We start from the raw sequence: 72089 nt of genomic DNA on the forward strand, positions 1-72089 counted from the left end.
ACGTACAAGTGGTTTGGAATCAAGCTGTAGAAGACTGCCTTTTTGGCTTCAGAAGACAGCTCTCAGGTACCTTATGAGTAGATCGATTTATCAAAAATTGAAGCTATAAATCCACATGGAATGCTACAAAACATTTTTGCGACCTTCCAAAAATGATAAGGACATGAACTGCAATATTTACCTTGGTAATAAAGGACATGTTTGAGCGTGCTGTATTTGTTGTTACTGTTGAAAATGTGCAATGGCATTTTATTCATTTTGTTGTTGTTTCCTTTGTATATTCTTTCCCCTATGGCATATCCCCTGTTGTCACTGTACTCGATTATGATACGCTGCATCTTGTATATACATGTCTAACCTGGGGAGGGGAAGGGGAATTACAAAACTCTGAAACAAGGACACAGGATGACCCATTGCAACAAAGATACCCACAAGACAGTATATTGGAAACCAACTTTACCACTTCATGCTGTGAGGGGTGGGGAAATAGGAATGTGGGAGCTGGAGGCAGGAAGGGATAGTGGGACAACAACAAGGAAGGGAAAAGGTAACAATGATCAACAAGCAATGTACTCATTGCCTTACTCATGTAAATGTAACCCCTCTGTACAATATCTTAACCATAAAATAAAGTAAAATCAATAAAGGACATGTTTGTCTCACAGACAAATGAAAATAATAATATACATATATGTCTACATACATGTATGTTCACATCTGTATATTCATATATGTGTATACATATATAGGTATTTGTATATATAAACATATATGTATGAATATATGCATATGTACACATAGTGTGTATACATATACATTTATTTAAAGAGAATAGAATCAGAAATATATTAAGAGCATATTAATGCCAACGAAAAACTTTAACCATCCTGAATAAGTTATCAAAAAATCCAAATATCTATCTCTATACTAATATACGAACAACCAAAGAACATAGTGAAAGGTCATAACATAACTAGACATTGCATACATGTAGTGATTAGTGGAAATAGAAACAATAAGAGAGCACTGCACAACCACTACGTAGAAATTGGAACCCTTATATATTGGTTCTTGGCACTTAAATTGATATAGTCAGTTTGTTAAATATACTGGCAATCTTTTAGATATTACACATAAAGTTGCCACTATGATACAACATTTTGAATCATAACTTTATATTCAAAATATATTTCAACATATGTCCCATGAGACACATGTATAGGAATATACATAGCAAAACCTTTTACAATAACATATAATAAAATATTGACATGCCCATTCAGGGCATTACACATGTATACACATGCATACAAACCAATACCACTAAGTCTACATTAAGCCACATTCCCAGCCCAATATAATGCATCTTGATGATCATTATCTCTCATCCCTCTCAATCCTATTTCTTCCCTCAATTTACATAATTTTGTAGAATATTCACTGATTCTCAATGACGTATATAGTCACTCAGAAGATATATCACATCATATTTTATTGATAGTCTTATTCATCAACATACTAAACATATGCCTTTCAGAATTCTGTGATTTTAAATTCTAAATTATCACTCAGATTCACCCACTACTAATCTAAAAATTTTTCTAAGGTTAAAGCAAATGCATTCTGTAATTCTTCGATAAAGTACAATAATTCTTAGAAAGCTAAAGTGTTGGACTATGAACATCACCTTCAGTTCTAGAAGATTTTATCATCACTACCCTCTCAAAATACTCCAATATTTATTAGTAGTCATTTCCTGTCATAATTTCAACCTACCCTCCACTTTAGCAGCAATTATTTAATATTCTACCTCTACAGATGGGCCAATTTTAAAACCTCATATAATTAGATAATGTAGTCTATTTTACACACTTCTCCCATGTAATATTAGTGTTTCCAAAGTAAGTCCATGTAAACAACAACAACAAAAAGAATACTGACTGAAAAACCATAACTTTAAGCATTCTTAAAGATAGGCTCATGTCTAACATTTTAGTATTATCTTAGATACCAACAGCCTTCTAATCCAGTGAGCCATGAGCCCTCAGAATATTGACCAAATTTCTTCATTTACACAATTACTATAAGTACATTTTCTCATTTATCTTTCTCATTTCAACACAAAATCTGTTTATATCCTTTATGTCATACTTGAATACCAATGCCTTTGGAAGATATTTATTAGTTGGTGTACATTATTTGTAAGAAGTAATATTACTGAAATATTTTACACTCACATATTGATCAAGGGCCTTATTAAACTTTTCTGTCTTTCTCCATTCCTATTGCCCCTTAATTTTCAACTGCTTTCTTAGAATATCTTTGTGCTAGGTTCACACATCGTCAAAATGTATTTCAGTGTTATTCACCCACTGTCATTGACAATTATACAATGCTGAATATAAAAGCAACAATCTAAATAAATGGAGACATATAGTTTTTGTGGATTAGAGGATATAATTGAGCAAAGATGTTAATTGTCCCCCACACCGCTTTTTTTGGTCATTCATGGGGCTTGAAATCTGAGCTGGGCACTGTCCCTCAGCTCTTCAGCTCAAAGTGAGTCCTCTACCCATTGAGCAACTGTGTCACTTCTGGTTTTCTGGTGGTTAATTGGAGATTAGATTCACACAGACATTCCCGTTCCAGCTGGCTTTGAACCGTAATCTTCAGATCTCAGCCTCCTATGCAGCTAGGATTAGAAGCGTGAGCTACCAGTACCGAGTTTCACAGCTTTATTTTTAATTTTATGAAAATTTCTGTAAATACTTGACCAGCACTCTTTGACTCATTGACAAAGAAAAATAAACTGGAATATATTCCTCTGTCCAGTATTAAAACTGTTAGTGTAAAATTGTTATACAAATTGTAGAGGAAAGATTATACAGCTCAATGAGTCTGTAGGGCACCAGATTAGAGCTACATACATATTATCAAGGTATATTTAATGAGTGTAAAACCAAACATTTGTGGAATAACATTCCGCTTAATCAGTGGTGATAGGGTAGAGAGTATTTGGGAGAATTAAAAAGTGACATTGATTTAAACATAATTAATTCAAATATTAACTTCAGGATTAAAACGTGGCATATAAAACAAAAAGAGTTATGTAAATGTAAAGCACAAAAAGATGTCTTGACAATTTTTGAAATGAAGAATTCTTACATTTGGCATTGAAGTTATAGGAAAGGAAAGCTTGATGTAGTGGAAGTCAACAAAAGTGTAAAATAATTTGGTCTGTGAAAGCTCATATGCAAGTAGTGAATAGAAGTTGGGAGTAGGGGGCTCATATATCTCATCCTAGCTACTTGGGAGTCTGTGATTTGAGTATTGCTATTTGAAGGCAACCCACAAAATAAAGTCCCTGAGAATCGTACCTCTGAGTAACGGCAAAAAACCCCAGAAGTTTGGCATGAGTCAAATGGTAAATTGTTAACAAATTGCAAGAAATCTCAAGGACCCTGAGTTCAAACCCCAAGAGGACACATACATGTACAAAAGTAATAGTAGTAATACTAACAGTGATGATGATGATGATGATGATAATGATGATGATAATGATGATGATGATGATGATGATGATGATGAATATAATGATGATGAAGGGTACCCGTAGTCAAGGATAAAATTTTTGCAAATCCTATACCTGAAGAATGCCTCAAGTTTAGACTCTGCCTAGAACTCTCAAAACCTAATGTTAAAAAACGAACATCAATTACAAACCAAAACAATACTTCTTGTGGAAAATAAGCACAAGGAAAACATCACCAGTCATCAAATAAATGTACATTGAAACTAAAATTACATCATAAAACATGTATAATAACTTTACATAATACAATAATGACAATACTAAATGCTATCAAGAAACAGAGAAACTGGATGCTGGCAGGATGTCAAATAGGAAAGGCACTTCTGAACACATTTTGTCAGGTTCCTAAAATATAAAATATGCAACCACCCACAGTATAGCACAGGAATTGAGCTCTTCAGGCATTATCTCGTAGAAATAAAAACTAACGTTCACCCAAAGGCCAAAACACAGAGGTTTATAACAGCATTATTTCCTCTAGTCAAAGAATGGAAATTAATTCAGGCTTTCTTCAAGTGAAAGGGAAACAAATTGTGCTAAATTTTATAATGACAGAACCAAAAAGCAACTTGAGTGAACTCAATACAATATTAAGGCATCCAATACCTGGGAATAATCTACCATAGATTAAAAGGCAATCCTAAAAGCTTATTTATTGCATGATCTAGAAATCAGAGGGAAAAAATGTGTTGGTTGCCAGGATAAAACAGGTTTGGGATGGAACAAAGAGAAGTAGTGTGTTTAATTATAAAAGTGAAGCACGAGACAGACTTATTTTTGGTAAGAAACTTATCTGTAAATATGGTATATTCATATAGAGTTAATAAAACTATATTGGACTTAATATTTGCACAAAATAATTTAAATAACTGAAGTCTGCATAAGGTACTTGTGAAGTATTAGTGTACTACTTGTGATGTCATACTAGCAATATATAAATAAACTGGAAAAAATATTCAAGGGATTTCTCTGTGTTCTTCTTTTATGTGAGTTTTTTTTATTGTGAAAATACTGTACAGAGGGGTTACAATTACATGCACAAGATGATGAGTACATTTCTTATCAAGCATTGTAGCCCCTTCCTTTGTTTCCCATTCCCATCCCATCCACCCCCTGCCCCACTAACCAAACTTGCTCCACCCCACCACAGTTGTAAAGTTCGTTTTTGACATAACGACTTGTAGCTCTCATTGTTTCAGTATGTCCACCTGTATCCCTATTTAAACGATTTGTTTTGCCCTTCTCCTCTACAAATTGTAACAACATCAAATACAATGAAAGCATGGGTTATACCGTGGGGGAGGGACATACAAAGCAACAAAGAAATAAACTTATAAATGTGTTAGAAACAATTGCGTGAAAGAAAAAAAAACATTTGAATCCTTATCTTAGAGTTCATTTCTATAACATCAACTTATCTGACTTTTTCTGCTTGACAGACATATACTAGTTATGGAAAATAAGAGAAACCATGGGACCTATATTTCTTTGGGCCTGGCTTACTCACTTAATATAATTTATTCCAAGTCTTTCCATTTCCTAACAAATATGGAAATGTCATTTTTTCTGATGGAGGCATAGAATTCCATTGTTTATATACACACATTTTCTTGATCCATTCATCTACTGAGGGGCATCTGGGTTGGTTCCATATCTTAACTATAGTAAGGCTTCAATAAACATAGTCGTGCTGGTAGCTTTAATGTGGTCTTGTTTGTCAACATTTGGGTAAATGCCCAAAAGTGGGATTGCTGGGTCATAGGGGAGCTCTATGTGGAGTCTTTTAAGGAACCTCCATAGTATTTTAGAAAGTGGTTGAGCAAATTTACACTCCCACAAACAATGCAGTAAGGTTCCCTCCTGTCCACATCTCCTCCATCATCTGTTGTTATTAGAGTTCTTGATTATAGCCATTCTGACTGAGGTGAGGTGATATCTCAATGTTGTATTGATTTGCATTTCTTTTATGGCTAGAGAGGTTGAGCATTTCTTCATGTGTCTATTGGCCATTCTTCTTTCCTCTTCAGAGAAGTTTCTCTTTACGTCTTTAGCCCACTTATTTATTGGACAGTTGTTTCTTTGAAGATTTGTTGTTGGGGGATTTAATTTTTTGAGTTCCCGGTATATTTTAGATATGAGACCCTTGTCCGTTGTATGGCTAGTGAATTACTTCTCCCAATCGGTGGGCTTTCTATTGATCTTGCTAGTTATGTCCTTTGCCATGCAGAAGCTCTGCAATTTCTTTCAATCCCATTTGTCCAATCTTTCTTAGATTTGTTGTGTTTCTGGATCTTTATTAAGAAAATTTCAGCCTATGCCAAGGAGACCTAGCTTTTCTCCTATTCCATCCTGTAATTTTTTCAGAATGTCCGCGTTGACTCTGAGGTCTTTGATCCATTTGGAGTTGATTCTGGTGCAGGGTGATTTATAAGGATCTAGCTTTAGTTTTCTGCAAGTAGTTTACCAATTTTGCCAGCAACATGTACTGAAGAGGCTGTCTTTCTTCCATTCTATTTTTTAGCTCCCTTATAGAAGATTAGATGGCTATCGGTCTGTAGGTTCATTTCTGGGTTTTCAATTCTATTCCATTGGTCCTGAGGTCTGTACTTGTGCCAGGACCAAGCTGTTTTGATTACCATGGCTTTATTGTAGAGTTTGAAATTTGGTATTCGTATTCTTCCAGGACTGTTTTTTCTGTTGAGGATTGTATTTTTTCTCTGTGTTCTCCTTATAATATAATAAAGGTCCATACTTAACTCGATTGAATTTAATGATATCTAGAAAACAGAAGTCAATAATGAATGTTTACATTGAAAAATTGTCTGAGTCCAACCTGAGATGAAATATACCTTGCTAATTAGAAGGCAGAATTTTAGAAGACTGATATTCAGGGCCAGATCTGATGAAAAAAATTCGTGAGAGACTACAAAAACAAAGAAAGCTAGATATAGTGTAATTTCCCTGTTATATTACGTTTGTGAAAGCCATAGTTAAGAGATTATTGCTCAAGGAAGGCTTGGCCAAAAAGTAAGACCTCATCTGAAAAATAATCTAAAGTGTCATAGCTTTAGCTTCATGCACCAGTAGTGCCAAGTGAAAAAAGAAAAGAAGAAAGCAGAAAAGGAAAGTAAAGGATAGAAAAGGAAATCCATTATCTCTTATTTCTTATAGTTTCATGTCATTGGATACAAGAATTGTATTTTTTCTTACTGGTAGGATTCAGGCCCCTCTTATATGAAAGTATTTATTTCAAAGAATTATTTTATTATTGCTATTTATTAACTTATTATTTAGCCTTCTTGGAGATTGAACCCATGTCTTTGTTTATATTAGTCTATTCTACAACTGAACTGTAACCCAGCTCTCTTGTATAGTTTTGGAAATTGTTTACAAATTCTTCAATAGATAGCTACTCTACTTTTCATCTTATCTTTTTCCTCTTACATTTTCCCCTATGTATTTAGTTTATGTATTGAAAACTTTCCTCAATTTTATCTTCTGAACTTAAAATTTTGCTTTTGAGATTACAGGGGAGTCGGTTAATTTTATGACATCTATTAAAATTATATACAGATATATGTATCTCACATGTATTATTGATTCTTAGAGTTCATTGCAATAAGCATCACTTTATATGGTCATATGCACATAACTATTGAGCCATTTTGAATCTTTAAGAATAACTTCCCTTGTTCTTGCCGTGTGAATGCTTACAGTGCTATTAGTTAATCATGTCCAACCTTAATTATTTGTCCTTTACTATCTATTGGATAATTTGTAACATATGGACATATCTAGTTATTACAAATGAGGAAAACCATGCAGCATATATTTAATTGGATCTAGCTAATTTCCAGTCTTTCCATTACCTCAGGCATGGTGTAATGCCATTCTTTCAAATGAAAGCACAGAATTCCATCAATGCAACAGAATTGAAGGCCCAGACATGAAGCCACACCTATAGGCACATAATCTTTGATAAGGAAGCCAGAATCACAGGAGGGTAGAAAAACAGCCTCTTCAATAAAGTGTGCCAGTAGAATTGGCTGTACACAGAAAATGAATTTAGATCCTTATATATCCCCCTGCACCAGAATCAATTCCAAATGGATGGAAGACCTCAATGTAAGTCCAGATACTTGAGAATGTTACAGGAAGAGTTAGGGGAAACACGAGGGCTTCTTGGCACAGGTTAAACATCCAAAGTAATTCTGGATAAATGGGATTACATCAAACCAAATCAATTTTTTGTTCGACTCAGAAACCATGGAGAAAAAAGAGATAGTGTTTTACAGATTTATTAGGGAGCAAACCACAGATGAGAACTTCAGCCTAAATCTTTACTCCCTTTTCTAACTAAGTTATTTATTGTGGGTTTACATGAATAAAAGACTTTTCTGGTGGGGATTAGAACGAAAACCACTAATGCTAAGACAGAGATAGCATGTGAAATGAATTGTTGCAAGAGAAAGGAGGGATTAAGGCAGGGGCTCTAGTTTAAGCCTTGGCTTGGTGCAGTTTAGTAAGGTTTAGATGCACAAGGGAATGAAGGTAAAGCAGGAGTGATGATAAACAAAAGCACTGGTCTGAAGCCTCACAATAAGGATCCTTATCTGTGTGAACCACATTCTCTTTCATAAGTTTTTATTTAAATTAACAAGCACAATTTTAGAATTCACCAGAGTGACATGGTGCATAATAACCTGCAATGTAAGCCAAGTCAGTTCATATAATCCACTCTTTCATGGGTTACCCGTTAGCCAGGTTTCAACACAATCAGTACAATGAGATTGTACAAATGAGACTGAGACTTTTCCCTCTCGTGAATTAAAAACCTGTCAAATGATTTCTGTATTCCATATGTTTACACAATATTTCTCATGATCTTTTCTACTATTTTGTCATCATTATTCATGTCCATACTACTTTTTTGTTCTTGTTTTGTGTGTATATGCCATTTTTAAAGTTTGAACTCAATTTTAATATTCTCCCTTGCATTTTTTGCTCATGGTTCATGACACTTTATTCCTTGAGCCACATCCTCCCCTTATGCTTCTTGCTGGATAATTGGAGATAATTTTTCACATTTTTGTCTGTTTGGACTGACATTGAACCAAAATCTTCAGGTCTTAGGCTCTTGAGCTTCTAGGATTCTACACATGAACGACTAACACAAAGTTTTGCTTTTCTGTATTTTTAATTATGTGTTAGGAGAAAGTGGAAGTACATTTGTGTTAAGTGTGCAATTTTCAAATACAAGTTTGAATCAACTTGGTATAATGTAACTGTTATCGATTTTAACAGTTAAATCAATGAATTTTACACATTCCCACAGAAATATAATTGAAAACAAAGGCATAACTGTTTTCCTAAATTAAGTAATGGAACCATGAATTTCTTTCATGTTACATTCTTGTTTTATATAAGGTTAATTAGCAGACTTCCAAGACTAAAATAAATATATTAATTGTATTGCACAAGAAGCAAAGTGATTATACTTAAGAATAGATATTTCATCACTGCCAAAAGATATGATTTTTAGAAGTCTCACTAAAAAAGAATCTTACACACAGAAATTAGTGAATATGATATAGCTTGGTCATGACACAACATATAAATGAATGTGATTACCTCTCCATTCTTCATAAATGTGTAAAAAATAATAATGTAGCAAGGAGCCAGTGGTTCATGCTTGTAACCCTAGCTACTAAGGAGTCTAAGAACTGAGAATCATGGTTTAAAGCCAACCTAGGCAGGAAAGTCTGTGAGACTCTTATCACCAATGAGCCACCAGAAAACTGGCAGTGGTTCAAGTGGTAGAGCACTAGTCTTGCGATGAAGAGCTGAGGGACAGTGTCCAGGTCCTGATTTCAAGCCCCACAACTCACAATAATTAAAAAATAAACAGTTAAAAATAAACAAATAATTTGACATAAACATTAAAATATATATTCTAAATTTTTCTTAAATCCTCACTAGATATACTAGTTTATATAAATGTTGAGAAGTGCTTTCTGCTTTTAGTTAACACTGAATCAATTGTGTAAATCAGACATTTCTCACTCATATTATATTAGTATGTTTATATACTTATATGCCATAAGTATAATGAACTGATTCGTGATAGGCAGAGCTGTTTTAGGAATCTCCCTTGGCTTTCTAACATTAACACTTCTACCAGAAAATCGATATGCCCTCCAAACTTGTCAGAGGTTTCATCTCAGTGGAGCAGAAAAGTATAAGCCATAGTCATTGTTTGGAACAACTGTAACATTTTACATGCATTTAACTTAGTTTAAGAACCAAAATATTCAAGTCATCTTAACCATGGCAGTAACAGCAAGATGTCTTCAGAGCTTTTCAGTATCTTAAGAGATGAAAATCTTTAATTATACATCTATTTTTTTCTGCCTAACATCCTATATCTTTAGAAGATCTTTTTGTGTAACCCTGTGTTCCTGATTAGAAGACCGGAACAAAGGCAATAATGAAAATAGTGGAGGAAAATACTTGAAAACACTGGTTTCACTGGTTTCAATGAGAATATATGTTAAAGTAACACATTTTGTTATCATTTAAAAAGCAATAATTAAACCTTAATTAGCAGTGAAGAAGGGAACAGAAAACTTTGTTTGGAGGAGGTCCGGGAAGATGGTGGAGGAGAAGCTGGAGGCTAAACAAGCTCTCCCATAGAGAGCAGTTTTAGTGTTCCAGTGAAGAGTTTTAAGCCAGAGTCTCATACCAAGTGTGCCATCACAGTACAGTTAGACCAGAGAGGGAAAATCCAGGCAAGGAGATAGATCTGATCACTTGCCAACAGCCGCTGCTGTGGCTTCAGCTGCAGTGACTGCGGCCATAGCCGCCATAACTGCAACACAGAGAGTCCCAAATGAAGGAATCAGACACGGCAGGCGAGTGGATGCTACTCAATACCAGCAAGAACCAACAAGGAGCAGACATCTTTATCCTGCAGTTCGCAGACCAGAGACGACCCAGGAACAAAAACTAGGTGTGAGTAGAAGCCTCACATCCTCACTCCTTCTCAGGGAGCAGAGGAAGGAAGGCCACCCCTCCTCCCACACTACTGGAGATCTCCATCTTTGATACTGACAAAGGCCCAGCTGAGCTGCTAACTCCACCTCAGGCCTTGGAAGAGTCATTTAGCAGGTTACAAGAACCTAAGCTGACCTGCCAGACTCAGCTCCACCCAGGGAAAAGTCACCCAGCCCAGGCCACCAGCCCCAGGAGTGGCTTTCTTCACTGGGTAAACAGAGCCAGAGGCTGCCGCTCCCTACAGCAGCCTTGTCAATCAATGGAAATTCAGTAAACATAAACCCTGAGAATGGCTCCAGGCTGGGCTTTGTGTGTGTCTCACCAGCTAGCCTCTCAGGGAAAAGTTACAGTTTGCCGAAAGGCCTCAACTCTACCCAGAACCTATCCTCATCACAGCATCTCCAAACTACAGGAAACAGCCATCTCCCTCTTTTGTGATACTCGAAGCAGATCTCCCTTCCATTGAACTAGCCTGGGAGGAGGAACACAAAATCCTTAGTAAAGCAGAGCATTATTCTGTCTGCTCAAACAAACTGACTTAAGAAACCAACCAAGCCACAGGAAAATCAAACACCACAAGCAGACCAGAGACTCCAACAAGAGACTGGTTATGGACACACAGGATATATAGGATCTTCCCATACCCCCCCCCCAAAAAAAAAAAAAAATCAAAGAACTATTTTTTGGTACCTTTTATAAATTTTTTTAAAACTTTTTTTAATTTTTAATTTTTAACTTAAAAAATTGTTTTCTAGTAACGTTTTTTTCTTCCTCTTCCAATTATTATTTTAGGGGTTTATGTGTGTGTGCGTTTTTCTTTCTTTTTTTTTCTTTATAAAAATTTTATTTTATATGTTTTTTGTTTAGCTCTACTGAACTTTTGATCTTTTTCTTTCTTTCTCATTCTTTTCACCTTTTCTTCTCTTTCGTTCTTCTTTGTGTGACTAAATTGATGTTCTGCACATCCTCAGATATACCCGCAATCAATTATTAGACCTTATGCCCCATGTGTACACACTTAATACAGAAATATATTATTCAATTCAAAACCTCTTAGACTTAAATTCCATAATAGCAGTACTACCTATTTATACCTATATAATATTTTAAGCATTTTTGTAAGTTTTTCAGGTCTCCTTTATATCCCTCCCCTTCTCTCATTATATCCAAGTTTGTCTCAAAACATTTTGTTTTCAAATTTGCATAATTTTTAAGCATTGCACTTTTTAATTTTTGCTTTTCTATTTTTTTCTTGTCACTTTTTTTCTCTTTCTCTTTCTTCTTTTTCTCTCTCTCTCTACTTTCATTCTATGAAACCTATTTCTAGCTTTGAGATTAGGACGTAGTTAAGTTTACTCACCCTGTGCCTTCCCACAGCCCTCTATTCCTATTTTTTACCCACATCTCCCCCGAAAACTAATAATTTCTGGTTTGCCTTATTCTTCTTTGTGGTTCGGAGGCCATTAATATATAGTTGTTTGATGTAGAATAGATATATCTGTGGAACTAGATTGGATCTGCAGACTTTTGACTGTGCAACTACAGACTTTGGTTGATGGTTGCCTTAAGATACTGTTCTAGCACAAAACTGGTGTTACTTTCATCCCAAATGGGCAGAGTAAGCCAGAAAAATAGCAAGTCAGGGTATCTCAAGTCCCACTCATGATAAACAGGGGACAGAACAGATAATGAATAATCCAGAGGAGAATTCCCAAATAGCTCTACAAATACTGCTGGCAAACATGATAAATGAAAAGACTGAAAGCATACAAAGGACTCTGTTTGAGTGTGATAGGGAGAAAGAGGAGGCAATACAAAAGTTTATATAGGAATATCATAAGCGTGAGGAAGCTACTCAAAAACTGATACAGGATTTGCATGATCAGCTTGAGAATACTCAAAGTGAAAGGCAGGAATGGCATGAGCAGGCTGAGAACACTCAAAGAGAACTACAGGAATCTCACAAACCGGAGGAAGCTAATCAAAGAGTAATACAAGATTTGAGAGAGCAGGATGAGAATACACAAAGATCACTAAAGGCATTCATGGAATCCATTAACAAAGAGCTGAAGGAAGTCAGGGAGACCACAAAGGCAATGCTGAATGGAAACCAACAGAAGGAATGGGAGTCCAAGGAAACCATAACCAATCAACTAAGTGATTTGAGAATAAACACTGAATACCAAATTAAGGAAGTAAAGAAGTTCATACAAGATCTAAAAGAAAGCTTCAACAAACAATTTGAAGCCATCAAAGCTGACCAAATAGAAGGAAAAGAAATAAAAAACAAAGTAGAAAGTCTCAACAGCAGGTTAGACCATGCAGAAGATTGAATCTCGGGGATTGAAGACAGCATAGACATTATAGAGAAAGAACATACAACCATCCAATACAAAGCCAAGTAATATGAGAGATCTATCCAACACTTGGAAGACACCATCAGAAGGCCTAATCTAAGGATAATGGGTGTAGAGGAACACCTAGAAACAAGAAGTTAATGGTCTAGGAAATTTGTTTCACAGGATCCTAGCAGAGCACTTCCCAAACATGCAAAAAGATAGGCCTATTCAAATACAAGAAGCTTTTAGAACCCCAAATAGACCAGACCAGAATAGGACATCCCACCGTCACATTATAATCCACACAGAATCAATTCAGACCAAGTGATTTGAGAATAAACACTGAACACCAAATTAAGGAAGTAAAGAAGTTCATACAAGATCTAAAACAAAGCTTCAACAAAGAATTTGAAGCCATCAAAGATGACCAATTAGAAAGAAAAGAAATAAAAAAAAATTAGAAAGTCTTGACAACAGGTTAGACCATGCAGAAGATCGAATCTCGGGGATTGAAGACAGCCTAGATATTATAGAGAAAAACATACAACCATCCGAGACAAATCCATGAATATGATAGATCTATTCAGCACTTGGAAGATACCATCAGAAGACCTAATCTGAGGATAATGGGTGTAGAGGAGCACCTAGAAACAGAAGTTAATGGTCTAGGAAATTTATGTGACAGGATCCTAGCAGAAAACTTCCCAAACATGCAAAAAGATAGGCCTATTCAAATACAAGAAGCTTCTGGAACTCCAAATAGACTAGACCAAAATAGGACATCCCATCCGTCATATTATAATCCACACAGGATCAATTTACACCATGGAAAAGTTCCTTAGCTGTCAAGGAGAAAAGATTAATCACCTATATAGGGAAACCAATGAGAATCACCTTAGATTTCTCAGCAGAGACAATCAAAGCAAGAAGAGCCTGGAATGATGTATGCCATGCCCTAAAGAAAAACAACTATCAACCATGAATACAGTACCCAGTTAAATTCTCCTTCACAACTGAAGGCCAAATAAAAACCTTTCAGAGCAAAGAAAAATTGAAACAATAAATCTCCACCAAACCAGCCCTACAAAAGATTCTTAAAGATGTCCAACATATAGAAAACCAACAAGACCACAATAAAGGCCAAGAAACCACACCCAAACTGAGAGTCCAAGAACCAGAGGTATAACCCAGAAGCTGCAGCCCTCAAGAAGGTGGTTAAAATGGCAGGAACTCCCAAATACCTCTCAGTCCTATCTCTCAACATTATCGGACTTAACTCTCCAATTAAGTGACATAGACAGTCTAGTTGGAATAAAAGCAAGATCCTTCTATCTGCTGCTTTCAGGAGTCACAACTTGCCATAAAAACAAACACATTTTGAATGTGAAAGGCTGGAACAAAATCTATCAGGGAAACGGCCCCCATAAACAGGCGGGAGTTGCAATCCTAATATCAGAAAAAATAGACTTCAAATTAAAATTAGTGAAAAGGGTTAAAGAAAGTCGCTACATATTACTTAAGGAGTCTCTCCTTCAGAAGGATATGTCAATTCTAAATATCTATATGTCAAACATTGCAGCACCCAAATTTATCCGACAAATGATACTTTCCCTCAAATCCCACAGAGATCCAAAGACATTAATTGTTGGGGATTTTAACACACCATTATCCCCACTAGATAGATCAACTAGGCAAAAACTCAACAGAAAAACTGCAAATCTAAACAACTGCATAGATCAACTATATGTAACAGACATCTACGGAATATTTCACCCAGTAGCATCAGGATACATGTTTTGCTCAGCAGAGCATAGAACGTTTTCTAAAATAAACCAAATTTAAGACCACAAAGCATACTTTTCCAAATTCAGAAGCATTGAAGTTATACCTTGCATTCTCTCAGACCAAGGGGAACAAAATTAGAAGTCACCACTAAATGCCACCAAAGAAAGTCCTGTAACACATGGAATCTGAACCACACACTGCTGAGTCATAAGACATGGAAATTAGAAGAGATTAGAAAGGAAATTCAAATGTTCATGATATTCAACAAAAATGAGCACACAAATTACCAGCTCCTCTAGGACACAGCAAAGGCAGTACTCAGGGGCAAGTTTATAGCTCTGAGTTTCTACATCAACAAATTGCAGAGATCTGAAACCAACAATTTAATGAGATATCTGAACCTCCTTGAAAAAGAGCAGCAAGATAAACCCTAATCCAGCAGACGGAAAGAAATAATTAAAAATTAAATCAGAATTAAATGAATTAGAATCCAAAAAAGCTATAGAAAAAATCAACAAAACAAAGAGTTGGTTCTTCTAAAATATTAACAAAATTGACAGACCCTTAGCAAATCTTATCAGAAAAAGAAGAGAACACATCCAAATAAGTAAATTCAGAGATGAGAATGGAAACATCACCGTAGAAAAAACCAAGATTCATAATATTTTAAGGGAATACTTCTCAAACATTTATGCTAATAAGTTTGAGAACTTGGCAGAAATGGACCATTTCATAGCAAATATTGACATGCCAAAACTAAACCAAGATGAGTTAAACCCTCTTGACAGGCATATATCAAACATTGAAATAGAAACAGCAGTAAGAGACCGCCCATCTCAGAAAAGTCCAGGACCAGATGGTTTTACAATGGAATTCTACAAGTTCTTCAAAGCATAGCTCAAACCAATACTCCTCCAACTCTTCAATGAAATTGAAAGACAAAGATCACTACCGAACATATTCTATGAAGCCATCTTAACACTCATCCCAAAACGAGGCAGGGACTCATCATAGAAAGAGAACTATAGACCCATTACTTTGATGAACATTGATGCAAAACTTCTCAACAAAACTTTTGCCAGAGTTCCAGGAAGATGGCGGAGTAGAAGCTGGAATCTGAACAAGCTCTTGCATAGAAAACAGTTTCAGAGTTCCAGTGAACAGTCCCAAGCCAGAGAATCACACCAAGTGTGCCATCACAGGACAGAGAGTTAGTCAAGAGAGGGGAAGCCAAGCAGACACATCTGAGCTCTTGCCAGCAGCTCTGTGGCGGCAGGGTCGCGGCAGCGACCACCGCCACCGCGGGGGCATACCTGAGACACAGTCCGGGACAAAGGAGCCAGACGCAGCGGACGAGAGGATTCTACTCAACACCAGCAAGAACCGACAAGGAGCGGACACCTTCATCCTGCACTTTGCAGACCAGAGACGACCCAGGATCCAAGACTCGGCGTGAGTAGAAGCCCGACTTCCTCACTTCTTCTCAGGGAGCAGAGGAGGGAAGGCCCTCCCCCCCCAGCACCGGTGATCTCCATCTTGGATACTGACAAAGCTCGGAGGAGCGGCTAGCTCCAGCTCAGGCCTTGAAATAAAACGAGTCATTTTGCAGGTCACAAGAACTTAACGGCGAAGTGACCTCACAGACTCAGTTCCATCCAGGGAAAAGTCACCCAGATCAGGCGCCAGCCATTGGAGTGGCTCTCCTCACCGGGTAACCAGAGCCAGTGGCTGCCCCTCCCTCAAGCAGCCACTACAATCAATTGAAAAACAGAAACCCTGAGAATGGCTCCAGGCTGGGTGCTGTGAGTTTTTTTCACAAAATAGCCCCAGGGAAAAGCTACTGTTTGTTGAAAGGCCTCAACTCTACCCAGAACCTAGCCTCATCACTGCATCCCCCTCTTTTGTGATTCTCAAAGCAGATCACCCTCCCAGTAAACTAACCTGGGAGGGGGATCTCAAAATCTTGGGTAAAGCAGAGCATTTTTCTGCCTGTTCCAACAAACTGACTTAAGAAACCAATCAAGCCACAGGACCTCAAGCTGACCAGACACTCCAACCAGACTCTGGTTACAGACAAAAGGGAGATACAGGACTCTTCCCACCCCTCCCCCCCCCAAAAAAATCAAAGAACTTTTTTTCTTCTTCTTCTTCTTCTTTTCTTTTTTTGTTTTTTTTGTTTTTTTGTTTTGTTTTTTGTTACCTTATATATATAAAAATATTTTTTTCCTGTTCTAAAACTTTTATTAATCTTTAATTTTTGCCTCTTCTGAAAAAATAATTGTTTTCCAGTAACTTTTTTTTTCTCCTCTTATAATTTTTATTTTAGGAATACGTGAATGTGTGTTTTCCTTTCTTTTCTTGTCTTCTTTCTCTTTTTCTTTCATTCTTAATTATCTTTTTGTTTTTTGTCTAGCTCTACTGAACTTCTGATCTTTTCTTCTCACTTTCCTATCCTTTCCACCTTTTCCTCTTTTGTTCTTCTTTATGTGACTTAACTCTTGTCCTGCACATCCTCAGATAAACCCGTAGTTAACTAGTAGACCCTATCCCCCATTGTGTACACACTTAATCCACAAACTTATTACTCAATTCAAACCTCTGAGACTTAAATTCATTAATAGCAGTACTACCTCTTTATACCTATATAATATTTTAAGCATTTTTTTAAAGTTTTTCACATCTCCTCTATGTCCCTCCCTTTCTAAATAGATGGTCTTTTAATCTCTATAATAACATTAATTTTTACGTTTCTATTTTTTTCTGGTCTCTTTACATTCCCCTTTCCCTTTCTTCTTTTTTTCTCTCCCTCTACTTGGATCCTACCCAACCTATTTCCTGCATTGTGATTACGACATAGTTAATTCTCCCTGTGCCTCCCCACACCAACCTATTCCTATTTTTTACCCACATCTCTCCCTAACCCTAATAATTTCTGGTTTTCCAAATTCTTCTATGCGGTTCGAAGTCCTTTAACATATAGTTGTTTGATGTCGAATAGATGTATCTGTTGAACTAGATTGTATCTGTAGACTATTGACTATACAAATGCAAACTTTGGTTGATGGTTGCCTGAAGATAGTGTTCTAGCACAAAACTGGTGCTATCTTCATCTCAAATGGGCAGAGTAAGCCGGAAAAACACAAGAAAAATGGCAAATTCGGGTATCTCAATTCCCAATCTTGATAATCAGGGGTTAGAACAGATAATGAATAATCCAGAGGAGAGTTCCCAAATAGCTCTACAAACACTACTGGCAAACATGATAAATGAGAAGTTTGACAATGTACAAAGGACTCTGTATGAGCGTGATAGGGAGAGAGAGGAGGCATCCCAGAAGTTTATACAGGAATATCATAAGCGTGAGGAAGCTACTCAAAAACTGATACAGGATTTGCGTGAACAACTTGAGAACACTCAAAGAAAAAGGGAGGAATGGCATGAGCAGGCTGAGAACACTCAAAGAGATCTGCAGGAATCCCACGAACGGGAGAAAGCTAATCAAAGAGTAATACAGGAATTGAGAGACCAGGTAGAGAACACACAAAGATCACTAAAGGCATTCATGGAATCCATTAACAAAGAGCTGAAGGAAGTCAGGGAGACCACAAAGGGAATGCTGAATGGAACCCAACAGAAGGAATGGGAGCCCAAAGAAACCATAACCAATCAACTAAGTGATTTGAGGACAAACACTGAACACCAAATTAAGGAAGTAAAGAAATTCATACAAGACCTAAAACTGAGCTTCAACAAAGGATTAAAGGATCTCTCCTTCAGGAGGATATTACAATTCTAAATATCTATTTGCCAAACAATGGAGCACCCAAATTTATCAAAGAAACACTACTTTCCCGCAAATCCCATATAGATCCAAATACATTAATTGTTGGGGATTTTAACACACCACTCTCCCCACTAGATAGATCAACTCGGCAAAAACTCAACAGAGAAACCGCAGATCTAAACAGCTGCATAGATCAACTAGACTTAACAGACATCTACCGAACATTTCAACCAGCAGCATCAGAATACACGTTTTTCTCAGCAGCACATGGAACATTTTCTAAAATAGACCACATTTTAGGCCACAAAGCAAACTTGTCTAAATTCAGAAACATTGAAGTTATACCTTGCATTCTCTCTGACCACAAGGGAATAAAATTAGAACTCAACACCAAAAGCCACCAAAGAAAGTCCGGTATCACATGGAGGCTGAACAACACACTGCTGAATCATGAGTGGGTCATGGAAGAGATTAGAAAGGAAATTCAAATGTTCATGCTATTCAACAAAAATGAACACACAAAATACCAGCTCCTCTGGGACATAGCAAAGGCAGTACTCAGAGGCAAGTTTATAGCTCTGAGCTCCTACATCAACAAATTGGAGAGATCTGAAACTAGCAATTTAATGACACATCTAAACCTCCTTGAAAAAGAGCAGCAAGATAAACCCCAATTCAGTAGACGGAAAGAAATAATCAAAATTAAATCAGAATTAAATGAATTAGAATCCAAAAAAACTATAGAAAGAATCAACAAAACAAAGATTTGGTTCTTAGAAAAAATTAACAAAATTGACAGACCCTTAGCAAATCTTATCAGAAAAAGAAGAGAACACACCCAAATTAATAAACTCAGAGATGAGAATGGAAACATCACCACGGAAACAACCAAGATTCAGAACATTATAAGGGAATACTTCTCAAAACTTTATGCTAATAACTTTGAGAACTTGACAGAAAGGGACCTCTTCCTAGCAAATATTGACATGCAAAAACTAAACCAAGATGAGTTAAACTATCTTAACAGGCCCATAACAAGCATTGAAATAGAAACAGCAATAAGAGACCTCCCAGCTAAGAAAAGTCCAGGACCAGATGGTTTTACAGCGGAATTTTACAAGGCCTTCAAAGCAGAGCTCACACCAATTCTCCTACAACTCATCAATGAAATTGAAAGAGAAAGCTCACCACCAAACACATTCTATGAAGCCATCATAACCCTCATCCCAAAACCAGGCAGGGACTCATCAAAGAAAGAGAACTATAGACCCATTTCTTTGATGAAAATTGATGCAAAACTTCTCAACTAAATTTTGGCCAACCAACTTCAACAATTCATCCAAAAAATCATACACCACGATCAAACAGGATTCATTTCAGGGATGCAAAGCTGGTTCAATATATGCAAATCAATTAATATTATTCATCACAATAACAGGAGCAAGAATAAGAACCACATGGTTATCTCAATAGACCCAGAAAAAGCATTTGACAAGATTGAACACCACTTTATGATGAAGGTTTTGGAAAATTTAGGATTCCATGGAATATTCCTCAATACAATAAAGGCTGTATATGACAAACCTACAGCCAGCAGTATACTCAATGGTGAAAAACTAAAGCCATTTCCTCTTAACTCAGGAACAAGACAAGGATGCCCACTCTCTCCACTTCTCTTCAATCTAGTATTAGAATGCCTAGCTACAGCAATAACACAAGATGAAGACATAAAGGGGATCCAAATAGGGAAAGAAGAAATAAAACTCTCCCTCTTTGCAGATGACATGATCTTGTATTTAAAGAATCCCACAGACTCCACTCCCAAATTACACAAGCTGATTCAAAACTTTGGCAAAGTAGCAGGTTATAAAATTAACCCCCCAAAATCAATGGCTTTTCTGTATGCCAACAATGAGAAAAGTGTGGCTGAAATTAGGAAATCAACTCCAGTCTTAATAGCCCCACAAAAAATTAAATACCTAGGAATTAACTTAACTAAAGAAGTGAAGGACCTCTATGATGAAAACTTTAAAATCTTGAAAAAGGAAATCAACACAGAACTTAAAAAATGGCAAAACCTCCCTTGCTCCTGGATTGGAAAGATTAACATCGTGAAAATGGCAATACTTCCCAAGGCTATCTACAAATTCAACGCAATACCTATCAAAATTCCAACCTCATTCTTCAAGGAAATAGAAGAGGCAATCCAAAAATTCATATCGAACAATAAAAGACCCTGAATAGCAAAAGCGCTCCTCAACGGAAAGAACACTGCTGGAGGAATATCAATTCCAAATTTCAAACTCTACTATAAAGCCATAGTAATCAAAACAGCTTGGTATTGGCATAAGAACAGACCTCAGGACCAATGGAATAGAATTGAAAACCCAGAAATGAACCTACAGACCTATAGCCATCTAATCTTCGATAAGGGAGCTAAAACAATAGAATGGAAGACAGACAGCCTCTTCAGTAAATGGTGCTGGCAAAACTGGTTAACTACATGTAGAAAACTAAAGCTAGATCCTTATATATCACCCGGCACCAGAATCAACTCCAAATGGATCAAAGACCTTGAACTCAAAGCAGACACTCTGAAAACATTACAGGATGGAATAGGAGAAACCTTGGGTCTCCTTGGCTCAGGCCGAAATTTTCTGAATAGAGACCCGGAAACACAACAAATCAAAGAAAGGTTGGACAAATGGGATTGCATAAGGTTGCAGAGCTTCTGCATGGCAAATGACATAGCTAGCAAGATCAATAGAAAGCCCACGTATTGGGAGAAGATCTTTACTAGCCATACAACAGACAAGGGTCTCATATCTAAAATATACTTGGAACTGAAAAAATTAAACCACCCAACAACAAATCCTCAAAGAAACAACTGCCCAATAGGTAAGTGGGCGAAAGACTTAAAGAGAAGCTTCTCTGAAGAAGAAAGAAGGATGGCCAATAGACACATGAAGAAATGTTCAACGTCCCTAGCCATAAAAGAAATGCAAATCAAAACAACATTGAGATATCACCTCACTCCAGTTAGAACAGCAAAAATCAAGAACTCCAGATGCTGGAGGGGATGTGGACAGAAAGGAACCTTACTTCATTGTTGGTGGGAATGTAAACTTGTTCAACCACTTTGGAAAGCAGTATGGAGGTTCCTCAAAAGACTTCACATAGAACTCCCCTATGACCCAGCCATCCCACTTTTGGGCATTTACCCTAATGTTTACAAAAAAGACCACACTAAAGCTACTAGCACAACTATATTGCAGCATTATTTACCATAGGTAAGATATGGAACCTACCCAGATGCCCCTCAGTAGATGAATGGATCAAGAAAATGTGGTATATATACACAATGGAATACTATGCCTCCATCAGAAAGAATGACATTTCCCCATTTGTTAGGAAATGGAAAGGCTTGGAAAAAATTATATTAAGTGAAGTAAGCCAGGCCCAAGGAAACATAGGTCCCATGGTTTCCCTTATTTGCAATATCTAGTATAGGTATGAGTCAAGCGGAAATAGTCAGATAATGTGATGTTAGGAAAACGAACCCTCAAATATGTATTTTAATGTTTTTGTTTCTTTCATGCATGTGTTTCTAACGCATTTATAAGATTATTTCTTTGTTGCTTTGTATGTCCCTCCCCCACAGAGTAACCCCTGCTTTCACTATATTTGATGTCAGTATAACATGTGGAGGAGACGGGGACAAACAAGTCGTTTAAGGATTCAGGTGGACCTGTTGCAACTATGAGAAGTACAAAATGTCATGTCAAAACCAGCTTTACAATGTCGGTGTGGGGGGGGAGGGGAGGTATGATTGAGTGGGGGGGGAGGGGGGAGGCTGGAAAGGGAGGTGAAGGGTAAACAAAGGAGGAGGCTGCAATGCTTGGTAAGAAATGTATGCATTATCCTGCCCATGTAATTGTAACCCCTCTGTACAGTATGTTCTCAAATAAAATAAAATAAAATTAAAAAAAAAAAAAAAACTTTGGCCAATCAACTTCAACAATTCATCCAAAAAATCATACATCACGATCAAACAGCATTCATTTCAGGGAAGGAAAGCTGGGTCAATATACGCAAATCAATTAATATAATTCATCACATCAACTGGAGCAAAGATAAGAACCACATGGTTATCTCAATATGTGCAGAAAAAGCATTTACAAGATCCAACAGCCCTTTATGATGTAGGTTCTGTAAAAATTAGGCATCCATGGAGCATTCCTCAATACAATAAAGGCTATATATGACAAACCTACAACAAGCATTATACTTAATGGTGAAAAATAAAAACCATTTCCTCTTAACTCTGGAACAAGACAAGGATGTCCACTCTCCGCACTTCTCTTCAATCTAGTGTTAGAATGCCTAGCTACAACAATAAGAAAAGATGTAAACATAAAGGGGATCCAAGTAGGGAGAGAAGAAGTTAAACTCTCCCTCTTTGCAGATGACATGATCTTATGTTTAAAGAATCCCATAGACTCCACTCCTAAATTACTCAAGTTGATTCAAAACTTTGGCAATGTAGCAGGGTATAAAATTAACCCTCAAAAATCAATAGCTTTTCTGTATACCAACAATGAGAAAAGTGTGGCTGAAATTAGAAAAGCAACTCCATTTGTAATAGCCCCACAAAAATAAAATAGCTAGGAATTAACTTAACCAAAAAAGTGAAGGACTTCTATGATGAAAACCTTAAAAAATTAAAAAGGAAATCAAAAGAGAACTTAGAATTTGGCAAAACTCCAATGCTCCTGGATTGGAAAGATCAACATGGTGAAAATGGCAATACTTCCCAAGGCTATCTACAAATTCAATGCGATACCTATCAAAATCCAACCTCATTCTTCAAGGAAATAGAAGAGGCCATCAAAAAATTCATATGGAACAATAAAAGACCCCGAATGGCAAAAACGGTCCTCAACAGAAAGAACACTGCTGGAGGAATATCAATACCCAATTTCAAACTCTACTATGAAGCCATAGTAAACAAAACATTTTGGTACTGGCACAAGAACAGACATCAGGACCAATGGAATAGAATTGAAAACCCAGAAATGAACCTACACAACTATAGCCATCTAATCTTCCATAAGGGAGCTAAAAAATAGAATGGAAGAAACACAGCCTCATCAGTACATGGTGCTGGCAAAATTGGTTAACTACTTGCAGATATTTAAAGCTGGATCCTTATATATCTTCCTGCACCAGAATCAACTCCAAATAGATCAAAGACTTTGCATTCAAAGCTGACACTCTGAAAATATTACAGGATGTAATAGTACAAACCCTAGGTCCCCTTGGTACAGGCAGAAATTTTCTTAATAGAAAACCAGAAACACAACTATTCAAAGAAAGCCTGGACAAATGGGATTGCATGAAATTGCAGAGCTTCTGCATGGCAAAGGACATAACTAGCACGATCAATAGAAAGCCCACCGATTGGGAGAAGTACTTCACTAGCCATACAACGGTCAAGGGTCTCATATCTAAAATATACCTGGAACTCAAAAAATTAAATCCCCCAAAATCAAATCTTCAAAGAAACAACTGTCCAATAAATAAGTGGGCTAAAAACATATAAAGAAACTTTTCTCAAGAGGAAAGAAGGATGGCCAATAGACACATGAAGAAATGCTCAACCTATCTAGCCATAAAAGAAATGCAAATCAAAACAACATTGAGACACTACCTCACCCCAGTTAGAATGGATAAAATCCAGAACTCTAATAACAACAGATGCTGGAGGAGATGTGGATAGAAGGGAACCTTACTGCATTTTTGGTGGAAGTGTAAATTTGTTCAACCACTTTGGAAAGCTGTATGGAGGTTCCTCAAAAGATTCCACATAGAGCTCCTCTATGATCCAGCAATCCCACTTTTGGGCATTTACCCAAATGTTCACAAACTTGACCACACTAAAGCTACCAGCACGATTAGTTTATTGTAGCATTATTTACTATAGCTAAGATATGGAACCAACCCAGATGCTCTTCAGTAGATGAATGGATCTAGAAAATGTTTTATATATACACAAGGGAATTCTATGCCTCCATCAGAAAGAATGACATTTCCCCATTGGTTGGAAATGGAAAGGCTTGGAAAAAATTATATTAAGTAAAGTAAGACAGGCCCAAAGAAACATAGGTCCCATGGTTTCCCTTATTTGCAATATGTAGTATATGTATGACTCAAGCAGAAAATGTCAGATAAGTTGATGTTAGGAAAATGAACCCTAAGATATGTATTCAAATGTTTTTTTGTCTTTCATGCATGTGTTTCTAACACTTTTATAAGATTATTTTTTCTTGCTTTGTACCTCCCTCCCCCACAGTATAACCTATGCTTTCACTCTATTTGATGTTGGTATCATTTGTAGCCGGGATGGGGTAAAACAAATCGTTTAAATAGGGATACAGTTGGTCCCATTGCAACAATGTGATGTACAAGTCGTTATGTCGAAAACGAACTTCACAACTTTGGTGCGTGGTGGGGGAGAAGTTTGTGGGGGGAGGCAGGGAAGATGGGAAGTGATGGGAAAAGGAAAGAAAGGAGGAGGCTACAATGCTTGATTTTAAATATACTCATTACCTTGCCCATGTAATTATAACCCCTCTGTACAGTATTTTCACAATAAAAAAGAAAAAAGAAAACTTTGGAGACAGCTTGACTTTGAACAATTCAACATACGCATGATGGATTTATCTTTTTTTTTTCAATGTAGTTGCCAAAATAATAGAGAGCAACACTGAAAGGCTAGAAAATATCTAAGCCAAAGCAGTAAACTTTTGTCTATAAAATAATTGTGAAGGTCTGACTCTTTGAAAGTCAGGCTCCCAAAGTGTGAAAATGTATTTGCTTTAGTGTGAACAATAAAACATATGAAAATTGTCTGTTAATGTTTTACGTATCTTGCCTTGGACTTCTCATGTTGGAGAAGAGGAGAGGTATGAAAAAGTTCAAGACTGACTATTCCCCAAGATCATTCTTATTTATCAGCTATAGCAATGGAAGTAGACTTGGTTACTGCTAGTTTCATGCTTGTTTACATTTAGAAGCATTATTTGTTGCTGGGTTATAAGCTGCAAACCCTTGAGTATTAAAAAAATCATTTTCTGAGAGGAAAGTTGCTGTGTAAACAAACCTAAAATATCAAAGACTTAGTATAGTGGAAACTATTTTCTAGCTATATCACAATCTGAAGGTGTAGATTTTGTTTCCCATTGTATCAGGAGATCCATTTTTGTTATCTTCTTTTTCACCATCTAGTGATTCTATAACATCCTATACCATCCTGAGATTGCTATATCTTTACAGGATTCTCTAATTTCTGTTGGAATGTTAGGAAAAATGGAAAATTGAGTTCCTGATTCTGATTTACCTTATTTTTTATTACTTTAGAAAGTATAGCTCAAAATGACATAAATTATTTTTATAATATTAGGAGACAGATTTGATTTCCATATTCTTACCCTAGCCTTCTACGTAAGTCAGGTACTTAGTGATCCCCAAATGTGAAAATAAAGATAGGGATCTTCTTATTTAGATACTATTCAGAATTTCCAGACTTCATTAATGCAAGACCCTTAGTAGTATGTACATCATACATGTATACAACACCAGTGGCAACTTTTTCTTATTCTCAGAAACAAGGACATATGGTGTCCCTGTATTTGCATCAGGAAAAGGCTGTAGTTGAGTTAGTTTACTAAACTAAACGTGCTGTAACAAATTTCTGCAACTTAAGTGGATTGTACCATCTGTATTTATCATTTTACAGTTCTAAAGGACAGAAATCTAAAAGAAGTCTCACTAGATTAAAATCGAGCCACCTATAGAGCTGAAATACTTTTCAGATGATTTTAGTGGAAAGGCATTTACTTCCCCTTCTGCTTTCTAGGAACTTCAAAATCTGGGTTGTTGTCTTTTCCTTTATCTTCTAATGTAGTTTCTTTACAACTTTGTGCTGGTTCTTACCTTATCATGTCCCTTTCGAAATACAGGTGGGACTTTGGAGTACCTATTTGAGTATATTTCTCCCATCTGATAATTATTCAAATTGGCATTCCTTTGGTGATGAAAGGTAATTATTTTACATATATATATATATATATATATCATGTAAATCTACATTTGAGGAATTAGATATTAGGGGATGATATATATATATATATATATATTATATATATATACATTATATATATAATATATATATATATATAATATATATATATATATATTATATATATATTATATATATATTATATATATTATATATATTATATATATATATTATATATATTATATATATATATATATATATATATATATAGGGAAGGTGTTTTGTTGTTTAGCATTCTTTCTACTATAACCTGTTATCCTGTCATTAAATTTCAATAACATATAAACTATTTGCCTTAAAATCTTCTATTTTTCATTATGTTTAGAGTCCGATAAAAATTTAGCCTCTCAATTCACACAATGTTAATGCAGACTTATTTCATGCCTTCCAAAAGCAAACAACAAATTACTATTTATTTAAAATTATTTTTAAAAAATTTATAAATTACTATTTATTTAAAAAAAACACTTTAAAAAATTAGCCAAGGCCAAGGAATTAGAGAACATGTTGATACTGAGACAACATAAAATCTCAAAGAAACCTGTTGTAATTATTTCAATATTACATTTTGTTCTACTACGAGAAGAAACCATTTTATCGACAATACTTTACACTTTCTTACATAATATCTTTTTTTTTTCCAGGAATGGAATTTGTTAATGTATGTGACTATCCACCAGAATAATGTCTTCATATATCTGCATCTTGTGCAGATTGCATAGTCAATTAGATGTAAATGAGAGTTTATCAGTAGCACTTTTTAAAAATGCAGAAAATGTGGACAGGGAGCCAATATACATATTATTCCACCATCACCTTCCACATCCTCCTTCTTCCTTCCTAGGAAACATACCCAATCAATAAAAAGGCTTAGATATTTGGCTCTTCAGCTTGTAAGTGGAAGCAGAATATTATGGGTGTCGGAGATGACTGTTAATGACGTTTTATGTAATAATTCCACATGTAAAAGCCCTATGAGTCCTGCAGGTCTTAACACTATATTTCCTTAGTGATGTGATAGAAATGTCAGCCTTCCTGGACTTCGTATTGTATTCCACTTCTTTCTACCACCTGGCCTGAATTATAATACATAGTAACAGAATGAAAAAGTAATGCCATCTTAAGAAAGTCACTTAGGACTTTAGGAATGTGGCTTCATGGTACAGTTTTATATGAATAAATAAACCACTCGAACAATTCAGGGACAGAGTTTCCTTCAAGCCTTGGATTAATTTCTTGTACAGTAAAAAGGACAGCACAAATTAACTGTAACTTTGTCATTTCTCTATGTTCAATTCCTTTCTTGGGATCAGTTTCCACTTGAAATAAGAGTTCCTTCTACTTAACTTCCAGTAACAATCTATGGTGCTGCTTGAGGTAAAATGAATGTTTTCTGGCTTTATTTAAATAGAACAAACACATCTTTAGACATGAGGTAACACCTGTTTCAGAGACAACTTAGTAAAGACAAAATATGTAATTTAAGTGAATACAAAAACTTTATTCATTTACATATGGCATATAAGATAATGTTAAGTGAAATGAACCCCAAGATAGTTACACAACAGGCTTTTTTTCTTTCTTGCTATTGTTTTTAATGTATCTAAAATGGACTATGTGATTCTTTGTTTCTCTTCTATGCTCTTCCCTCACGATATAATCCCTGTTTTCACTGGATTTGATGTCAGTGCCCTGCATCTTGTATATACATTTTTCTAATGTGGGGAGGGGAAGGGAAATAACAAAATACTGAAACAAGGAAACAGTATGACCCAATGTAACAATGAGATGAACAAGGCACTATGTAGAAAATGAACTTTACAAGTTGGGGAGCGGAGTGGGGAGTTGGGGAGATGGGGAAGGAAGGGATAGCAGAGGAAAAACAAAAGAGGAGGTAACAATGCTCGATAGGAAATGTTCTCATTACTTTACTTATGTAACTCTAACCCATCTGTACACTATTTTTATGATAAAAATATGAAAAAAAACATTATCCAGGAATATATTAAGTTCAAATTTCATAAGTACTCCGTAAATGAAGGCCAATTTTAGTGGGAATATGTTTCTCAGAAACGTTTATTTTTTGTTGTTTTTGTTTGGTCATTTTTTTGGTTTTGTTTTTGTGAGTGTGTGTTGTGCATTATTTCCCAAGTTTACATAAGTTAACAGTAGAAGAAACAATAGGAATAATAGGAGAAAGAATAGTTCTGTGTTTAAATGTAATGGTTCAATATACTATAGAAGACAACTTTGAAACAATAAAGCCAAGGCCAGTATGTGGAACTATGGGAATGATATAGAGAAAGCACTACTACTACGTGGAACATGAAGGATGAGGCCATTCTCTTTCATCTCTTAGCTCTAAATCATGGTAGGTAATCAATCAAATTTTTTAAACATAGAATGGAAGAAAAATTCTGGTTCCAAAGCAAGTTAGAGATCATGGACTTAACTGGAAAAACAGGCCATTTCTTTTTCTTTGTTTTTTTCTTTCTGTTCTATTTTAATGTGCATGGGGGGGGGGGTGCTTGAATTCTGGGCCCCGGTGATGTCTTTCCGCTCTTCAGCCCAAGGCTAGTGCTCTACCACTTGAGCCACAGCACCACTTCCAGTTTTCTGGTGGTTAATTGAGATAATTGCCTCAGAATCTTTCCTACTGGTGCTGGATTTGAACTGCAATCCTTAGATCACAGCCTTCTGAGTAGCTAGGATTATAGGCATGAGACAACGTCACATGGCTTAAGCTCACATTTCTAACAGTATATGCTCAGACTATGTAATGTGTATGTTCACCTATCTTTATATGAATTCTTGAGTTAAAAATCTGGGCTAGGGCTTCAACTTCACACTCACAAAAATATTTTTAGTTTTATAGTTGATACTGCTGGAAAAATAAAACCTAAGGAGGTAAAAGAGTCTGGGAAGTTTAGTTTGCTTCCAGCCTGGGCAGAACAGTGTTTGAGACAGTATCTATAATTAACCAGCCAAAGCTGCATTGGAAGAATGGTTCAAGAGTTGGAATATCAGTCATGATCAAGATTGCTGAATAAGAGCTTGAGGCTTTTGCATACATATATACAAACATATACATACACACAGAGGTACTTATGTATGCACACACAAATACACAAATGAAACAACTCTCAGAATATGTAGAAAAGTTAGAAAACAATAGAAAATATGTCCTGAGTAAGACTAGATTAAATGACATTTTCTAATATTAAAAAGTCGTCAAGTGAACATTCTTCAAAAAAGTTTGAGACTATTACATAGGTAGGGAACAGAGATAGTAAGAGAGTTAAGTAATCATGATTAAATGGATCAGATCCATGGAGGAATGAATCAGAGATCCCTGCAAGTACATCTGAAAATGTTCATATCCTGTCTCAAATGTTAGAACATCTTTGAAAATTGTACATAAATAGTCTGAGCAGTCAGTCTATTGGATAAGATCATTGGAGAATTTCAGAATTGCTAGTCTGTTTCTAGATTAAATAAACCAACAAATTATGGCAGGGCAATGTGATAAAAGCTTGGAATTCTAGCATTCAGATTAAGACAGGAGGTTAGAGAGTGGAATTACATAGTGATACCTTCCCTGGACCAGGTAGTATAATTTTGTCTCAATGAAACATACCAAACAACAAGAAAGGTATACAATGTTGGATGTTTGGGCTAATTTTGTCATTATGTTTTGAGAAGGTCAAGTTTCCTATTGAAATGCAAGTCACCAGTCTTGTGCTAGAACACTATTTTAAGGCAAGGATCAACCAAAGTCCTATAGTTGCTGCAGATAAAATCTAATTGAATAGATACTATCTGTTCAACATCAAACAACTATGGATTAATTGGATAAGAAGAGCAAAGAAGAATTTGGCAAACCAGAAATTATTAGGCTTAGGGAAAAATGAGGGGAAAAATAGGAGTAGAGGGATTTGGGGAGGTAAAAGAAGAGTGAAGTTAACCAAGTCCTAATCTCAGAAAGGGAAATGGATTGGACAGAATGAGAGGAGAGAGATTAAAAAAAAAAAAAAACAAGGAAAATGGAAAAACAAAAATTTAAATTTAAAAAGTGAAACCCATAAAAATTATGTGAGTTTAAAGATGATATTGAGAGAAGAAAAGAATAGGATGAGAGAAGGGGAGGGATAGAAAGGAGATATGAAAAACTAAAAAATAAAAATTCTTAAAAATATTACTCAGTTGTGTTTTTAATGCTCTCTTCATTACATAACATTCCTAGATGGAAAATGGCTCATGATTTCAATCAAAAATTTGAAAAAATAAGCATCATTCTGTTGGAATCCAAAGAAATGATGACCGATTACAAAAGTTTAAGCCTGGAGAAATTGCAAAGTTCATTTAATGTAGGATTTTGTAGAGCTTGCTAAATTAGAATTTAGATTTAAAAAAAAAATTTTGGTTTTGTTTGTAATTTCATATTCTATAGGATACTACAAAATTCTTTTTAAGTAGAAGGTTTAATTGACAAATTCACAAATGATTCTGACATTCTATTTGCCTAAAATATTCTTTCAAGCAAGGTATAATTAGAATTTAGTTAATAGATAATTCCAAGAATTCATATGCAAAATAATGTGAATAATCTAGACAGAGTTGCCAATAAAAGGATGATATTAATGTATAAATTTAGAAAAAGCAATTTTTTGAGGCTTTGGTGAAACATGGTATGAAGAGAGTAAATATGTGACAACTTGGTTCTTCTATCTATTCCTAACACATTAAGCAATTTCTTTAATTATGTGCCTCTGTATACAATGAGAAAAATGCTAGAGTTGGGGCTTGTTTTATCTTATTTTATTTTATTTTGGTTTGTCCTAGAGCTTGAACTCTGTGTCTGTCCACTCTCTCTGAGCCTGTTTGTGATCAAGGCTCATGCTATACCACTTCAACCTCAGAGCCACATGTGTCTGTCTTTTCCTGAGAAGTTTATTGGAGATAAGAATCTAAGGAACCTTCCTGCCTGGGTGGGCTTTGAACCATAATCTTCAGATCTTAGCCTCCTGAATATCTATGATAGTTAAAATAGTATAAATATAAATAATTTTTGCAAGTGTTTTGATTTCAAGAATACCACTGGCGTCAGGGGCGGGGGCGGGGGGGGAGGAAGGGATGTTGCAGCAAAGATTAGTGTAGTGTTCTTTCCACAATAAGAAGGGCATCATATTAGCAGAAGTGTAGAATTTTTTCACAATCGTCATAAGCTATTCATGATGTGAATTAAGGGAATTTTAAGGTGCACCTCAGAAGTTGGAAACTGTTGGGGTAGAATGACTTTATGGCATACAAGCTTGGGATTGATGGTCATAGAAATAATAGCTACTCTGATGAACAAATGTTTACTTTTGAGGAATTAATTTTTACAAATACTTCATAGTTCTATCCTCTACTAAAATGTGGCTATATTTTCTGTTGACTTATCAATATGTAACACCCCATTGGAAACTGCATCTATTGCAGAATTAAATAACATGCAAACAGGTACTGTTTTGAATGTCTCTGGAAAGAAATGTTCAGAATTTGAAAATGAATAGTTAATAGTTACAGGAATTTTGAAGAACACATATATTCTGTCCTTTTAACAATTATTCAGTTTTGAAAGTTAGAACTTTCAATTGAATTTAACTGTTTTCTGTTTTACTATGAGACAATACTACAATATTTTTTTTTCAAAATAATGACAAGTATATTGTGAAAATATTGTATAGTTGGATAACATTCAAGTTGATTACCCTCTGATAAAGAAAGGGTAATTCAAATTAGATGCCATATTTTAGCTTTTTTAATATTACTATAATAAACATAATTGTGCTGGTAGCTTTAGTGTGACCTTGTTTGTTGTCACCGGGTTAAATGCCCAGAAGTGGGATTACTGTAGTGGAGCATTATTGTGTACATCAAGGATAATCTTAGAAGATGAACAGAATAGATCAATAGCTATGTAAATATGACCGTATAAGGTGATTCTAAGTGAAATGAACTCCAAGACATGTTCTTTGTTGTTGTTATTCTTAATGTACTAGGTGATTTATTTTTATCATTTTGTGTTTTCCCCACCTATGGTTTATCCCCTGTAGTCATTGTATTTGATTTTGATACCCTGGGTATTGTAAATATGTTGATCTGAACTGGGGAAGGAAAATGAAAAAAACAAAATGGTGAGACAAAGGACAAATGGGGGACCTATGCAACAGTGATACTCACAAAACAATATGTTGGAAATAATGTTGGGAGGGAAGAAGGAGAAAAATGGTTGAAGGGGTAAGAAGTTAGAAAATAAATGAATTCATTACCTTACTTATGTAACTATAATCCCTCTGTACATTACCTTGACAATAAAATTTAAATAAAATTTAAATAAAAATAAAATAAAATAAAATACATGAGAGCATCAACACAGTCGATGGGACTAGGGGAAATTCTGTACTATACAAAGAAGTGTAGAACTGCTGTGGAGAGCAGCAATTTGACTTTAACATAGGAAATAATAAACTAGGATACAGATTTTCATCCTCATGTCAGTCACTAAAAAGGGAAAACAAAATGCATAATCAGCAAACCAATAGAGATAAAATAGAAAACTAAACAAGGTGAATAGATGACATGGACCAAGAATAACAAATGACACAATTAGGAAACAATAACAAGGTGGTAAGTTTAAAAAATATTAACCATAATTCTATTAAATGTTGTTTATATTACAATTTGTTAGAACTATAATTCAAATCACAGTTTAATAGTAATATATTTATTATTGATTTCTTAATATTGAATGTTTAATAGATAATTTTAATTTCTGCATCTCTAGGAAAGAAAAAGTGAAACTTATTTTAATAATATATTTCATGAATTGTAAAATTGAGAAGCATTAGAACTTAAACAAATAATATATCATCATTGTTTCATTTGTGTGAATTAATGGATTAATTCAAAGTGTATCCTACACTCAGCACTCATCTTAACGTCAAATAATAAATTATTCCACATGACTCTTGGTATTACGTGGAAAGGTTCAGTACTGTGGTAAAATTTACACCACACAATACAGGAGGGTATGACTCCACTAATCTCACATAAGTTGTGGAAATTTGATTTCTACATGCATGTTAAATTCCTGTCTGGGTGACATCTAAAAATTATATACAATTATATATACCAGAAATGTTTCAGATGATACTTAGAACTCATATTCATTAATTAAATTTTTATTATCTTGTACCAAATAAATATTTATAGAGAGACTGAATTTCTGAGTAGATGATGGTGTATGTGTGCCAGATTATTCATATTGAGGCTTATTTTATAATTCTGACATTGTTTCTACAGTTGAATTTAATTTTCCTTGAAGGGTTAAGTGTATTATATTCGATATATTAAAGTAAACTGAATGTTTATTCCATTAGTTCTTTCCCACTTGTCTAATCACAATATAATTTATCCCTGTGTTTGAAGTAATGAAAATAACAAGAGATATAAGCAAGATAAATTAGTCTGTAGTAGACAAGTATTTTCACCTTTATTTTGATAGTTGGTCTTCTTTTATACTACAAAATATTCTTGGGAAAATGTGCTGCAGGCTGGTCACAACTGCAGAATATTATGGTTTGATGTATCATAAGAGAAGGAAGGAAGGGGAACATTTCTGTCAAAAGTCTGCTCCGAGGAATGTGATCTGCTTTATGGTGGTGACTTGAAAATGAAAAATTTTCACAGTCAACCTTGAAAAGCCATCTTGATAGAATATTTCTGTAAGTGGTTACAGAGGATTATTGATGGCTTTGCAAGGATGCCAGATTACCTCATTTTGAGAAATAGAACAGGAATTTAGTCAGCTGTTCTTTGTATCTTTAGGAGAAAAACCCATTGAATCTAGGTCAGGGGATCACTGGGACCCAGAAAAGCTACTATCTTGAATAGTAATCCTAGACCTCTATAAAACAAAACAAAAAAAACCCCACACAAAACAAACAAACAAACAAAAACTCCAGTAAGCACAGGCAGTTAGGGCTGCTATCACAGCCTACACGAATTGAGGCAAAACAGAAGCTGAGAGTCATTTTGTTGATAAATAACATTTTTTATGAGGCAGACTGAAATGAGACTCCAGAGAGAGAGTCAGAAAGACTGATCAGAGAGACTAAAGTTGATCACACAAAGATTAGAAAGTAAAATTCCTTGTAGAACAAATACATCAAAGAAAGCCTGTGTATGTAAGAACAAGACAGAAGACCAAATTCCAGAAATGCACATTTCTTTAGAGGTCAGCTTAATGAATTATCAATGGACATCTTTGAATTCTTAATTATTTGACCATATGTGGGAGAAGGCTGAAGAGAACGAAAATGTCATCACTCTGTTAGGAGGTCCAATATCACAATAGGAAGTAATCATGCAAAGATTTGTAATAAAAAGAGAAAACAATTATTCCAAAATAAGGTCTCATTTGTTTTGATGTAACAGTTCTTGATTTAGGTGCTAGCAATTGCCCTACAATTGATCCAGTCCCACAGCTGAGTTGATATTGACTGCAGTATTCCTACATGAACAAAAAGAAAAAATTTACAAATGTCTGATAAAATGATTTGAAGGTGAAGTGTTCTAATAGTGATATCTGAGGTCTAGACACAAGTGAAGAGGTGCATTTTCTTTTCTAAAAATCCCCCATTATTAGCCTAGTGCCAGTGGCTCACAGCTGTAATCCTAACTACTCAGGAAGCTGAGATCTGAGGACTTCGGTTCAAAGACTGCCTGGGCAGGAAACTTCCTGAGACTCTCATCTCCATTTAACCACCAGAAAACCAGAAGTGGAACTGTGGCTCAAGAGATAGAGCATTCACCTTGAGTTGAAGAGCTCAGGGCCAGTGCCCAAGCCAGGACTTCAAGCCCATCGACCAACAAAAACAACAAAATCTCTCTTTTTTTGGACTGCCTGCATCTCTTCCTAATATTCAACAAAGAAGCCATTTTATCAACCACTGTCTTTAAGTCCTATCCTAGCTACTGCAAATAAAATGATTTGGTATCTTATGTCAAACGGTTCATATTTGCGGGAACAAATACCAACAGTGGTAACTTTTTTCCCAGTCCTTGAACTCTGGGCCTGGGCACTGAACCTGGTTATACTGGTAGCTTTCATGTGAGATTGTTATTTATTGGATTACTACCCATGAGGGAAATTACTGGGTCTTAAGGGAGAGCTATATTTAATCATTTTAGGAAACTCCGTACTGCTGTCCTCAGTGGTTGAACAAGTTTAATTCCCCACCAACAGTACAATAGAGTTCCCAATTGGCTACATCCATGCCAGCAATTGCTATTGTTAGTTTTCTTGATAATGGCCATTCTAACTGGGATGAGGTAGAATATGTATTGTTTACTTGTAGATTTGTGGGCACCTTCTAGCTACCATAAATGAATGGATCCATGAAACCTATATTGCTCTGTGTCTGCATTCCTTTCTCTTTTCTCTAATTCTACTTTTCCCAAGCCTTTCATTTTCCTTAAGACTGGTGAAAAGTCATCCCTTCTGATGGGTGAATAGAATTCCATTATGTGTGTATGTGTGTGTGTGTGTGTGTGTGTGTGTGTGTGTGTGTGTGTGTGTGTGTGTGTGTAAGATGACTATAGGCCCATGAGTTCATTTCTAAGCCTTCTGTTTCATCTGTAATTTTATAATTCCATACTAAATTTGAATGGTTTTCTCAAATGAATTGAAGAATATTGTTGAGATTTTGATGAGTATTGCATTGCCAATTGTTTAGGGGCAGTATTTCAGTTTTCAAAATGTTAATTCTTCCAACAACGAGCATTGAAAGATTTTCCATTTACTTGAATCTCCTTCAATTTCCCTTTTTAGATTTTTAAAGTTTTCAGAGTAGAGGTCCTTCACATTTTTAGTTAAATTAATTAATTCCTAGTTTGGTTGTTGCTGTTTGGTTTTGTTTAGATTTGATTTGATTTTGAGGCTAATACATATGAGATTGTTTTTTGGATTTCAGCCTGGAGCTTCCCATTCCTGGACAGAAAACTACTGATTATTGTGGGTTTTATACCTTGCTACATTGCTGAAGGATAGCATAATCTTTACTAACTTGAGGGAGGAAGCTATAGGGTCCTTTCAATACAAGGTCATTTCATCCATAAAAAGGGATAGTTTTACTTCTTCCCTAGTTGTATCTGCTTTATGTTTTTCTCTTGTATATTGCTCTTGCTAGAAAATCCACTACCATATTGAAGAGTAGTAGAGAGAGTGGACATCCTTGTCTCATTCCTGATGTTAATGTTTTCATGCTTCCACTGTTAGGTAAAGGCTAATTATCTCTGTCATATGCATACTATGTATTATATTGAGGAATGTTCCATGCATTCCTAGCTTCTCAGACCTTAAAACCATAAAGTGGTATTCGAGCTTGTTAAAAGCTATTTCTACACCCCTATAGAGGTTCATGTGTTTCTGGTCCCTGCTTCTGCTGATGGTTTTTATTATATTTATTGACAAGAATATTGAATCCAATTGTATGAAAAATGAATCCTATTTGATCATACCATATGATTTTTTGTTAGTTCCTGAAATTGGTTGGTGAGAGTTTTATTAATAAGTTCTGTATCAATGCTTATCAAAGATTTTGGTTCATAGTTCTCTTTCTTTGGTGAGTTCCTATGTGATTTGGGACGAGTCTAATTCTACCTCAAAGAATGTGTTTTGAAAATTCCATTTCCCTTTCTATTCCATTGAAGAGTTAGATCTGATTATTATAAGTTCTTTGCAGGCATTAATTTCATGATAAATTCATTGAGTCCTAGATTTTTCTGGAATAGGAAGTGGTTTATTGACATTTCATTTTCATTACTTCTTATATGTGACTTCTTGGTTCAGATTGAGTATAGGAAAGTATCAATTTCTCCAGGATTCTCCAGGTGACTGGCATAAGGTTTTCAAAGTACTCTCTTACAACATTCTTAATTTTGCTTATATCTGTTGTGTTGTCTCATTTTTGTTTTTAATTTTCTCTATTTGGGTGAGTTCTCTTATTTTTTTTTTGGATTTTAAATCATGAATGTGGTATACTGAGGGGTGGGTTACAGTTACATAAGTAATGAGTACATTTTTTAACAATGTTATCCCTTCCTCATTTTTTCCTCCTTACCCCAACCCTGACATCCTACACCCCAAAGTTATGAAGTTCATTTCTAACATAGTGTCTAGGGTATATTACTGTTGCTTTGTTAATCTTTGTCCGAACATTTCTGTGATTTCCCTTCCCTTCCCCAAATCACATTAATTTATGTATAAGACAAAGGATACAGAAATAAAAAACAATGACTACAGGGAATAAACCAAAGGGTAAAAACTAAATAGAAATAACTAAAAACTGTTCACTATACAATCATCTTGTATCCATTTCTTGGAGCTCATTTCGATAAGCATCATTTTATATGGTAATATGCATGTTGTTATTGAGTTATTGTGAATATCCTAGACATATTCTAGTTTTTCCAAATAAGTGCAAACCTAGAGGTTGCCTATGATTCTTTGGGTCTGGCTTGTTTGACTTATTATGTTTTCCAAGTGATTCTATTTCCTTACTATTGGGTCAGAGTCATTCATTCTGACAGAAGCATAGCGTTTTGTTGTGAATATATATGACATTTTCTTGATCCATCATTGCTGGGTAATAGGGGAGCTCTATTGAGGAACTTCTGTACTTCATTACAGAGTATTTGAACAAGTTTACATTTCGACCAATAGTGTAGTAATTTTCCTTTTTGACCGCATCTCCACCAGCCCAGCATCTATTATTATTAATTTTCTTCATAATGGTCATTTTAACTGGGGTGAGATGAAATGTTAATGTTGCTTTGATTTGCATTTATTTATGGCCAGAAATTTTGCATATTTCATCATGTGTCTATTGACCATGCATATTTCTTCTTCAGAGAGGTCTTTTTAAATCTTTAGCCCACTTATTAAGAGGGTTGATGTTTCTTTGAGAATTTTTTAATGGGTTAATTTTTGGAGCTTTAAATATGTTTGAGATATGATGCAATTGTGAGTTGCAGAGCAACTAAAGTTCTTCACCCAATCTTTGAGCTTTTTGTCTATCTATCTATATAAATTCTCTTCTTAGTAAGATTTGGAATGGGTCTGTCAAGTCTGTTCATTTATTTAAAAAACCAACTCTGATTTGTTGATTCTTTCTCTGTTTTATTTTGACTATATTTAGTTATTTCTTATTTAAATTTTTTTTTTTTCTGTCTACTGCTTTGGGTTTTGGGCGTCTTCCTGTTTTCAAGGTGCTTGAGATACATAATTAAAATATTCATTTGAGATTTCCCCAATTATTGATGTAGGCACTCTGAGCTATAAATCTTCCTGTAATTACTGCAAATACCAAAGGAGCTGGTATTTTTTGTGTTCATTTTTGTTAAATTCTAGAAAAGTTCAGATTTCCATTGTAATCCCTTCAGTGTGGCACTGGTCATTCAGCAAATTTTTGTTCACTCTTCATGGGTTTGACAATTTTTTTTTGCTTTAGCTGTTTAATTCTAAGTTTATTCTGTTATGGTCTGAATTGGAATTCAATTATTTTTTCTTTCAATTTGGACAGAATTTCTGTGTGACATAGGATATGTTCTGTTTTGGAGAATCTTCCATGAGCTGCTGTGAAGAATGTATATTCTGATGCTGAATGTATATTCTGTAGATGTCTGTTAGGGCTACGTGGTCAATGAAGTTATTTAGGTCTGCAGTTTCTTGGTTGAGTTTTTCCTGGATAACCAATCCATAGATGGGAATGATATGTTGAGATGTCTTTTGGGGTTAAGTAGAATTTGGTTGATGAAGTGGGATGCTCCAGGATTCAGGTCATTGATATTTAGACTGGCTATATTTTCTAATTGAGAGTTGCCTTTATCAATATGTAATGTCTCTTCCTACTAATTTTAATTTGAGTTCTATTTTATCTTATGGTAATAATTCTACTGTGGCCTGTTTATGGTGTCCATTTGCTTGAAAATTTTCTTTCCAACCTTTTAGTTTGAGTACATGTTTGTTTTTGTCAATAAAATGTGTATCTTGTAGACACTAGATGGATGTTTCTTGTTTTTTTTTTATACTACTATCTAATCTACGTCTTCTATTTGGGAATTTAAATCCATTGATATTGAGAGTTAAGACTGAGAAATATCTGATAAGTCCTGTTATGTTATACCCCTGCTGTTAGTAGCTGTGCCTCATCTACTGTTAATATATTTACCTTGTTCTTTGGTAGGGAGCATTTTATATAATTAGTTCCTGTTCTTCCTGATCTTCTCTATGTAGGATATATTTGATTAACTACTATCCTGCTGATTTGGTGGAGATACCTTTTTTCAAGTTTTCTTTGTCATGAAATATTTTTATATATCCTTTAAACGTAAAGGAGAGTTTGGCTTAGGACGATATTCACGATTGGTAGTTGTTTACCCTTAATGTTTGTCGGATATCATTCCAGGCTCTCCTTTTTACCGTATCAGCTAAGAAATCTGCATTTATTCTGACTGTATATTCTTTATAAATAATCAGTCTTTTTCCTCTGGCAGTTTTAAGAATCCTTTCCTTGATCTTTAATGATCCTCTAATGGATTATGATGTGGTGGTGGATTTTTCAGTTCTAGAATTCTCTGTTTGGTGTTCTAAAGGCTTCTCTTCTCTGAATGAGCTTATTTATTTGGATATTTGGCACGTTCTCTGCTAGAATTCTGTAATTTGTTTCCCATCAATTTAGTTTACTGCTCTTCTCTTTCTTGGTACTTATCTCCCCGAAATTTGATCTTCTGAGTCTTGAAGTTCTGGCAAGATCATTTCTTATTTCTTGGATTTGTTCTAAATGATTATCTCCTCTTTCCTATTAGACCTATTCTGTCTTTGACCCTGAGATTATCCTCTATGTCATCTATTTGCTGTGGAGACTTTCTACCTTGTTTTTGATTTCCTCGTCTTCTAATTGGTCATTTTTAGTGGTTCTATCTCATTTTTAAAGCTTTCTTTTAGGTCCTGTATGGGCTTTTTGTATGTATTTTCTTTGGGTGGGGGAGTAGCAAGGGTTTTTTTCTTAGCTGTGTCTTCTCTCATATCTTTTAACTAGGTATCTATTTTTTCTTGGACTCCCTTGCCTTCTCAGAAATTTTTATCTTTCTGTTTGTATTCTCCATGAATTATTTTGCTAGTCTTTGGTTGGTCTCATCTTGTTCACAAATTTCCTTGTAGAGGTTTTCTATCTTTCCATTAATCACATTTTTCAGCAGTATTTGTAATGTATTTTGATAACTATCTTCAAGGTCCTTGTCTGTTCCAATGCCTGGTTATGTACTTTATGAATTATACTGCCTTGACATCATTTTTCTTGTATTTTTCTGTTTTGTTCTGTCCATTTGGAGGTTTTCTTTTGGAGGATCTATGATCTTAATACATGGCTCTCTGTGTTCTTGGTTGATTTGCCAGGTGTTGGTTTTCTGTTGTGATTTGCTTTTCAGGAACTAGGTTTTTGTCTAGACCATTAAGTGTAGGAGTAGAAACTAGTTGTGGTGAGATGTTGTGATGTTAATACTTGTGGTTCCAGACAGAGTTCACACTGTCCAGTGGTATGGTGAATTGTTTTTGTATATGGATGTGGCTTTCTCTGATGTACATTTCTGTTCCTGCTTTTTTCCATGTTGCCCTATTTCCACACTGCAGATGTACTTTTGAATATATTGGCCAACACAGTCACAGCAGTCACCTACATGGCTGGGTAAGTTTTCATAGATTTCTGTTTTCTTCTGAAAACAGTATAAGCTCCTCTTTCGAATTGTATATCTATATATAATTATAGCTGACTTGGTGTGACCCTCTAGAACTGGAGTACCTGCTAGGACTCTAAATCTCTGTTTCATTAGAGAGAGCTAGGGTAATCTTCTGTTGTTTTTCTATCATTATTTTTCTTCTTCAGATTTATTTATTTATTTATTTATATTATTTTTTTTGGGGGGGGGTCCAGACGTGGGGCCTGAACTCTGGGCCAGGGTGCTGTCCCTCAGCTCTTCAGCTCAAGGCTAGCTCTCTACCACTTGAGCCACAGTGCCACTTCCATTTTTTTTTCTTTTTGCTTATGTGGTACTGAGGAATTGAACTCAGGGCTTCAGGCATGCAAGACAAGCGCTCTACTACTGAGGCACCTTCCCAGCCCAGATTTATTTATTTTTATTGTAGACTTTTTCATATAATTCAGGATTTGTGATTGTTGTATCAGGTTATTTTTGTTTTTCTGTTTGTGTTACTTTGAAGTAGTGATTTCAGGCTTGTATGAAGAGACAGTAAAGTATGAAATGTATGTTACTATATTGAAGGAAGGAGAGCAAACATTTTAACTTTTTGCTACACAATTAAATTAATGTTAACAAAAGCTAATTAAAATTATTACTTATTTACATTTCAGAGGATGAGTATAGTACTCTTGGATTTCTTGGAGGAAAAGACGTTAGACTCATTATAACTGATGCCATACATTGAAATTACTGTCTAAACGTTCTTCTTCAGAAAAACAAAAGCTCCATTTCTTTCATATTAGTATTATAAAATCATAATAGCTGCATGTTGAATTGTTTTCCTCTGCTATTTTCAATTCCATTCTTCATCCATGAGTTATCTAGGGCTTTGAATGACCAATTCCTTAAAAATACCTATATTGCTTATATTATTATGTAAATCTCAGTAATATTAATATGAATTTATCTGAGCCTCATCTTGAGCTACATTCATATGAAATTTATGCAGTCTCAAGCAAGGAACCTATTTTACTCTTTTTTATCAATAAATCCAATCTTTTTAGAAATATGTTCTTTTTTGTCAATAAATCCAATCTTTTTAGAAATATGTTCTCCTCTTTTATATTTCTCCGGTAAATAGCATGTGTTTCTAGTACTTTTACAGAAGTAAATATAAAGTTTGGAATAGGAAGACACCACCCCATTATCAGTTTAAAGTAAACCCTTGAGGACTACTTTATATGTAAAAATAAAAAAGTCCAATGCACATGTTCATACACGAACAATCTAGTGGTTAAGTAAATTAGACACAAGAACTACATCAATTCTCTATTTAAAGGCACCAAAATATTGTGTTCATGAATATCACTCATTTTTAGAAAATGACTAGTCAATACAAAGTTTATATTATTTTTGAAATTTAAAAAATGAAAATTGCACCCAGATTTGCTGTCAATATCCTGTTTCCAGGAATACATTTATTCCGCAAATAGAGAAACAAAAAATAAGGGTTCGTCACATAGAATGAAAGATGTAGTAGCAGACTGTCTGCTTAAGATTATAAATACATGCCAATTGTGTGATTTATTCAAAGATACTGTGAACATTCATGATAGGTAAAACGGTATATGTAAATTGAGCTTTCAATATAGGATGACAAGTTTTCAATACATAAGCCTACAGAAGTTGATTCTGTATCTCTAACACACATACAGTATTCTACATTTCCCACATACTCCTGTTCTCTTACATCAGTTCCTGATCAATATTACTCTACTTTCATGATGTCAATTTCTACTAAAATAACAAGCTGAGTGTTTCTATTGGTCTCTAGATTCAATACATTTTAGTATTTTGGAGTAGTAGTATGAATTCATAGAGTTTACTTGAATGTACTTGATTTCAGGGAAAGATACAGGTCCAGGCAAGATGCTTAAGCAAAGAAAAACCTATGGAGAAACATCAATCAACTATAATTACAAAAGAATGGAACTGATGTCTCATTTGTCTGGGTGGCAGTTCTGTGTGTGTGTGTGGAGAGAGAGAGAGAGAGAGAGAGAGAGAGAGAGAGAGAGAGAGAGAGAGAGAGAGAGAGAGAGAATTCTATTATGGCTTCCATATTTACAGTCCATATAGCATTACTTGTTAGGGAGAAGGTGCTCATATAAGAGTTCTGATAGCACTATCACTTTTTACTGTGATAAACACTTGCTTAATATCTAATTAAAAAGGGAAAATAAACTAACATCTTACATGATTGTTTTGACAATTAATTAATATATTGAAGGCCAAAGGGAGGAATTGGAGATCAATATAATCTTTTTCCTGTCTTCTGAATATTACAGAGCAATAGCTGTGGTTTCAGGAGTCTCCTGCCATGTACTGACAGCTGAATTGCTAATATACTTTACAATATGAAACATATGATAGAGAAATAGATCAGCCAGAAAGCACAAAGAACTAGTGATAAGATTGAACTTTTGAGCAGGGTTACCACATCTTTTAGGAATGTAATTCCTTCATATGAACTTCAAATTTTGTGGCTTTCCCTGTGTGATTAAACGGTAAGAATGTGATGTAGAAAAAAGAATTCCTATTCAGCCAAGTAGAAAGTACTCATGATCCCATCCTCACGTTGCAAATTTCCATTCCATGTACTTCAGCACCTCATCCTTCCCTGTGGGAGACAGGAAGAAAGATATTTTTAATATTAAATATTAAATAATATTAAAGGATGCAAAATTAGTGTGTACAGGCATGATTTGTATAATTACAGAAGTTTGTAATAAATGTAAGTAGGGATTATGTCACAAATAAAAAATATAATTAAAATCCTATAACAAGACTAGACGTCACAGAATTTTGTGCAAGAACACATACATTAGGTTAGTTGCAGAAATTATTTTTGGAGATAACTTTATGTTAGAGTAAAATGAACTTTATCTAAGGATTGAAACATCTTATTGAAAAATGTATTTCTTAGAGATATTTTGCTGCATAATTTTAGGGATACAGGTGGATCCATTGCAACAATGAGATGTACAAGATGTTATGTTGAAAAGTGAACTTTACAACTTTGGCTGGGTGGGGTGGATATGGGAAGGGATGGGAAGGGGAAACAAAAAGGAGGCAAAAATGCTTGATAATTTTTAAGATCAGAAAGTCCTCAAGTACAAGGCAACAATGCCTGATAAGAAATGTACTCATTACCTTGCCAGTGTAATTGTAACCCATCTGTACTGTATTTTCACAATTAAAATAATAATAATAATAATAATAATAATTTAGGTTCAAAATTCAATTAAATTTTAGACCTACACGCTTAGCAAGAGATAGGATAAATGTGAAATCGAGGCTTGCTGTTAACATAATAATTCAGTTATATGTAGTCTAAGGATTAGGCAAGGTGTTGCAGTTAGAGTTGGGGTTAGAATGAGAAAAAGATGTAAGATATTGTGTAAAACTGCAGCATATTTTAAGAAGAATGAATAACATCGAAGTTACAATGAATGAAAACCAGTGTCGGTATTACTTTAAACATTCAGATATAATTTGGTTTAAAGTGTGAGTTACTGTGTTAGTTCTGGTTAGGGTTAGGGAAGGACAAGCTTTAGGGTAAAATTTAGTTTTCAACTAAGAAGGAGAAGCAAAAAAATGTGTGATTGATTAAATAGAGACAACTTTCCTTACATTAATCATTTGGTTTTAACTCAGATTGAGATTAGCATTATGTTTCTGGTTAAAGGGGGTTGAGGATAGAGTAAAGAAATGGATTAAACTGGTGGCTCATGCCTATTACCCTAGCTACTCAGGAAGCTGATTTCTGAGGATCAGAGTTCAAAGCCAGCTCAGCAGGAAAGTCTGTGAGAATTTTATCTCCAAGTAAGCACCAGAAAACCAGAAAGTGGTGATGTGTCTCAAGTGGCAAAGTACATACCTTGAGCTGAAGAACTCAGAGAGATCGTGCCCATGCCTAGAACTCAGGGATAGGATCTAGGCCCAGAGATGTAGCCCCATGACCAACAAGAAGAAAAAAAAAGAAATGGGAAAAATGTTAGGTAAATTTGAACTTATTTTAAGTTCTAGGAATTGAGGAAATGCTGGGATAATGGAAGTACAATGTATTTCATTATATTAGGATTTGAGATCAATGGGTACAGTGATTTCTCTTATGGAATAAGATAGGTTCAGGGATAAGAGTGGAAAATCTATAGGTTTTAGGAAAACCTGCAATTCATTTCAAGAATTACAAGTGGAAATTCAGTTAGAATAACACAAAATGAGCATTTTTTCATAAATTTTAGAATTGGGACAGCATTAGTGTCAAGGTTATGGTTAGGATTCCAGCCATGGTTAGGGTTAGAGTGAAGGAGGAAAAATTGGGGTTCAAATTGTAGGTAAATTTTAGAATAAGCCTGGTAAGAATTAGAGTGAATGTCAACTAGAGTATTGCTACTATTAGAATTTACTTGCAATTAAGCTTATGTTTATTCCCAGTTTTTCAGTTAAGTTAGAAAGTGACTAAGATATTGGAAAAAAAATTGAATCCTATGTTTGGAAGGCTTATTTGAATCGTTAGGATGAGTGAAAACTAGTGTTCTTGTGTGAGTGTTAGTATTGACATATAATTGGGATTAAGATCAGGGTCAGTATTTTGTTCTGATTATGATTAGTGCTATGAATAGGAACTTTTTGTATAAAATTGAGTTTTCATTAACAAATAGAAGCAAAAATGTCAGGCTGAATAGTAACTAGAGCATTATCATTATATTTATTTCTCATGGATCATTCTTATAATGATTAATAAGAGTTTTCCAGCCAGGTTTAAGTTGAGAGTTAGCTTTAAGTAATGGACTAGATGGTAAGTAAATCTGAAACTGTTTTAGGATACAGTGGTTTAGGAAAGGTAGATCAATGGATAATACAGTATTTTTAATGATAAAAGAATTTGAGGACAAGTAACATAATGGTTCAGGTTAGGGAACAAGATAACTTTAAAGGTAGAGTCAGGAAATTTTTAGGAATTAGGGCAAATTGAAACTAATTTCCAGAGTGCAAATTGGAGTTTTCCATAGAATGAATAAAAACTAGAGTATTTTTCTTAAACATTAATATTCGACTCTTATTAGGTGGAAAGTTAGGTTTCAGTTCCAGCTAAGCTTAGTTTTAGCATTAGGCAAATAGAAAATTTCGGGTCAAACTGGAAGTAACTCTTCGAATAACAAGTCACGTTAGAATTAGGATGAATATAAAATAGGAAACTGCTAATAACATTAGGATTAGGGTATGATTAATTTGAGGGTTAGCCTAAATGTTCGTTAGGGTTCAGGTTAGAAAAATGGCAAGATATTGAGTAAAACTACAAACTATTTTAAGAAAGATGAGTTGAAACAAAGATAGAAGGAATAAAATCTAATGTTTTTGTGTGCCTTTTTGAATCCAAAGGCAATCGGTTCTAGGGTTAGGGTTACTTTTCTAATTAATGAACTAATGAATTAAAGGCACAATTATTTCATTCTTACAAACCAAGAGAGTCATGATTTTGAGAACAAACTCAATTTTCTGCATGAAAATGTATCTTGTAACCAAGATTAAATAATAATGAACAAGGTGTCATTTATTAAAATTAGGTAAGTTGATGATACAGCCAAACACATAGGATAGTAACTCAGATATGTTACTGGGAAAACAGATATTCTACTTGCTCTAACTGGGAAATGTGAGTGTGTGTGTGTGTGTGTGTGTGTGTGTGTGTGTGTGTGTGTGTGTGTGTGTGTGGTGGGTGGGTGGGTGTGTACCCCCACAGGTCTTCAACTCAGGCCTTGGTCCTTTTGTCAGCTTATTCTGTGCAAAGATGGCACTAAACCACGTAGCCACAGGTCTTCTTCTGTCTTTTTAATAGTTAATTTGAGATACAGATCTCATAGATTTTCCTGTCTGGACTTACTCTTCTTTTCCCCAGAAATCCTTGGATTAGTGTTACTGTGGCTGCTACCACAAAGTGGCAGTTCATTAAACTGAGAGAAATATGGAAGTACTTGTACAATATATAAAGTAACCAGTTCATTAATTTGGGAGAATCACATTAGATTGCCTTCAAACAAATTGTTTCTGATGAGTTTATCTGAAGCCCAAAAATAATCAAAACCTACTAGCTACAATGTATGAAGTAGCACATATTTATTGTGTAGAATATGTATAATGAATTAAATCCTGAATCAAAAGTCTTGCTTGGTTTGCTACTTAAAAACAAATCAGAAATAGAGTGTCATTGAAATGAAGTCCAGACTGAAGGCCTGTAGCGAGCAGGAGAGCATACGCTTTGTGAGCACAAGGCATGGAGCCCAACCCCAGGACCATAAAGGAAGAAATAGAAGAAAGTGAACGTGTAGGAGAAAGAAGACGGAAAGGAAGAGGAAAGGGCAAGAGAAGAGGAAGGGCATAGCAGGAGGAAGAAGAAAAGGGACAGGGAGAAAATAGAGGGGAGGAGAGAAGGAAGAGGGAAACAGGACCCTGGGAAAAAGGAGCAGGAGAGGAGACAGGAAGAGGAATATAAATGCAATTTAACAACAAGAATTCTTGCAAAACATTTTGCATAAGTGATCTTCAGGATTATTTTCTTATCAGAGAGAGAACTAGCACACTGACAATATGGGTGATGCCTGTTGTTCGGTCATTTTATTCTTTTTCTCCAGTGAGGATGTCAAAAGAAATCCTGAGTTTGGTGTTTTACAAATACACTTTGGGATTTCTTTTTCATTGATCAAACATGGGAAAGAACTAAAAGCAATCACCCTTAATTAAAAAAAGAAGAGGAACTATATTTATTTGTATTACTATTCATGAAGAAATTCTGGAGATTTCTGGTTAATTCAGAGGACCTCATGCCAAAATATAGGGCAAGAGGAAAGTAAAACTTTTTAAAAGTGTAATAGGTTATTATTGATGCAAGGTTTTACTGGATGTCTTTCCTTTTTATTTCTTTTTGCCAGTTGTTCCGTGGTGCAGCAAGGCTGTGCCCTGGAGCCCTTTTCAAGTCACCACATGAAACTCCATTTCTGTAGTCCCTGTGGGTGTGGGTGCCTCCTCAGGTCAACCTTTGAGAAGTTGGGCCCCTTCCCTTGACGTGGATGTGCAGTGAGTGGATGTGTGTGCATGCTCCCCAGCATTGCCAGATGAGCCACGCCCACCCTTCCTACCTAACTTCCCAGTCTCAGTTGCTCCATTTTACCCAGGAGCTGGCAGCCATGGGGCTGGAGTTGAGGCCACTGCTGTCCTCTCTTCCTCCAGCTGTGCTGGTACTGGTCTGCGGTGGTCCTGAGTACATGGGCCATCCCAGGGAGACTCTGTTCTGGGGTCACTGCCTGCCCCCATGGGTGTGGGGTGGAAGGACACCATGTTTCTACAATTTACAGTCCATGAGAGAAGGAAGGCTGAGTGTGCAGTCTGCCCCTTTTGGGCCAGGCAGCCCAGTCTTGATTCACCTCATCAGTCTTTAAGGCGGTCTGGGAACTGGAGTCATGTGCTCGTCCCTCTACCAGCGGGCTTGTGACAGCTGCAGCAACTCAGCACCTGGAGCCTCTTCAGCATCTCTGAGAACCTCCATTTTTTGGCCCCTGTGGACTCAAGTACAGGGCCATCCCTGTTCTGTGCTCATCAGTGCCAGAGGACACTGTACTTGTAGCGCACAAGCTGCAGCACCAGGGATCCGAAGCCCCTTTGGCTTTGCTGTGTAGCCTTCTCAGTTGTCCTGGTCCACATGGGCCCAGCTCTCAGTCCCATTCCGGGGATGCTCCATTTGGAAGCAATGGGCTCACCCCCTACCCTCATCGGGCTCCAAAGCATGGGAATGGGTCTGGCCTTGGCAGTGTAGGCTGCACAGATGGAAGGCAGGAGTTGGGGTCTGCCTTGCCTTCCCTCCTGGCTTTGGCACCTGAATCTGGGTTGCTTGATTTGGTCTCTGATGGAGCCTTGTTGGCTACAGCCCACCACAATAAATGCTGCAATTGCTGCAGCAGCAAGGCGGTGTCCTGAACCCCCTTAGTGCCAGCACACAGACCTCTGATGGGTCTACATGGGCTGGTGTGGGTTTCATCCCAGGACTCCAAATAGGATGTGCCACTCCCCTCGTGGTGCTGCAAGCAAGAGGTGCAACATATAATTTCTACTTTCTAACTTTTTCCTTCACTGATCTAAACAGAAGTGGGAGATATAAATAAGTTTCATAGAAACAAAATATATAACATATATCACTTCAACCTGTTAAACCATTGTAATATTTTTTATCTAGTAAGAATTTTGCCATGTAATTGTAACACCTCTGTACAGTATTTTCACAATAGAAAACGAATTCTGTCTGTAATTACTTATTTTACTTTTGAATGTAACTAATGTAATATATTTTGTGTGTATTTTGCTATTGTAGTATAACGTCATTTGCACTAGTTACATACAATTTTTTTCAAAATAATGTGTTTTTTGGATAAAAGGTTTATTGTACTTTTATTTCAGTTTGCCATTATGGCCTTATAAATACAACCAAAAAATGTATTCTTGCTAGTATCAAGTTCAATGATTTTGGACTAGAGACTCAAAGATATAGCATTATATGTCATACAGTAATGTGAATCATTTTCTTTAAAACTGCTCCAGGGCTGAGAAGGTGGTTCAGTGGTAGAGTGCTTGCCTTGCAAGCATGAGGCCCTGGGTTCAATTCCTCAGCACCACATAAGCAGAAAAAACTGGAAGTGGCAATATGGCTCATGTGGTAGAGCACTGGTCTTGAGCTGAAGAGCTTAGGGACAGTGCCAAGGCCTAGAGTTCAAGCCCCACAACTGGCAAAAAAAAAAACCCTGCTTCATTAAACAATCAATTAAATAATTAATAATTAATTCAGGTGGCAGCCACTTCATCTGGCATGCTGGTCTCTCTGGTGAAGTAGGATCATAGTGGAAGACTGCCCACATCGGGCCCTTGTGAGCACCCCTCACCTGGGACTGTGGGAGAAGATCAGAGTGCACCTGCTGTTGGGCTAGGGCAGCAACCTGACGGCTGCTGCATGAATGACACAGTGCCACTGACTCAAATCTAGCACCCCTGCCCCTTGCGCCTGGGCCATGAGGATCAGCCCCTGGGAGCACACACACACTATGGGACAGGGTCCACCCACCTAGGAAGGATTGCAGACTGAACAGATGCCACTCTGTGGATCAGTTTGTACAGTATTTATCCGTCGTGGAGGAGGGGATGATTCTGCTCTGCTGTGGGGAAAAGACAAAAAAGACAGGCCCTAGCGGGGTGATGCCAACTTTTGTACTCAGACTGGCAAGGAAGCTTTCCTCCATGCATTGCCAGCAGGCTTAGGAAGCCATTCCATGCTCCTTGTCCATGGAGTAGCAGCGAGGGACACTCACATCCGATACTCCTGGATGCTCTTTTGGGTTTGTTTGTTAATTTATTCAGAGAACCCCTCCCTCAGACAGCAGAGTTATACTCTGGGTTTTGTAAAATGTTCTGCATCTGAGCATTCCCAGTATTTGGTTTTTGTATTGTTTCTTGTAAACGCATTTTGAAATTTGTGTTTTAGGTGTTGAGGTACGGGAGGAGGAGCCAGATTTTGAAAAGTTTCCTACAAGCCTTTCTTCTAAAAATGAAAACAGATTCTCTCTAAAAATGCCTTTCAGGAAATAAATTTAGGAGTGGAAAAAAGGCTGTTTTCTCATGAGATCAAAATATGAGATTTTTATATGCATGTTTTATGCATTCAAAATACAATTAAGTAATCCACTATCTAGGAACAATTGTCCGGACCTAAGAGTTAAGTGTCTTGGGAGCTAGAGGCAGGGTTTTTTGAGCTTTATCCAAAGGGAGGAAGAAAGTTAAAATCCATAGATTACTTTGTAGAATCAAAGTGGTAATACAAAATGAGAATCACTAAAAAAAAAAAAAAAAACACTCTGTGCTATTTGGGTTTTTTATTGTTCCATATGAATTTTTGGATTACTTCAATTTCATTGAAGAGTGAGATTGGGATGTTGATAGGTATCACATTGAATTTGGATATAGCTTTTGGCAGTATTGCCATTTTCATGATTTTATTCCTCCCAATCCATGAGCATGGGAGGTTTCCCGCTTCCTTAGTTCTGCTTTCATTTTCTTTTTCAGATTTTTAAAATTTCCATCATAGCGGTCGTTCACCTCTTAACTCCTAGATATTTTATTTCTTGTGTGGCTTTTAAAAAGGGGTTGCTTTCCTAATATCAGCCACATTCTTATTGTTATTGGAATACAGGAAAGCCATTGATTTCTGAGGGTGAATTTTATACTCGGCTAGTTTGCCAAAGTTTCTGATCAGCTCAAGTAATTTCGGAGTGGAGTCCATGTGGTTCTTTAAATACAGGATCATATCATCTGCAAAGAGGGAGAGTTTTACTTCATCTTTCCCAATTTGGATCCCTTTAAGTTTGCATCATGTATTATTGCCCCAGCTAGCATTCTAATACTAAGTTGAAGAGTAGTGGAGAGAGCAGACATTTTTATCTCATTCCTGAATTTATAAGAAATAGCTTTAAATTTTCACCATTAAGTATAATGCTAACTATGGGTTTGCCAATCATTAGCAGAAAGAACAGCACTGGAGCACTATCAGTTCCAAATTTCAAACTCTACTAAAAAGCCATAGTAAAAGAACAGCTTGGTACTGCCACAAGAACAGACCTGAAGATCAATGGAATAAGACTGAAGACTCAGAAATAAACCCACTGACCTATAGCACCTAATCTTTGACAAGGGAGCTAAAAAATTAGAAGGGAAGAAAGACAGCCTTTTGAGTAAATGGTGTTGACAAAATTGGTTAAACACCTGTAGAAAACTAAAGCTAGATCTGTATATGTCATCCTGCACGAGAGTCAACTCCAAATAGATCAAACACCTCAAAATAAAAGAAGACACCATGAAAACATTACATGAAGGAATAGGAGAAAATCTAGGGCTTTTTAGCACAAGCCAAAATTTTCTTAATAGAGAACTGGAAACAAAAGAAATCAAAGAAAGTTTGGACAATTGGGATTACATGAAACATCAGAGCTTCTGCAAGGCAAAGGTCATAGCTAGCAAGATCAATTGAAAGCCCACGTTCTGGGAGAAGATCTTCATGAGTCATAAAACGGACGAGGTCTTATATCTAAAATATACTTAGGACTCAAAAAATTAAATCACCTGACAACAAATCCTCAGAGAAACAACTGCTCGATAACTAAGTGGGCTAAAGTCTTAAAGAGAGGCTTCTCTGAAGAGAAAATAAAAATGGCCATTAGACTCATGAAGAAATGTTCAACTTTTCTAGCCATAAAAAGGAGAGCCTAGCATAATATATGGCAAACATTAAGGGTAAACAACTACCAATCGTGAATACGGTCCCAAGTCAAACTCTCCTTTACATTTAAAGGATATATAAAAATATTTCATGACAAAGAAAACTTGAAACAACGTATCTCCACCAAATCAGCAGGGTAGAAGTTAATCAAATATACCCTATAGAGAGATCAAGAACAACAAGAACTGGCTATATAAAATGCTCCCTACCAGAGAACAAGGTAAATATATTAACAGTAGATGAATCACAGCTCCTAACAGCAGGGGTATAACATAGCAGGGCTTATCAGATATTTCTCAGTCTTAACTTTCAATATCAATGGAATTAAATTTCCAATTAGAAAACAGATTAGATAGTAGTATAAAAAAACAAGACACATCCATCCAGTGTCCACAACAGATACATTTTACTGACAAAAACAAACATACTCAAACTGAAAGGCTGGAAAGAAAATTTTCAAGCAAATGGATACCATAAACAGGCCACAATAGAATTACTAACATAAGATAAAATAGAATTCAAATTAAAATTAGTAGGAAGAGACATTACATGTTGATAAAGGCAACTCTCAATTAGGAGGATATAACAAGTGTAAATATCAATGCCCTGAATCCTGGACCACCCCACATCATCAACCAAATACTACACAACCTAAAAACACATCTCAACCCATCATTGTCATCCATGGATTGGTTATACTGGAAAAACTCAATAACCTAAATAACTACATTGACCACCTACCCCTAACAGACATCTACAGAATATACATTCAGTATCAGTATATACATTCTTCACAGCAGGTCATGGAAGATTCTCCAAAATAGAATCTATCCTATATCACACAGAAATTCTGTCCAAATTGAAAATTAATTGATTTCACATACCTTGTCAGACCACAACAGAATAAACTTAGAATTAAACAGTTAAAGATAAAAAAAAGGTCAATCTCATGAAGAGTGAACAACACACTGCTGTATGACCAGTCGGGCACTGAAGAGATTAGAATGGAAATCTGAAAGTTACTGGAATTTAACAAAAAAAAAAAAGAGACAAAATACCAGCTCCTCTAGGAAATATTAAATGAAGTACCTAGTGGAAAATTTATAGCTTTGAATGCCTACATCAAGCAATTGGGGAAAACTCAAATCAGTATTTTAATTATGTACTGCAAGCTCCTTGAAAAGAGGAAAAAGTCCAAAGCCAAATAGACGGAAACAAATAAAAATATTAAATGTACTCATTGAAATGTACTCATTAAAATATACTCATTACTTATGTAACTGTAACCCACCCCTCTGTATATCACCTTCATAATAAAAAAATACCCCAAGCAATAAGAGAACTCATCCAAATAGAGAAAATTAAAGACAAAAATGAGACAAAACAACAGATACAGGCAAAATTGAAAATGATATAAGAGAGAAGTTTGAAAACTTTATGCCAATCTCCTGGAGAATCCTGGAGAAATTGATGCTTTCCTATACTCGATTTGAACCAAGGAGTAACACATAAGAAGAAATGAAAATGAAATGTCAATAAACCACTTCCCATACCAGAAAAATTTAGGACTCAATGAATGTACCATGAAATTAAGGCCTACAAAGAACTTTCAATACACAGATCTAAGTCTTTAATGGAATAGAAAGGGAAAGGGAATTATCAAACACATTCTATAAAGCTAGAAATATACTCTTCCCCAAATCACATAGGGATTCACCAAATAAAGAAAACTATAAACCCAACTCTTTGACAAGCAATGATGCAGAACTTCTTAATAAAATTCTTACCAACCAATTTCAGCAACTAACAGAAAAGTCATATTGTATAATCAAATAAGATTCATCCTAAGATACAATTGGATTCAATATTCTTGTCAATAAACAATATACAAACCATAAGTAGAAGAAAAGAACGAAACACATGATTGTCTATAAGGATGAAGAAATAGCTTTTAACAAGCTCCAATACCACTTTATGATTAAAAGGTTTGAGAAGCTTGGAATACATGGAACATTCCTCAATATAATGCATAGTATGTATATAACAGAGATAATTAGCATTTACCTAACAATGGAAGAAGGAAGACATTAAAATCAGGAATGAGAAAAGGATGTCCACTCTCTCTACTACTCTTCAATATGGTAGTGGACTTTATAGCAAGAGCAACAGGCAAGAGAAAAACATAAGTATTAAAATGATTTTTTTTCCTTTCATGCAATTGTTTCTAACATATTTATGAGACGATTTCTTTGTTGCTTTGTATGTCCCTCCCCCATGGTATAACCCATGCTTTCACAGTATTTGATGTTGGTATAATTTGTGGAGGGGAAGGGAAAAAAGAAATCCTTTAACTAGGGATACAGGTGGACCCATTGCAAAATGAGATGTACAAGTCGTTATGTCGAAAAACGAACTTTACAACTTTGGTAGGGGGTAGGAGGGGGTTTGGGTGGGAGGAAGGGGGAGTATGGGAAGGTATGAGAAGGGGAAACAAAGAGGAGGCAACAATGCTTGATAAGAAATGTACTTATTATCTTGCCCATGTAATTGTAACTCTTCTGTATGGTATTCTCACAATGTAAATATAAATAAATAAATAAAAAGAAAAATATAAAGGGGATCCAAATAGGGAAGAAGTAAAACTATCCATTTTTACAGATGAAATGATCTCGCATTTAAAGGACCCTATAGCTTATTTCAACAATCTCCGATGAGTTAACTGCTTTCAGAAATATTCGTTTGTGCCAACAAATACAGATTTCCTTTGATTTTAATTACGGTCTGCTATTAGGACTCCCACAGACACCAAAATCAGATGATGCTAATTAATCTGATAAAATGCATAATAAATTTTTATAATTAATATAACATGAAGACTTTAATATTAATAAAATTACAAATACTTGTATTCACATTATATAATATATTGAAATCATTTAGTTTCATCAATTTTTAGAATATTTATAACTAAATGTAAATTGTTTGCAAATAGTTATTTGATGATATATAAAAAATGAGAAAAAGATTTGCATACATATTACTACAGATGAAAACAGATTCACCTGGTTATTTATGATCCTTCATTTGTTGATTTCATTCATGCATGGATAACATGCAAAGAAGTGAATATTGCAAACTTGACTTTACTAAAGGATTAATTACATGGAGTTTATGTTGGGCTAAATAGACTTTATGAATTAAATTGTTTTGTCCCCTCCTTTCTCCCTTCCTTCCTTCCATACTTTCTTCTTTGCTTCCTCCTTCCTTCCCTCCATCCCTACCTCTCTCTTTCTCTCTTTCATTCCTTTCCTTCTTTCTTCCTTCCTTCCTTCCTTTCTTCCTTTCTTTCTTTTTTTCTTTCTTTCTTTCTTCCTTCGTCCTCTATTCCTCTCTTCCTTTTACTCAGAATATTTCTTATGGCTATAGAAAAAATCCCAACTGTTGTACTCTAAGGTTGTATGAGTAATTATAAATATTAACTAGATTAATATTAATTTTAATAACCTATGTTTTATCTTAAGACAAATTATACTAAAAACAATTTCTCAAATGTTCCAAGATATGTAACAAATATTACTTTTCCTGATATTGTTTATTTCTTCAAACTAAAATAAGCATTTAGACATAATATTGTGTGTATATTTCTGTGTGTTGTTCTTGTGATTTTAACTCAAGACCTATCCCTTAGTTGTTGTTTTTTTCCTCATGGATATTGCTCTATCATTTGAGCGACAATTCTATTTCTGGATTTTGTGCATGAGTGTGTATGTTTGTGTGTGTGTTGTGATGTGTGTGTGTGTGATTAATTGAGATGTGTCTCACAAACTTTCTTTCCAAGGCTGACTTTGAAATCCAGCTTCCTGAGTAGTGAGGATTACAAGCTTGAGACACCCATATTTAGCACAGATTTAATATATCTAAGAATACAATAAATTGTATTATTTGAATTCTAGAGGCTCAATTTAACAAATTAACATTTAGATATTTATTCAGTTATTAAACCTGAACCTGCATTGTGAAAAATATTGTTCATTTTTATGAAAAAATATGCACTCAAAGGTTTAAATGACAGATTCTTTAGACAAACTGCAATACTCTATTATTCAAAAGCAAAAAAGGGATTGTTAATGAAATTTCTCATGTAAGCTAAAAGCAAAAGGCTCTGTCAGGCTGAATGAAGCAATTTTTCATTAAATTAAATTAAAAAGAGAGTTCGAGTTCCAATGTTTAATCTCACCAAGAGATCGACAACACAAAGACAAACACTCAGAGAAAAACAGGAGGTGGAAAATAACAAAAAAGAAAGAAAAGAAAAGAAGAATTTCATAACAGAGAACAGTGAAGACCCCTTCCCCAACCTTCACTGGCCATGTGGCAGCACGCCAAACTGTGGCCAGCCGGCCGGGCGGGAGCTACCTGAGTCCCAGAGACACAGGGGGCTGCCTAAAGATCATCCGTGCAGAAGCCACCTAAGGTACCACTTTGCATACCTGCTTATTGCTACAAACAGAGAAACCTACCAGCTGGGAGTCTCCACGAAGATCCCACCCCCACCCCTCACTTTCCATCCAAGCAGAGAGGCTCCATCCCACCAAAGCCGCCCAACACGGGCAGCACATCAAGCCATCACAGCCAGCCAGGCAGGGGCTGCCAGAGTCCCAGAGACACAGGTAGCTGCGTGCAGATAGTACAGAAGTCCCCTGAGGTACCGGTGTCAGACCCACGGATTGCAACGCCCCGGCACGGGCTGCCGGGGTCCTAGAGACACAAGGGGCAGTCTGAAGATAACCCTTACAGAAGCCACCTGACGTCCCAGTGTCAGACCCACCGATTGCGACGACCCGGCGGGGGCCACCGGCGTCCCAGAGACACAGGGAGCTTCTACACATAACTCTTGCAGAAGCCGCCTGAGGTACGTGTCAGACCCGCCATATGCAAAGACGACCCTGAGGGGGCTGCTGGGGTCCCAGAGACACAGGGAGCTGCCTACAGATAACTGGCGCAGAAGCCTCCTGAGGTACCAGTGTCAGACCCGCCTACAGTGATGAATGGAGAAACCCCTATCCCAGAACTCACCCCCATGATGGGAGCCCCCAGAATTACAAGGGATGCCCACAGAACAGCAAAGCAAAAACCTACAAGGAACTGGTGCTGATACGGAGAGTGCAAACCCCAGCACTCAGAACCTGTATGGAGGCCCAGCCCCCACCCCTTGCCCATGGCGTGGACATTGTGGAACCAACAGCTTCGACAGAGGCAGAGACATAAGAGAATCACACAGAGCCACCACCGCACAACCCAGGCCTCAACCACCCCAACTGAACTTGGATTGCAACAGCAACTGACGACCTACACCATACAGAAACAACTAGCTCCAGGGTGAGTACCCCACAGGAGACAGTGTATCCCTCAAGGGAGAACAGAGTGGGAGGGAATCCCAGACCCTGACCCTGAATCCCTACCCCAACAGCCAGACCACAGGACCCACTAAACCTGAGAAATATTTGAGAGCTCCACCAGCCCATGGAGCACACTCCGCTGGCCAGGCTAGAGCAAGAGCACCCTTGGAAGGGAGCTTAAACCCCCAAGCCAGGAACAGTGTCCCTGGGTCAAGACAACCAAAAGTAGAAGAAATTTGAACTGTGTACCCCAGGCTGCATAACCTAGGTGGTATACACAGCAGTACAGGCCCAACTGGCATGCCCCAGGCAGGGGGCCGGCACCAGGCCTGGACATCTGGCACCTGAACAACACAACCAACACCTCCCAACTGAAGTCAAAAGCTGAGAATATGCCTCAGCAGAAGGGAGAAAAACTGGGAACTGCACCTCCTGGGAAGCATGCCTATGACAACAAAAGACCTGGAGGCTCAGGACAAGAGAAGCCCAAACCCCACAAAAACCTGACCCATATACTCTAGGCAGGGAATTGGGCAACACAGGCTGCCAGCACCTGATAGTAGGCAGGAGCTCAGGCTGGTAAGGTGGCTAAGCAGAAGAGTGATAGTCTTGGATGCATGAGGCCCTGGATCTGATTCCTCAGCATCACATAAGCAGAAAGGGTCAGAAATAGTGCTGTGGCTCAAATGGTAGGGTGCCAGACTTGAGCTTAAGAGCTGAGGGATAGCACTCAAACCAAGAGTTCAAGCACACAACCGTCCATAAAACAAACAAAATGAAAATCAGGAGCCCATAGCAGACTCCAGCATCAGGGAGATTGCATCCAGAGCATCCGATCTTGCCAAGAGCACCTGTAGGAGCAAACACGAGCAGTCTAGGCTGGTCAACCCTTCCAAAGGCGGGAATTGCCAGCGATCTACAACAGAGAGCCGAGAAACCAATGTAGGTCAGACCAGCAGCTGGAGGTAGGCCCCCAACAGAACCCAGATCAGACATACACTTGCTCTACCAATACATAATCAGCAACCAAACAAAGACAGACACACCAAAACAAAATTGCAGATTAGTCCACAATAATTCCTGAAACCCCATGCGAAAATCACAGAGAAAAGTTGCAAGGTTTACCACCTAGGATAGGAAGCTATACTCAATACCCAACAGCCAAGCAAGGGAGAGCCCCAGTGGGAGCAAAGCAGGAATGGCAGACAAAACCTACATACAAGGGATGCTGTAGGCAATGACTAAAGAAATAAAGTGAGAAATAGACCAGAAATTGAAAGAACACAAGGATGAACTATCAAAAGAGATACAGGATATCAAACAGGAGATGCATGCACAACTAGAGGCAGCAGAAACCTTAGTAAGAAATTAGATAAATGCCAAATTAGAGGCAAGACATACTTCATTAAGAGGTGAGATCAGTACTTTAAGAACCAACATCGAACCCATAAAGGAGTCCATGTCCTCCATGGAAACCACAATAGAAACCATGGTCAACAAAATGACGGAAATGGAATGTAGAGTGTCACATACAGAAGACAGAATACACCAACTGGACCAAAAAGTGAAAGATATGGAAAAATCACTCAAATTAAGCCAAAGGGAAATTCAAGAGCAAGCAGATTATGCCAAGAAATTTAACCTTCGTATAATTGGACTGGACGAAGGTGAGGAATTTCAGAGCAAGGGAATGCAACAATTATTCGACAAGATAATCGGTGAAAATTTTCCCCACCTCAAAAAACAACATCTTACCTACATAACAGAAGCAAATGGAACACCCAACAAGCAAGATCCCAGGAGAAACACTTCTAGACACATTATAGTAAAAATGATAGATCTGAATAATAAGGAAACAATCTTGCATGCAGCAAAAATTAAGAAGGAGCTATACTACAATGGGAAAAAAATTAGAATCACTGCAGATCTCTTCACATAAACACTGAATGCAAGAAAGGCCTGGGAATGTACCATACGAGCACTGAGAGCCAATTCCTGCCAACCTAGACTGATACACCCGGCAAAGCTAGCATTCACATTCGATGGAGAACTGAAAATTTTTAATAGCAAAGAAAAACTAAATGAATACATAAACATTAAGCCAGCATTACAAAGAATACTAAGAGGGGGGACACAACCTGAAGAAAGCAACCAGAAACTGGGACCTGCACCCAGACAGGCATTAATCAAAGTCTAACTGAGCAAGCACAGGAGGAAAGAAAAGAAGAAAAACTTAGGGAAATGGAATGACAGGGACAACAATGCATCTCTCTATACTTTCTCTTAATATTAATGGGCTTAATTCGTCAATCAAAAGAAAAAGAACTGTAGCCTGGATCAGAAAACATGACCCATCCATTTGTTGCCTTCAGGAGACCCACCTCTCAGCCAAACATACAAACAAATTCAGAGTAAAGGGTTGGAAAAGGATCTACCAATCAAATGCCCCCAGTAAGAAAGCAGGTGTAGCTATCCTGATATCTGACAAAATAAACTTTTCAGTACAGAAAGACAAGGACAAACACTACATATTAATACAGGGAACAATCCAAGAGGAGGATATTTATTACCTTCATCAACTTATATGCCCCAAATATTGGTGCACCCAGATATGTTAAACAAATACTCTCAAACTTACAGAATAAAATAGATCCCAATATGATAATACTAGGAGACTTTAACACACCACTCTCACCAAAGGACAGGTCTACCAACCAGAGGATTGGCAAAGAAGCTACCGAATTAAGTGAGGCCATACTACAAGTGGAATTAACTGACATCTACTGAGTATTTCACCCTAAAACAACACAGTACAAATTTTCTCCGCAGCTCATGGAACTTTCTCCAAAATAGACCATATCATATTTCATGCAAGGAACTTAAGCAAATACAAAGGGATCAACATAATCCCCTGTATCCTATCTGACCACGGTGGAATAAAGCTAGTTCTCAGTAAATGCAATCCAACACATCAACAGAGCCAAGGTCAAGAATCACATGATTATCACCACAGATGCAGAAAAGGCCTTTGATAAAATTCAATATTCATTCATGCTAAAAGCTCTGGAGAAAATAAGAATAGAAGGAACATTTCTTAAAACAATAAAAGCCATTTATGACCGACCAATAGCCAATATTATACTTAATGGGAAAAGCTAAAACCAATTTGCCTAAAATCAGGAACAAGGCAAGGATGCCCACTGTCTCCACTCCTCTTCAATATAGTCCTAGAACCCTTAGCCAGGGCAATAAGGCAAGAAAAAGACATTAAAGTGATCCGCATAGGGAAAGAAGAAGTTAAACTATCTCTTTTTGCAGACGACATGATACCATACCTTCACAATCCCAAAAACTCCATCCCCAAACTCTTAGAAATCATAAATCACTTCGGCAAAGTAGCAGGATACAAAGTAAACCCACAAAAATCAGTAGCCTTCCTGTACACTGACAATATACAAGAAGAGACGGAAATAAAGGGAGCAACCCCATTCACAATAACCTCCCCAAAAATAAAATATTTAAGAATTAACCTAACCAAAGATGTAGAAGAACTAGTTAATGAAAACTATAAAAGTTAAAGAAAGAAATTGCAGGAGACACTAGGAAATGGAAAGACCTCCCATGCTTTTGTATAAGCAGAATTAATATAGTGAAGATGGTAATACTGCCAAAGTTAATATACAAATTCAATGCAATTCCTATTAAAATCCCAATGAAGTACATCACTGAAATACAGAAAACCGTCCAAAAATTCATATGGAACAACAAAGACCTAGAATAGATAAAACAATTTTAGGGAATAAAGACAACATGGGAGGGATATCCATGCCAAATTTAAAACTTTACTACAGAGCTATAATAACATAGACAGCATGGTATTGGCACAAAAACAGACCCGAAGACCAATGGAACAGAATAGAATATCCAGAAATAAATCCAAAGGCCTACAGCCAGCTGACAAAGGAGCCAAAGACATACAATGGAAGAAACACAGCCTCTTCAACCACTGATGCTGGGAAAACTGGGCGGCCACATGCAGAAGACTAACAGTGGACCCCAGCCTATGATCATGCACCAACATCAACTCAAAATGGATTAAAGACCTTAACATTAAACCTGAATCTCTGAAACTACTGCAGGACAGAGTAGGAGAGACACTTGAACTAATAGGCACAGAATGGAACTTCCTGAACAGAGTCCCAGGGTCACAACAAATTGGAGAGAGACTCGACAAATGGCACTACCATATAATAAAAAGCTTCTGCACAGCTAAATCTATCGCAACCAAGCTGGAAAGACAACCAACTAATTGGGAAAAAATATTTACCAGCAATATATCAGACAAGGGGTTAATATCCAGTATATACAGGGAACTCAAGAAACTAATTCCTCCCAAACCCAACAAACCAATTACTAAATGAGCAAGGTAACTAAAGAGGGACGTCTCAGATGGAGAAATTAAAATGGCAAAGAAACACATGAGGAAATGTTCATCATCCCTGGTGGTGAAGAAAATGCAAATAAAGACAACCCAGAGATACCACCTTACCCCAGTCAGAATGTCCCACATCCACAAATCAGCCAACGACAAATATTGGAGGGTATGTGGAGAAAGAGGAACCCTATTACACTGCTGGTGGGAATGTACACTTACACCACCACTTTGGAAAGCAGTCTGGAGGGTCCTTAGAAAGCTAAAGATTGCCCTCCCTTATGAGCCAGTCATATCACTTCTAGGCATCTACCCTGAACAACAGGAACCAATATACAACGACACGTGCACCTCCATGTTTATTGCAGCACTGTTCACAATAGCTAGGATATGGAAACAATCCAGATGCCCCACCACAGATGAATGGATCCAAAAATTGTGGTATCTATACACAATGGAATATTATGCAGCCATTACAAATGACAAAATATTGGCATTTGCAGGGAAATGGATGGAGCTAGAAGGAATCATGTTGAGCGAGGTAAGCCAAGAGCAAAGAGACAAACGGTACATGGTCTACCTGATAAGTGGATGATAAATCCAAAATGTTAGGTGAGACCACAAAATTAACAGGACTTAAGAAACAAAGAACTCCCACTCATCTGGTCGAACCACTCCTAAATATCCCTATGCTGCTGATCACATGTATGGTGTATATGTGTACACTGTTATATGTTATAGATTGTGATAGACAATTTGCTCAAGGAAAGTTAGAATGAACTTGTGACTTTAAATGAGTATCATTATTCCACAATACTGTGAAATTTGGGAAATTATGTAATCACTTAATCACAATTAAAAAAAAAAACCTCGGGGAAGGTAGGATGGGAAGGGATGGTAGGGGAAAACAATGGAGGGGGTAACAATGCTCAATAGGATGTGTACCCATTACCTTGCTCATGTAACTGTAACCCTCTGTATAGTATCTTTACAATAAAAAATTAAAAAAATAAATAAATAAAGTACGCAAAAATGAAAATAAAATAATAAACCTAAACTTTTTTAGGTTTTGTAGATTCATACATTTTGTGAGTATATAAAAATCTTTGTTACTAGTCATGTATTTCTGGGGTTTGATTACTAAGTCATTTCAGAGAAAACTGAATTTCATGTATTTTATGTCAACCGTGATTTTTAGAAATTGAATCAACCTCAGTATAAGATAACTAAAGCAAGATATTTAATCACCTATCCGATTATTCCTATAGACTTGAAGATAACTAATTTTTGAATGGTAGGAAATTCATATTATACCTACCTAATTCTGATAAATGATCGTGATAGTATTTATTTTTCCTTCAACTTGAAGGAAAGAACCTCATTATAGATGACAAATACTTGAATGGAAATGCCATAAAATTATGAAAAATTCAAGTCATTATGAGTTAGATGAAATAGTCATTTTTGACGGTCACAAAATGAAACCTCTAGGTGCTTCCTTATCTGTTAAATAAAAGGTATTTGCACTCAAAATATTTCATTCATCTCTCCAGCAATGGTATAACCAAACCACCTCTATGTCAAATAGCATCTCTGGTATTTAGGAACAGTTGTTATCATAATTGTATAGAAAGATCTATCCACCAGTCCTGAAATTAACTCTGAAATAATAAAGGATTGGGATTAATAATTAGGTTTCACTATGTTGCCATAGAGAGGTGAAACCTTTCATGTGGGCATAGTTCTAGAGATTAGGTCACTGAGAACTTGTGATCAAAGAAGATTTAATATCAAATTCCTTTCTTCCTCTTCCTTTGTTTACTTCTCTTTTCCCCCTCTCCTTTTCCTTCTCCCTGTTATTCTTCCCCTCCTCCCCTTTCTCCCTTTCTCACTCCTATTCTTCCTTTTCTTTACTTCCTCTCTTCCATGAATACACATACTCCATCACATGTTCCTGATATGGGGTACTGTACCACCACCAAGCAAAAGCAATGAGGATAAGAAATGTAAATTGAAATATATAAAATCAGAAAGCAAGATTAATCTTTCTTCCTTTGAAGTTAATTTTTATAAACTATTATGTCATATTAATAGGAGACTGACACCGCATGTTCTCATTTATTATAAGGGATAAGATTTACTGGAAATAAATCTGGGCAACTTTGTCCTAATGAAATATTTGATTAAATTAATATTATATTTGCACAAATCTACTTTAAAATATCAGATATACTTCAATAAGAGGCAAAAAATGTGTTCAGAGGGAGAGAGTAGAGAAGAAGCTAGAGGCTAAACAAGCTCTCACATAGAAAGCAGTTTTACTGTTCCAGTGAACAGTCCTAGGTTAGAGAATCACACCAAGTGTCCCATCACAGTACAGAGAGTTTGGCCAGATAGGGAAAATCCAGGCAAGGAGACAGATCAGAGCACTTCCTTGTAGCCACGGCTGTGGCGGCTGCGGCAACAGTGGCAGCGGCCATAGCAGCCATGCCTATAACACAGAGTCCAGAACAAAGATGCCAGACACAGCAGGACAGCGGATTCTACTCAACACCAGTAAGAACTGACAAGGAGCATATATCTTCATACTGCAGATCGCAAACCAGAGACGGCCCAGGAACAAAGACTCTGACATGAGTAGAACGCTGACATTCTCACTCCTTCTCAGGGAGCAGAGGAGGTAAGGCCACCCCTCCCTGCCACCACCACCGGAGATCTCCATCTTTGATACTGACAAAGGCCCATTTGAACAGCTATCTCCAACTCAGGCCTTGGGAGAAAACAAGATCCATTCAGGAGGTCACAGGAACCTGAACTGACTTAGCGGGCTCAGTTCCACCCAAGAGAAGCCACCCAGCCCAGGCAAGGAAGCCTGGCCCTTGGAGGAGTGACTTTCTTCACTCTGTAAACAGAGTCAGAGGCTGCCCCTCCCTACAGCAGCTGAGACAATCAATTGAAATTCCGTAAACATAAACGCTAAGAATGGCTCCAGGTTGGGCTGTGTGTCTCAGGAGCTAGCACCTCCGGGAAAAGCAACTGTTTGCTGAAAGGCCTCAAGCCTACCCAGAACCTAGCCTCATCACAGCATCTCAGAACTAGAAGAAACAGCCATCTACCTCTTTTGTGATACTCCAAGCAGATATCCACTGAGCTAGTCTGGGAGGAGGATCACAAAATTATGGGTAATGCTGAGCATTTTTCTGCCTGCTCAAACAAACTGACTTAAGCTACTAATCAAGCCACAGGAAAAACAAACATCACAAGCAGACCAGAGACTCCACCAGGAGACTGGTTATGGACACAGGGGTGATAGAGTATCTTCATATTCTACCCCCCCAAAAAAAAAAATCAAAGAAGTCTTTTTTGTACCTTTCTTTAATTTTAATTTTTTTAAATAATGTTTTTATTAATCTTTTTTTCTTCTCATCATTATTATTTTAGGTGTAAATGTGTGTGTGTGCTTTTTAAAAAAAATCTCTTCTGACCTTTTGGTCCTTATTTTTTTATTCTTTTCATTTTTTTCTTTCTTTTTTGTGAGACTTAATTGTTATTCTGATCATCCCCAGATTTTTACCCGTCGTCGAATATTAGGCCTTATTCCTCATTGTGTACACATTTAATCCAGAAATTTATTACTCAGTTCACAACCTCTTAGGCTAAAATTCCTTAAGAGCAGTATTATCTTTCTTTATACCTATATAATTTTCAAGTAACTAATTTTAAGAATTTTTATTTTGTAGTTTTTCATGTCTCCTTTCTATCCCTCCCTTCCTCTCATCCTATCCTTTTCTTCTCTTAATATCATCCTTGAACACATAATTTTTAAGTGTTTCACTTTTTAAATTTAAATTTTTGTATTTACATTTTTTCTTTTTTTCTTAATCTTGCTTCTATCATTCTGTCTAATCCACTTCCCTCCCTAAGATTAGGACTTGGTTAAATTCACACTCCTTTTACCTCTCCATATCCCTCTAATCCTATTTTTGTCCACATTTCTCCCTAAAATTAATAATTTTTGGTTTGCCAAATTCTTCTTTGCGGTTCTTAGCCCATTAAGCCATAGTTGTTTGATGTTGAATAAATTGTATCTGTTGAAAAAGATTGTATCTGCAGACTTTTGTCTGTGCAACTACAGATCTTTGGTGATGCTTGACTTAAAATTTTGTTCTAGCAAAAAATTGCTGCTACTGTCATACCAACTGGGTAAAACAAGCTGGAAAAACACAAGGAATATGCCAAGTCCAGTTATGAAAATCAGTTGACAGCATAGTTAATGAATAATCCAGAAGAGGGTTCCCAAAAATATCTACAAACACTACTGGTAAACATGGTGAATGAAAAGATTGAAAACCTACAAAGGCTTCAATGGGAGTGTGATAGGGAGAGAGAGGCAAACCAAAGATTAATACTGGAATCTCATGAGAGTGAGGAAGCTACTCAAAGATTGATACAGGAATTGCACGAGCAGGTTGAAAACAGTCAAAGAGAAATACAGGAATTGCATGAGCAGGCTGAGAAGAGTCAAAGAGAACTCCAGGAAATGCATGAACATGAGGAAGCTAATAAAAGAGTAATGCAGGACTTGGGAGAGCAGGATGACAATAGACAAAGATCAACAGAGGCATTCATGGAATCCATAAACAGAAAGCTGAAAGAATTCAGGGACACCACAAAGGGAATGCTGAATGGAGCCCAACAGAAGGAAAGGGAGTACAAGGAAACCATAACCAATCAACGACGTGATTTGAGAATAAACACAACACCAAATTAAGGAGGTAAAGAAGTTCATACAAGATCTAAAACAAAACTCCAACAAAAATTTAAAGCCATCAAAGCTGACCAATTAGAAGGAAAAGGAATAAAAAAACAAAGTAGAAAGTCTGGACAGTAGGTTAGACCATGCAGAGGAGCAAATCTGAGGGATTGAGGACAGCCAGGTTATTACAGAGAAATAACATACAACTATCCAAGACAAATCCATGAAATGTGATAGATCTATTCAACATTTGGAAGACACTCTCAGAAGGCCTAATGTGAGAATAATGGGTGTAGAGGAGCACGTAGAGACAGAATTTAATGGTCTAGGAAATTTGGTTAACATGATCCTAGCAGAGAACTTCCCAAACATGCAAAAAGATAGGCCTATTCAGATACAAGAAACTTTTAGAACCCCAAATAGACCAGACTAGGGCAGGATATCTCACCATTACCTTATAATCCACAGAGGATCAATTCCAATGAAAAAATCCTTAAAGCTGTCAAGTAGAAAAGATCAACTACTTACAAAGGGAAACCAATTAGAATCACCTCAGATTTCTCAGTGGAGACAATTAAAGCAAGAAGAGCCTGGAATGATGTAGGCCATGTCCTAAGGACAAACAACTACCAATCAAGCATACTATACCCAGCTAAGCTCTCCTTCATAACCGAAGATCAAATAAAAATGTTTCATAGCAAAGAAAAACTGAAACAATGTATCTCCAACAAACCAGCCCAATAAAAAATACTTAATGATGTGTTACACATAGAAAACCAACAAGACCACAATAAAGACCAAGATACCGCACCCAAACTGAGAATCCAAGAACTATAGGAAGAATCAAGTTGCTCCAGCCCCCAAGAAGGTGGATAGCATTGCAGGAACTCCCAAACACCTCTCAGGCCTGACTCTCAACATTAATGGACTTAACTCTCCAATTAAGTGACAGACTGTCTAGTTGGATTAAAAAACAAGATCCTTCTATCTGCTGCCTTCAGGAGTCACACCTTGCTCATACAAACAAACACATTTTGAAAGTGAAAGGCTGGAACAAATTCTACCAAGCAAATGGCCCCCATAAAGAGGCTTGAATGACAATCCTAATATCAGATAAAATAGCCTTCAAATTACAATTAGTGAGAAGACATAAAGAAGGTGGCTACATACTAATTAAGGGATCTCCCCTTCAGGAGGATATTACAATTCTAAATCTCTATTTGGCAAACAAGGGATCACCTAGATTTATCCAAGAAACACTACTCTCCCTCAAATCTCACATAGATCCAAACACATAAATTGTTGAAGAATTTAAGTCACTACTATCCCCACGAGATAGATCAACTCGGCAAAAACTAAACAGAAAAACTGCAGATCTAAACAACTGCATGGATCAACTAGATTTAACAGACATCTACCGAATATTTCACTCAGCAGCATCAGAATACACGTTTTTCTCAGCATCACAAGGGACAGTTTCCAAAATAGACCCCATTTTAGGTCATGAAGCAAACTTGTCCAAATTCAGAAACATTGAAGTTTTACTGGACATTCTCTCAGACCAGAAGGGAATAAAATTAGAACTCAACACCAAAAGCCACCAAAGAAAGTAATGTAACACATGGAGGCAGAACAACATTCTGTTGAATCACCAGTGTGTCATGGAAGAGATTAGTAAGTAAATTCAAATATTCATGATATTCAACAAAAATGAACACACAAATTACCAGCTCTTCTGGGAGAGAGCAAAGGCAGTAGTACTTAGAGGCAAGTTTATAGTTCTGAGTTCCTACATCAACAAATTGGAGCGATCTTGAACCAACAATTTTATGAGATATCTGAAACTCCTTGAAAAAGAGCAACAATATAAACCCCAACCTAGTAGATGGAAAGAAATACTTGAAATTAAATAGGAATTAAAAGAATTGGAATTTTTTAAAAAATTCATAGAAAAAAATCCACAAAACCAAGCGTTGGTTCTTCGAAAAAATTAACTAAACTGAAAGACCGTTAGCAAATCTTATCAGAAAAAGAAGAGAACACACCCAAATAAATAAATTCAGAGATGAGAATGGAAACATCACCACGGAAACAACAAGATTCAGAAAATTATAAGGGAATGCTTCTCAAACCTTTATATTAATAAGTTTGAGAACTTGGCATAAATGGACCTTTTCCTAGCAAATATGGACATGCCAAAAATAAACCAAGATGAGATAAACCATTTTAACAGCCCTATATCAAGGATTGAAATAGGATCAGGAATAAGAGACCTCCCATCTAAGAAAAGCCCAGGACCAGATAGATTTACAGCGGAATTCTACAAGTCCTTCAAAGCAGAGCTCAAACTAATAATCCTCCAACTCTTCAATGAAATTGAAAGGGAAAATTCACTACCGAACTCATTCTATGAAGCCATCATAACCCTTATTCCAAAAACATGCAGGGACTCATCAAACAACAAGAAATATAGACCCATTTCTTTGATGAATATTGACGCAAAATTTCTCCACAAAATTTTGGCCAATCAACTTCAAAAGTTCATCCAAAAAAATCATGCATCATGATCTAACAGGTTTCATTTCAGGGATTCAAACCTGGTTCAATATACACAAATCAATTAATATAACTCATCACATCAACAAAGAACAAGGATAAGAACCACATGGTTATCTCAACATATGTAGAAAAAGCATTTGACTAGATCCATAAAACCCTTCATGATGATGGGTCTGAAAAAATTAGGAATCCAGGAAATATTACTCAATACAATAAAGGCTGTATATGACAAACCTACAGCCAGCATTATACTTAATGGTGGAAAAATAAAGCCATTTCCTCTTAACTCAGGAAAGAGACAAGGATGTTCACTCTCTACTTCTCTTCAGCTTAGTATTAGAATGACAAGCTACCGCAATAAGACAAGATGCAAACATAATGGAGTTCCAAATCAGGGAAGATGAAGTAAAACTCTTCGCAGATGACATGATTTTCTGTTTAAAGAATCACACGGACTCCACTTCCAAATTACTGAAGCTGATTCAAAACTTTGGCAAGAAGCAGGGTATAAAATTAACCCTCAATAATCAATGCCTTATCTGTATGACAACAATGAGTAAAGCATGGGTGAAATCAGGAAGGCAACTCCATTCATAATAGCCACACAAAAAATAAAATATGTAGAAATTTACTTAATCAAAGAAGTGAAGGACCTTTATGATGAAAACTTTAAAAACCTGAAAAAGGAAATCAAAACAGAACTTAGGAAGTGGAAAAACCTCCCATGCTCCTGGATTGGAAAGATCAACATCTTGAAAATGGCAATATCTGCCAAGGCTACCTACAAATTCAATGAGATACCTATCTATATTCCAACCTCATTCTTCAACGAAATAGAAAAGGCAATCCAAAAATTCATATGGAACAATAAAATACCCTAAATAGCTGAAACGATCCTCAACAGAAAGATCACTGCAGGACGAATATCAGTACCAAATTTCAAACACTAGTACAATGCCATAGTAATCAAAACATCTTGGTACTGACACAAGAACAGACCTCAGGACCAATGGAATAGAATTGAAAACTCAGAAATGAACTCACAGACCTATAGCCACTTAATCGTCGATAAGGGAGCTAAAAAAACTAGAATGGAAGAAAGACAGCCTCTTCAGTAAATGGTGCTGACAAAATTGGTTAATCACTTGTAGAAAACTAAAGCTAGATCCTTATATATCACCTGCAGCAGAATCAACTACAAATGGGTCAAAGACCTCCGGGTCAAAGCAGAAACTCTGAAAACATTACAGGACCGAATAAGAGCAACCCTAGGTCTCCTTGGCACAGGCCGAAATTTTCTTAATAGATACCCAGAAACACAAGAAATCAAAGAAAGGTTGGACAAATGGGATTGAATGAAATTGCAGAACTTCTGCATGGCAAAGGACATAGCTAGCAAGGTCAATAGAAACCGCAAGGATTGGGAGAAGTACTTCACTAGCCATACAACAGACAAGGGTCTTATATCTAAAATATACCTGGAACTCAAAAAATTGAATCCCCTACAACAAATATTCAAAAAAACAACTGCCCAATAAATGAGCAAAAGTCTTTTTTTTTCTTTTTTAAAGTTGTTTTTATTGTGAAAATACTGTACAGAGGGGTTAGAGTTACATGAACAAGGTAATGAGTTCATTTCTTTTCTTGAGGGGTTATTATTTTCTTTCTTTTTTTTTTATTGTGAGAACACCGTACAGAGGAGCTACAATTACACAGGCAAGATAATGGTACATTTATTATCAAGCATTGTTGCCTCCTCTTTGTTTCCCCTTCCCATCCATTCCCATAGTCCCCCTACCTCCCCTAATCTAATCTTTACCCCCCCCCCCCCCCCCCCCCCCGCCAAAGTTGTAAAGTTCGTTTTTCGACATCACCACTAATGTCTCTCCCCCACAGTATAACACCTGCTTTCACAGTATTTGGTGTTGTTATAATTTGTGGAGGGGAAGGACAAAAACAAATCGAGCTAAAGCCTTAAAGAGAAATTTCTCTGAGGAGGAAGAAGGATTGCCAATAGACACATGAATAAATACTCAAACTCCCGAGCCATAAAGAAATGTAAACCAAAACA

Source organism: Dipodomys spectabilis, unplaced genomic scaffold, assembly GCF_019054845.1.
Source record: "Dipodomys spectabilis isolate Male_0828 unplaced genomic scaffold, ASM1905484v1 ptg000159l, whole genome shotgun sequence".
NCBI lineage: Eukaryota > Metazoa > Chordata > Mammalia > Rodentia > Heteromyidae > Dipodomys > Dipodomys spectabilis.